Source organism: Pectinophora gossypiella, chromosome 8 (genome assembly GCF_024362695.1).
Source record: "Pectinophora gossypiella chromosome 8, ilPecGoss1.1, whole genome shotgun sequence".
Lineage (NCBI taxonomy): Eukaryota > Metazoa > Arthropoda > Insecta > Lepidoptera > Gelechiidae > Pectinophora > Pectinophora gossypiella.
Window position 1 is genome coordinate 334,595 of NC_065411.1, and position 72,089 is coordinate 406,683.

General features: G+C 39.2%; 4 protein-coding genes across 5 annotated transcripts; all 4 read left to right on the top strand.

Moving 5' to 3' along the window:
• Positions 1-24,313: 24,313 nt before the first annotated feature.
• Positions 24,314-30,494, top strand: LOC126368613 (uncharacterized). Of its 2 annotated transcripts, XM_050012672.1 has the most exons (7): positions 24,314-24,644; positions 24,776-24,944; positions 25,389-25,490; positions 26,295-27,038; positions 27,308-27,554; positions 28,086-28,274; positions 28,628-30,494. In XM_050012672.1, exons 1-7 carry the CDS (start codon positions 24,535-24,537, stop codon positions 29,680-29,682), a joined length of 2,616 nt encoding a protein of 871 aa, XP_049868629.1. In that variant the 5' UTR covers positions 24,314-24,534; the 3' UTR covers positions 29,683-30,494. The 2 variants fall into 2 exon arrangements, with proteins under 2 accessions (XP_049868629.1, XP_049868630.1); XM_050012673.1 differs by lacking the exon at positions 25,389-25,490.
• A 282-nt stretch (positions 30,495-30,776) lies between these two features.
• On the top strand, positions 30,777-33,044 carry LOC126368644 (uncharacterized). Its single transcript, XM_050012717.1, has 2 exons — positions 30,777-31,151; positions 31,806-33,044. The coding sequence occupies exons 1-2, from the start codon at positions 30,777-30,779 to the stop codon at positions 32,202-32,204; spliced, it is 774 nt and encodes a 257-aa protein (XP_049868674.1). The 3' UTR covers positions 32,205-33,044.
• Positions 33,045-33,640: 596 nt separating this feature from the next.
• Positions 33,641-36,296, top strand: LOC126368637 (uncharacterized). Its single transcript, XM_050012711.1, has 2 exons — positions 33,641-34,081; positions 35,790-36,296. Exons 1-2 carry the CDS (start codon positions 33,674-33,676, stop codon positions 36,186-36,188), a joined length of 807 nt encoding a protein of 268 aa, XP_049868668.1. The 5' UTR covers positions 33,641-33,673; the 3' UTR covers positions 36,189-36,296.
• A 439-nt stretch (positions 36,297-36,735) lies between these two features.
• On the top strand, positions 36,736-39,707 carry LOC126368638 (uncharacterized). Its single transcript, XM_050012712.1, has 2 exons — positions 36,736-37,135; positions 38,630-39,707. Exons 1-2 carry the CDS (start codon positions 36,764-36,766, stop codon positions 39,005-39,007), a joined length of 750 nt encoding a protein of 249 aa, XP_049868669.1. The 5' UTR covers positions 36,736-36,763; the 3' UTR covers positions 39,008-39,707.
• Positions 39,708-72,089: the final 32,382 nt, after the last annotated feature.

Here is a 72,089-nt window from a genome sequence, read left to right on the forward strand (position 1 = left end):
ATTAGGTGATCAGCCTGTAATGTCCTAACCAAACTAGGGATCACAAAGTGATTATTGTGGTATGTCCCCACCGGGATTCGAACCCAGGACCTCCGGATCGTGAGCTCAACGCTCAACCACTGCACCACGGAGGCCGTTACTTGAGTTGCTGAGGGACTAACTGGTTAATGAGAGACTTTTCAGGCTACGTTCACCAAAAATAAAACATAAGTATATGACGTTGTAGTATAAGTATATGAGTTTCTCCTTTTATATAAATCATCATCATCATCAGCCCATTAACGTCCCCACTGCTGGGGCACGGGCCTTCCCTATGGATGGATAGGGATATAAATATTCAGATTCAATCCCCCTTCCCAATTTTGAAGTCGGTTAAAAATATAACAACTCGTTACACATTAAACCTTAACCTTTGCCCACAAATGAGATTTTAAATGATACAGACATCCGACCTATGTAAATTTTAATTACTCGTACCACGGAGCTTTGAAGAACGTAAGGGGTAATGTTACGCTCCTTTAATTTGATACTAAGCAGGCAAAGCGGAATAAAGCGGTTAAGCTGATTACCATACGACGTGCTTCATAAGGAAATGTTAGCAAAAACGTTATAAAAATAAGCGGCTCGGTGGCGCAGCGGTAAACGCGCTCGGTCTGCGATTGTTGAAGTTAAGCAACTTTCGCAAAGGCCGGTCAAAGGATGGGTGACCACAAAAAAAAGTTTTCATCTCGAGCTCCTCCGTGCTTCGAAAGGCACGTTAAGCCGTTGGTCCCGGCTGCATTAGTAGTCGTTAATAACCATCAATCCGCACTTGGCTCGCGTGATGGTTTAAGGCCCGATCTCCCTATCCATAGGGAAGGCCCGTGCCCCAGCAGTGGGGATGTTAATGGGCTGATGATGATGATGGTGACAAATTGAATCCTCTGTTACAAATGGTAACTTGCGACCTCACAGTGAGTCAAGCGTACCAACGCTTGAATAAACCTTTAAAATACCAAAGCAAAATTATTTTTGTCATTTCACTGAACCAATTTAGGGATTTGTTCAATTCAATAGATTTGTTTAGGGAAAAGATAAAATCGTGTTGTTATTTTAACATCCTCCGTGATTTTATCAAATCCCTTAGGGAATTGATCAAATACCCGTTTTTATCATATCCCTGCGACATATATATTGAAATACTTGTAATTACTAATTATACTAAATTGGACGTTCTGTTTTACACTACCTACCTAATACCAAATTATTATTCATATTAAAAGCCAATAAACGATGGATACTAAAAGAGGGCGAGCTAACTTATTATGGTAATCGAATCTTTAAGTCGAAGTACTTTGGAAGGCGCCTACTTTGATCTCCTAATACATTCCTTCAAATTTGATTAGAGTGGACTCCACTAGTGATGTGCTGATGTTGAGTAGGTATCATAAGAAACGCGAATGAGGGATTTTCCAATCGACGTTCCCCAAACATACGATAGTTGGATGTTCACTTTTAACGTGATAATTACCTATTTTACCATTGCTGGGGTACATAATTATTCAAAAATGTAATGTAATGGCAGAAGCATATGTAAAACTAATTGTTGCTTGATATTTGGATCACATTATGTATAGAATGATGTTGCTACTTATATTGCTTCTTTTTATTTTTATCAGAATAATAATAGGTGGAGTTGTAATTGTACCTTGGTGTAATAAAAAGGGTCATCATACCCATTTACAAAGATAAAAGATGCATAATTATGTCTGTTATCCATAAAATTAGAAGTTTAAACGAAGAATAAACCTAACAACGCCATCTATCGTGTGTTTGCGGAACGCCGATTGGAAAGTCCCCATTGCGAAGTTAAACATAACCATACAATAAGGAACAATACTACGTAAAAGGCGACTCTCCACTTCCCACCAGCGGCTGAGCTAGGTTTATCTCTGCAGCCTCGGTCTTACCTTCAAGAATGGTACAACTCATCGTGGGTTGTGGGACACCTTCGGGGCAGTGTCCCCTTGGTGTGGGTGCTTCGCCGCCCGCGAATACGGGCGGGGCACGGGGGTGGGCTACGGCGGGAGAAACTCGCCCCTCCGTGAGCCCGGTCGAGTGGGTCCACCAGGTGGGTCCAACTCGTGCGGCTCACCGTCTTATAAGGGCTGTCCCCACTACCGTACCTCGCACGTGTGTAGTAAACAAGTGCAGGTGTTATTTGTTTGCTGGCCGCTCCTGACCTAGGTCTGCCAACCATTGCCAAATGGCTCAAATTAGCTTCAAAACGTTTTTTCGTTCCGCATCACCCAAATCCCCTGGTAGTTGCGGCTTTCGAATACATCCTGCTTAGGGACGGTACTGAAAAGTATCGGCGTCCGAAGGACATAATAGGGTTATACGATCCCGATGACCCGATTACTCCAGCCATAAAGGCAGGCAATCAGCTCGCGACACCAAACACTCCAGGACCCCGATACAGACCCCGCCGGCGTAGTCGACGATTTCCCACAATCAGCGCTTATCGCTATCGACCCACTAGAATCGATTAATTCTTTCAAATATTTTTCCTCTCAGATGACGCCCTTAGCCGAGGTTCGCGCCCGACTGGGCACCCTCAGGCCTGTTGTCTTAAACGTTGTACCGGGTGAGAGCCTTCAGCGCTCCCCATTTGTCCGGCCAAGTAGTTAATGCCATCTGCAGCAAATCTACAATAAGTCACGTCAAAACAAAGCAAGCCGCACATGTTATTTACAGCTAATGTGAAATTAGATTTTCAATATTTCGCTGTCGCCCTATCTATAATTGTCTTGATGTTACTAGTTTAATAATTAGTCAGTAAGCGAATGCTGTTCTCTTGAATAAAAAGTTGAAGTAACAAACATGCGAATGCGAATATGGTCCCAACACTAGCCGTAAATCACGATAGTCGGGATCGGCTCTTCATTTCGTTTTATTTCGTGGCTTCAGCGGCTTCTTGCGGCTTAAGACCAAATTAAAGAGCACCCTGATACAAATTTTATGGATCTCTTCACTGGAAGTGAGAATATTCTACTTTCAATTTCCTTTGAGACACTTTTAAAGATTCAGTTTTTGTTACTTTTTGAATTGAAAAGAAAATTTATAAACGGTGGTTGAGCCTTGTGCTCACGATCCGGAGGTACCGGGTTAGGACATTGTTATTGATATTATGTGGACCCTGTGAAATCAATTTCTTCTTCTTCGACTATCGACTTTATGAGTTTGAAGTCATGTTTGGATTATAGATAATTGATGTCACGTGACAATTACTGAGATACTGAGAATTATTGAGGACAGAAGAGGCAAGATGATTGGACACCTAATAAGACACGACGAATTCATTAAAAACATCATAGAAGGAAAGCTAGAAGGAAAGAGAGGAAGGGGAAGACCAAGAAGAGCTTACATGGAACAGATTAAGGAAAAGGTTAACGTCGTGTCTTATAGGGAGGTCAAGGAATTGGCCTTTGATAGACTGGAATGGAAAATGCTACACCGACAAGAGCGTGGCTCTTAAATTGATGATGATGATGATGTCACGTGACATCAAATATCTATGATTTTCCGGGATTTGTACCCGGCATTATGCCAATACCACGGTCAGATAACGGACTACCTTCAACTCGCCTGAGGAGCATCAGGCGCTGTTTTTAATTTTGTATCGGGTAAGCGCCCTTCATCGCTTCTCAATATTGATTGATTGATCCATTCGATATAAATAACTGTTCTAAAAACGCCATTTCGAAGCCAAAATCCAATTTGATTATTACTCCAATTTCAGCCAAACTCCAATTTCAGCCAATTTTCTTCTATCGTGTGGGTTGTGAGGTAGATTACCAACCTCATCAACCCTGGTGATAGGGTTATTATTGAGCTGCCAAAGGCCCCTGACATGACTCATGTGACGATACTAGTGAGTAGTAACCGGGACCAACGGCTTAACGTGCCCTCCGAAGCACGGATCATCTTACTTTTCGACAATTAGAAGATCAGTTTGTAATGTCGTAATCAAACTAGGGATCACAAAGTGATTTTTGCGATTTGTCTCTACTGGGATTCGAACCCGGGGCGTCCGAATCGTGAGCACAACGATCAACCACTGGACTACGGAGGCCGATACTCGAGCAATACCGAGCTACATTGCAAATTCCGGCATATTTCCACATAATCAATCCGTCAGCGTATTCAAACAAACAAAGCCGTAAATAAAATTCTAAAACCAAACGAACAAACAGACAATATTGGTTTTATTCTGTTGAAATGTGTAGGTTGGAAGGATTGGAATGTTCGAAAAACAAGATATTGCCTAGTATTCGTTAAATACTAGTTTCTTTTTTGACATGACTTAATTAAGGTCAACCCGCAGTGGAGCAGCGTGGTGGAGTATGCTCCCGCTCCCGTTGTTTAAGGGGAGGCTTGTGCCCATCAGTGGGACGTATATAGGCTGTTTATGTACGTTTATGGAGGTAGATTTGACACCACTTCGCCAGACAAATGGGGAGTGCTGAGGGATCTCACCCGGTGCAAAATTTAGGACCGGGTGCCCAGTTGGGCGCGAACTTCAGCACAAAGCGTCATCTAAGAGGACTTTATATTTGAAAAAAAATATCGACTAATATGCCGGTAGCAACAAGAGATGAATGAGGGAAATCGTCGACCACGCTGGCGGGTTCGGTATCGAGGTCCTGAACTGTTTGTTGTCGCGACCAAGTAATCAATACGAAAATACTCTATCGTTCCCTCAGATTAGTACAATATATAAATCCTTCTACTAACCAAAAGAGAAAACATACAAAGAAACCTACAAAGATCTTTATATTAATAAGAAGTCCCGAGGCAATCTCAAGTCTCGAGGAAAGACAAAACCATTTTATTCCTCAGTAGTCATAATCCTTGGAAGCTTTAGATAATTCTCTTTGACATATACAGGGTGTTAATGACATCGTAACAAAAACTTTGAGGGGTGATTTGGACCATGATTCTGAGTTGATATCAAGTGGAATTTTTCGCACTGAAAATAAAATAAAAAAACCCTAAAAATTTCATGAATTTTCCGACAGGAAATTCCACTTGATATGTAGATTTGCCGTCGTGGAGATCCTTGGGGGAGGCATATGCCCAGCAGTGGGCGTCGTACGGCTGATGATGATGATGTAGATTTGCCGAAAATGGCTTGGCTTGGCCGGAAAAATGAGCAGCGCTAAGGGTAACCCGGTAAGTTTCGGCAGCGCATATGTTTTTCGGGATAATATTTTCTCACGATGTTTTCCTTCACCATACTAGTGTTAACTTATTTTTTTAATGTGTATTTCGAGTAGTTTGTTCTTCATAATAGTGGAATATTTGGCTTGTTTGCGCAAGACAGAGGTCAAGTCACGTGTAGTCTTACTTAACAGTACCTATAGCCGAGAGCGATTTGCCTCAAAAGACCTGTCCGTTTTGTCCTCTTCAAAGTTCAAAAGGACATTAAGTACATACCTTTGTAACAGATTGTTAACTGCGTACAAAAACATCGTAGTAGATAGCCACTGTGGTCTTGTGGCTTATCGGCTTACTTAAACAGGAACGCCGGTTAAAAACCCGGTACCTGACCTGCACCAATGAGTTATTAACTTATCTTCAGTGCAGTTTTCACTAACACAGTTGGTTCGATCATTATAGACGGCGATATGGCTCACCTATCATCACCAGCCCATTAACGTCCCCACTGCTGGGGCACGGGCCTTCCCTATGGATGGATAGGGAGATCGGGCCTTAAACCATCACGCGGGCCCAGTACGGATTGATGGTTATTAACGACTGCTAATGCAGCCGGGACCAACGACTTAACGTGCCTTCCAAAGCACGGAGGAGCTCGAGATGAAAACTTTTTTTTTGTGGTCACCCATCCTATGACTGGCCTTTGCGAAAGTTGCTTAACTTCAAAAATCGCAGACCGAGCGCGTGAGGAGTGAGGTGTGGGTGCTTACTGGTTAGTTTATAGGTACCTTTGACTACCTTAATCAGGATATAGTAGTCAGCGCTGCAGTGGCTCCAGCTTGGGTTTATTGTATTGTTTTGCTCGTTGATGGGATAACGTTAATAAAAGCTTCGTTTATTGACTTGTATTGTTTTCTTCTATCGTATAGATTGTGAGGTGAATTACAAACCCTATCAACCCTGGTGTCAAGGTTATTATATATTGAGCCGCCAAAGGCCCCTGACAAAAAGATGATCCGTACTTCGGAAGGCACGTGAGCCGTTGGTACCGGTAACTACTTACTAGTCGTAGTAGTTACATGAGTCATGTCAGGGTTCTATGGCAGCTCAATAATAACCCACACGATAGAAGAAGAACAATCACCTTTCTGCAGCAGTCTGTATACGTGTCACTGCTGGGCACATGCGTCCTCCCAATCATCCGGAGGAAGTATGGAGCATACTCCACCACACTGCTCCACTGGATTGATAGAGTTGGTTCTTTCCCTAACGTGCCGTTCGAAACACGAAATCATCGTACTTTTACTAACAGGAAAATCAAGCCAGCAATGTCTTTACAAAAACTCACAAAGTGATTTTCTCCGGGAATCAAACCAAGACCTTCAGATTTTGAACTCTACCCTATAACAACTAGACTACTGAGGCTGTCAATTCCATTCGGTCACGAGCACTAATATGTATAAACTTTGGTGCCATGTCACATTATTTTTTTTGACAAATTGAACTGTAAGTCTCACTAAATGTCAAATATTATGTTAGTGCGACAGAATCCTAAAGTGGGTACATTATATTGCTCATGACTGTACAAACGTTGCAAAAGGAATGTTCACGTCAAACACATTTACTACTCACAAAATGTTTCGACGAGTCCTCAATTTAAAGAATTGAGGACCGATCAGTCAACCGTCAAATGGATTCCCATTTGCGAAATGCTTTAGATTCGGTTCTATCGCGGTATAACGCGTTTTTTGGTATTTTTATTTCGAAATAAATGAGGTTACCAATCCGTTTTTCATTTGGATTTACTGCGGAAAGTAACGGAAGTAGAAATGGGTGATTTTTTGAGTGAAGACAGATATTTACGTTTTCTTCTTCATATCGTGTCGGTGGCAAACTAAATTTACGTATTAAGCATGGAATTAGGCACAATACTATATGTAGAACGGCAACTCTCCGCTCCCCACCAGCTGCTGAGCAGCTACTGAGCAGCTGGTAAACGTGTGATGCTCCCTGGCCGGACCATTAGTTAGTACGCAATTACAAATGAACTCAATACGCGCTACATAATGTCTACTTTCATCTGCATACCAAAAAAAAAAGAGTGAGGCAAAGAGTTAAAAGAAAAATGATATTTACTCGGCACCTCGGATACAGGTCTCCAGGTATAAGCCATCGACAATCATATGACGCTCGCTTAACCTATTTTAAGATGAAGAGACTGAGTGATAGACGGAAAACTTTAGATCTGACTTTCCTTCATAATCTTATGAATGGTAAGGCTATCAGCGAGGATATAATGTCACTGGTTGGTCTCTCGGTGCCTCGTCGCGCTGGTGGTCGTCGGGAGCATACGGACACATTCAGGGTGCCGTGGTGTAGGACTAATCTTGCCAGTAAACATTTTCTCCCAAGACTGCTCAGAACGTATAACCAATGTTGGAAGGAGTATGATCTTGACATATTTCATAACAGTTTGCCTAAATTCAAGAAACTTATTGTGCAATCATCTAGTCATGACCGTTAGTTTAACAGTTATTTTTTTTCTTGTACCTATTCTTCTTTTTTTTTTTGTTGTTGTAGTGTTGCCTGGCTGTAACTATTCATACCTTTTGTTATTCCGTTAATTTTTTATTATTATTTTTTTTAAACAAATTCTACATAAGTATATGTTAATTACATAAGTTGTGCACGTCTGTAATTGGTGCAAACACTAGTACTAGCCTTAAGAAAGTTTTATTAATTGTTGTGTGTTTGTACTGTTGATGTGCCTAATAAATAAATAAATAAATAAATAAATTATTTGTGGTGCGGCCAGAGAGCAATGCTCCCCAGCCGGACCACTGTGAATCTCAGAAATTACGTTATGTAGTCAAGCAAGTAGACAATGAAAGTAGACATTATGTAGCGCGTATTGAGTTCATTCGTAATTGCGTACTAAATAGTGGTCCGGCCAGGGTGCATCACACGTGGTAAACCAGTTTCCAACTAGTCAAATCAGTTACTTTTTACTAAACGTCAAAACGCGAAATTTGTACGAAAAAATAACCTGTGACGTCATAGAAAAACGTGACAAAACGTCGCACTTGTTATTACATTTTTCTTATTTAAAATTCATAAATAAGTTGAATAGAAATAAGGAAACTATTTTGTCACCCTTAGATGTGTCTTTATTTAGTAAGTAATCGGATTTTAATAATTTGTTTTAAAATTCATCATCATTGGCCTTATACGTCTGTTTCAGACGATTTATGACGTCATTGCCTCGAAGAAATGCACTGTTTTAAGTTTACGCGGTTATTATCATAATTAAAACACATACCTAATAGCGGGTTCTTACCGCGTTTAAATCAGGGAAATATGAGACTCAGTCATCCCGTGATCATGGCACTTGCAACAGTGTCGAAATATCGGGAGTCTCATATTTCCCTGATTTAAACGCGGTAAGAACCGTGTTATTATTTGTTTTAATTATTTAATAATTTATCTTTGACCTAGGAAACTACCCAATTGTCAGACGACACAAAGACAGACACAAAGCGTGTACGATAACGTCAATGTGTAGTGTCTGTGTAAAACGTATTTAAACATATAGTGTCCGAGTTGTGGTACAAGTAGTCATCTACATTTCATGTTATATTTTACACCAATCTGTAAGCACCATCAGATTCCCAGAGAGGAAGAAAATGTTTAACTCACATTTTTTTTTATCTTTACAAGCATTTGCTAAAGCCAAAATTTATAACAGCGTTAATTAAATCTTTTCTTCTTTCTTTTTCATATTTTTCTTTCTTTTAATTTTTTTGACCCTATGAAAACGGGATGATGCTAATTAAATCTTTTGTACTTGTCTAGAGCTACGCTAACAAGATGACGAGCATTTTCTTTGAATAAAAACTGAAGCTGCTGAACTAAATAGTAATGTCAAAAGAAAAAGCCGATTCAGTTCGAGTCGGCCTCGCAGATAATATTCATCTCTAAAGAAAGCTTTGTGCTCTTGAAAAACTATTGTCTCCAAGCATGTGACCAGAGCGAGATCGTTCCCGACAGTAAAAAAGCACAAAACTTATTTAAATAGGGCAATATTACCTAATATTTAGGTAATTGAGACCATATTACAAGAAAACTTTTTGAAAAAGAAGAACAGCCAGTGTCCTTTCTATCAAAAAGTTTTTACAACGAGAACATTCCTGGAAACGGCATGTGACATAGGTGGCAATAACTTAACTGCAAATAGAGATGGACCTCCTTCTTGCGAATAATTTCATGATTCTAGTTTTAATTTCTTTGCCAAATGTTACAAGTTAAGATTCAAATGACCGTATCTATAGATCGCTTTGTTTTAGAAGTTTTTTTTTACAGCTTGAATGGACCCCAGGCATAAGTATTACTTAGGTCCGAACGGCCTCCGTGGTCCAGTGGTTAAGCATTGGGTTCACGATCCGGAGGTCCTGTCTTCAAATCCCGGTGGGGACATATATCACAAAAATCACTTTGTGATCCCTAGTTTGGTTAGGACATTACTACATTCGTATGGGTTGTGAGGTGGATTACCAACCTCAGCAATCCTGGTGTCAGGGTTATTATTGAGCCGCCAAAGGCACTTACATTAGTAAGTAGTATCTGGGACCAACGGCTTAACGTGCCTTCCGAAGCACGGATCATCTTATTTTCGGACAATCAGGTGATCAACCTAACCAAACTAGGGATCACAAAGAGATTTTTGTTATATGTCCCCACCGGGATTCCGGGACTTCTGGATCGTGAGCCCAACGCTCAACCACTGGACCATTATGCATGAAAATTAAGTTGAATAATTGATTCTGATTTCTTGTAACATCAATGCAAGCAAATGCTCGTGTAATGTTATGCTTGAAATCCACTCTGTAATCTTCCACTACAGGCGAATGCTCGCTGGCGAAGAAGCACCTTAATATTTCCTTTATATCCTTGACCATAACATGGACCGTATCCTTCAAAGCCTTCCAAGCAAGATTGCAAGGCTAATAGACATAAAAATATAAAAAAGAAAAACAATATATCACACAACCCCGACCCTCTATTATAAATAAGATAGCCATGGTGTTCCCAGCGATCTTTGGGTTGCCAGTATGAAAAATTCCTGCAATTCCTTTTGTCCTACCAATGGTTATCTAAAATGTATAATATTTCAGGCTAACCCCGCAAACGGCGGCGGTAATGACGAGGTGACGGAATAAATGGATAATTCTCATAGCTGCTTACGCAGACTTCAGGAGAAAAACATAATTATGTTTTTCTAATAAAATTTTGTTAATATAATAATAATATTTCACTGGCCTTTCTCTCTCAACTCGACCATTTACGGGTGCATCATAAATATTTTATTTTGTATTTTAAGTAAGTATAGGTACTTAAATGTTTTTCTTTTATTGTTGTTGTAACATTTTGAAGCAAACCCTGTACCTAAATTTATGCACAATAAAAATCTTTATCTTTAACAAAACAGTTATGCGAATCAGCCTTAAGGGATATTGTGAAGCCGTCAAACCAAGCAGGCAGCTCTGCCGATCGTTTGTTTTGCTCCTCGGAAGTGTAACAAACACGCTTAGATTTCTATTAAAAAAAAGAAAGGAAAACATGAAACAGTAGGACTAGGGCCCTGTGCTGGGAGTTTTTCTGGCCACGTCTTTCCCTCAGCGTTACAGATTCCGATGTGGTAGTAGTTTTACAGCTAGTTACATAATTATGTAATTTAATTTTCAATCGTTCAAAAAGCGCTAACTTTGTAAGCCAATTTTGAAAAATAAATATTTTTGAATTTGAATTCAATTTTTTTTTTAAATTCTAACACCCCATCAACCTGTAAAAAAATCTACGTTTACATTTTTACCGTCTTCTATCGTGTGGGTCAAATTCAAATTCAAAAATATCTTTATCCAATAGGTAACATAGTTACACTTTAAGTCCTAAATTTTTACATAACGAACGTCTCATCCGCCTAAAACTACTGCAGCGTCTCACAACCTGTATAGCCGGGGAAAAGAAGCTGCAAGAAAAACCTCGTCACAGGGCACTAGATGTTCTTTTAAAAAAAATGTTATGAGCTGGACCTCATCAACCCTTGTCTCAGGGTTACTATTGCTGTCAAAGGCCCCTGACATGACTCATCTAACGACTACTACTAGTACTACTATTTAATTTTAATCGTGATAGCCCTGTTCGGAAAACGCCGGACTTACATTTTAGAGTTACGGATTCGATTCCCGACTCGGGCTCTTAATCACTGAATTCAACTTTGTAAATTTGAATTCATGTCTGAATCAGAATCATTTATTCAACGTAATTATCATGGATGAACTTGTTGAAGGTAACATTAACAATAAGTCATGTCAAAAAAAAAACGGCCAGTGTTTAAAAAAAAAACATTTTTGAATTTACGTAATTTCGCAAGGTGTTATGGCTGAGGAGAAGAAATGACAAGAAACTGCAACAGCAACACATCTTTAAAATCAATGAGAGTACATTACAAGTTATTTAATAACTAGAGGAACACATTCAATACCAGACATTTTTATCATTTAGGTAGTCATCTTTTGCATAAAGTAAGCTTCACATGAGCTTTAAATTTATTTACAAATCAAAAATCAAATCAAAAATCATTTATCATTTATTTACGCACAAATTTAAAATATTATGTGGTATTTTATTGGCTATAGGATCGCCCCTTTTTACATGGGAATTAAAGTATAGCTGGCGAGGAGTGAGTGGGTGAACTGTACACCTCTGCCTATTTATTACCTGCATATTAGTCGACATCTTTGCGACAGCGATCACAATTTTCTATGATCTGTGCTACTGAGAATTTGACAAATATGATCGGTTAATTTTATTCTAAAAACGAGTGACCTAATGTGCGCTTATGCTAATTAATATCATTTCGCCATCCATCAGTGTCGAGCTTATATTATTATGCGGCGATTAACTAATTACAAAGTGCTGTTGTTAACTGGTTGTGTATACGGGCGGGCGTGTCAGAGCGGTTAAAAAACCGCGGTAAGAAAATAACGTAGCAATTTTAAAGAGACAAAACATACAACGAAACATACATTCATAAACTCACACCTATTTTCCAACGGGGCAAAAGCAAATGGAATACCCGATACTATTTGCTCTTGCTTCCCCCACATTCATCAATCAGAGTAGATCGTACTAAACCTTTTCTAAAGACATCTGCAATTTGGTCAATGGACGTCCTTCTAGGTGTTCCTCTGCCAGCCCTACCATAAACCTTCGCTTTATATACCGCTTTCGTAATCCTATTATACAACGAAACTGAGCTCGATTTCTATGATATCCATGATAGTTAGAGAGTTAAAAACACTGGCCGTTTTTTTTTTGACGTGACTTATTGTAAATTTGCCGCAGATTGGAATTAACTACTTGGCTGGACAAATGGGGAGGGCTCAAGGCTCTCACCCGGTACAACGTTTAAGACAACAGGCCTGAGGGTGCCCAGTTGGGCGCGAACCTCGGCTCAGGGTGTCGTCTAAAAGGAAAAATATTGGAAATAATTAATCGACCCTAGTGGGTTAATAGCGATAAGCGCTGAATGAGGGAAATCGTCGACCATGCCGGCGGGGTCGATATCGGGGTCCTGGAGTGTATTGTATCGCGAGCTGATTGGTTGCCTCTATGGCTAGAGACACTGGCCGTAATTCGCTATTGGAGTGGGCAGAACACAAGTCACCAGTGTCTTCAACATACACCTCACCAAGCTTATTGTTACACCAACGTGATCGCCGTATATAATGAGCCAACTGTGTTAGTAAAAACTGCACTTCAAATAAAACTCGGAATCCGAATGCCTCCCGCCTGGAAGCAATCTAAGCGACAAGAAAGTCATTAACACTTTCAAGGACAGAACGTCTACGGACTTTCCGAATCCGAGGTGTCATCATACTACCTATTATGAACCATCAATGACCCATGGTCTCTGTCCGTGAAAGGATTAAATAGGCTCCGGACACAGGTTGGCCGCTGCAAGGATAATCTCTGCAGGTGGGGATACCTGGTTGATGGTAGCGATGAGTGCGAGTGTGGAGTATCACCACAAACTGTGGTTCACCTTTTATGCTGTCCTAAATGCCCTAACACCTGCACTATTAAAGACCTTCCCGAAGCCACTGACAATGCCGTAAGCGTGGCCAATTACTGGTCAGCAAAAATTTAATATCGATCGCCATCGACTCGCAAAGAAGAAGATAAAACCACCGCGTTTAAAAACCGCTCGTCTACAATTCCTACACCAGCGTGGCTTCGAGTTTCTTCATAATTTCTTGCCAATTAGGCGTAATTCCCTTGGAAGGGACCGAATCCTGATAAGGTTTTGGACTTCACCATAATTACATATCGCTGATTGTGACTAGTAAAATATACGACACCAAATAAGGGCAATCAGAAAGGCTATTTATGGTTAATAGGGTTACCACGAAATGCTAAGGCCAGGAACGCGTTTTGGAAAAGGCACATAACGACAGGCGATTTTGGTGGCTTCTTGGGGGTCAAAGCAATTCATTTAATAAGCAATATTGTTTTTTGTGTTGTGTTTGAGATTCCAGAATATTTATTGGTTTGTTTTAGCTTAGAATTCTTAATATTGTTAACTAATTATTGGAGGATTGGAGGATTGGAGGGATTGTGTCCTCTAACATGATGGACTAATGTTATGGGCGATAGGCTGATCCCTTATCACCATAAGGTTCATCATATCCATCTTTGGACTTCGTATCAACAGTGGCTGCAAGTTGTCTTTGATTACTTGTGGCTCTGCCCACCCCATTAGGGATTACGGGCGTGAGTTTATGTATGTATGTATGTTAACTAATTATTATTTCTGAAAATATAGAGTATGCATACATACTCTATACACTACTTATGGTACTACTACTACTACTTATAGTACTTATAGTAGTAGTAGTACTTTTACTACTTACATACTCGGAACATCTGGATAGGCTAGTTTTCAACTAGTTAAATCAGTTACGTTTTACTAAACGTCAAATTACGAAATTACTATGGAATTTGTATGAAAAAGCCTCAGTGTGCTTTTTCGTCATTGAAAAACGTGATAAAATGTCGGACTTATTATTACGTTTTCCATGATAAAAATTGATAAATAAGTTAAATAGAAAATAGACAATGTTTTTCGTTAGTTTTAGATCTGTCTTTATTTAGTAATCACAATTTTATAATTTATCTTGAACCTGTACACGGCCCTACAGAAGACGCTGCAAACTTTCTTGCCTGACATGTTGTGTACCCTATTACCAAAACCCTTCGAAAACATTTCGATCCTCTTCGAACTTCTCTAACCTGAAACAACAAACATCCTAATTGTGTTTACTGTATCCGGACGCATGACATTTTCCTGGAAAATTAACTTAAACTAAACTTGTATAAGTATTATCACGTACCAAACAATGTCAAACATACACATCCCTTTAAAACACATAATAACGGGTTCTTACCGCGTTTTATCAGGGATATAAGACTCCCGATATTGGTGATTGGGACTGATGATATTGGAGTGGAATAGGTAGATCCATAATTTTCTACGGACAGACATATCTGTCTACCCTCTTTCTTTGCCACTTCTTTATCTATTTGATATCGGAATGTTCGCAACCATTTGAACTCGCACCAAACTCACTACAACAAACCGTACTCACTGTGTCCTCACGTTTTGTCACACATTAGGCCGTTTTAAGCTTTTTACAACACCTACTTCTGGATTCCACATGCTCGATATTTAGAACCCGTCTTCCCTTCCCTATTGAAATTGTTGTGTTTTCTGATTTCAATAGCCTCTTTTACGAGTCTGGGATGTAATGACGTTCTGTCGATAATATTTGTGGATTATTAAACTCGATCCAGTGGTTAGGGCGCAACTCCAGTACATGCTTAGCACGTCGTTTTTCTTCATGGCACTAATATGTTCTTCAATACGGCAAGAAATAAACCGTTTTGTTTGTCCGATGTACGAACTACCACAACTACAGTCTATTTTGTATACGCCGGGGCGCTCAAACGAAAAAAATATGATAATAACCGCGTAAACTTAATAACCCTGGTGTCAGGGTTATTATTGAGCTGCCAATGGCCCCTAATGTGGCTCATGTAACAACTAACCGGGACCAACGGCTTAACGTGCCTTCCGAAGCACGGATCATCTTACTTGTTGGACAATCAGGTGATCAGGCTGTAATGTCCTAACCAAACTAGGGATCATAAAGTGATTTTTGTAATATGTCCCCACCGGAATTCGAATCCGCGACCTCCGGATGGCGAGCCCAACGTTCAACCACTGGACCACGGAGGCCGTTAAGACAACGATCTCTAGGGAGCGACGGAAAATTCCACTTGATATTAACTCAGAATCATGTTGTGAACTGTTCCCCTCAGTATTCGTTACGATGTCACTCACCCTGAATGATCGATCGACAAAGGTCCAAACTCTAAAATGTAGTAGTGTGTACGGTCAACACTTTGGTAACATGTCACATTAACTTTTTTGACAAATTGAACTGTAAGTCTCACTAAATGTCAAATATGTTAGTGCGACAGAGTCCTAAAGTGGGTACATTATATTGCTCATGACTGTACAGGCTCTAACGTCCCTTGAGCACCTCTCTATTCTACACGTTCAACACAAGTATCATATAACCCAGCTATCAATTTAAGTGCAACAGTGGGATTTCCCAACAGAATATCATGTTGCAGAAGTTTCCCTTGGGATGAGAAAGTGTATTGGGGCAGCTATAAGTACTGAAACGGTTGTGTTGAAATGAAGGTGAACAATCACAAACAAACATAACATGAGCTCACGAATATATTCCCAATCGGGGTAGTCAGAGGTACATCTATCGCAAGATGTTTTTAGTTTACGCGGTTATTATCATAATTAAAGCACATAGTAACGGGTTCTTACCGCGTTTAAATGGAGATATGAGACTCCGGATATTTCGACACTGTTGCAAGTGCCATGATCACGGGATGACTGATGAGATTGGAGTGGAGTAGGTAGATCTATAATTTTCTACGGGCAGACATATCTGTCTACTCTCTTTCTTTGCCGCTTGTTTATGTTTTTGATATCGGAATGTTTGGGACCATCTGAACAGTCATCCCGTGATCATGGCACTTGCAACAGTGTCGAAATATCGGGAGTCTCATATCTCCATTTAAACGCGGTAAGAACCCGTTACTATGTGCTTTAATTATCGCAAGATGAACTGAGTATCGACACTTCACCGAGCTTTCTGTTAGACCGTGATAGGTGGTGAGCCGTATCGCCGTCTATAATGGTCGAGCCAACTCAACAACATCTTCATAATTTTATCAAGGAAATGTATGAGCATGGAACGAACAGGAACGGATAGCTCACGCTGTGAGAAATGAGTTGGCACGACCATTAGGCCTCAAACTGGATGACAGCGGCAGCGGCGCGGCGGCGGCGGCGGTGCGGGGAGCGGCGCGTTCAAATGCTGAGATTTATATTGAAGTGTTCTCGATGGCAGCGGCGCGGGGAGCGGGGTACGAGCGGTGCGCTCTAGTCGAGCGGTGTCTCTACGTTTGAAACTCGCCTTTTTGTTTCCTTTGTTCATTATAGGGATTCAGATCTTCTTTTGCCCATAATAAATCGTACGAAACAAAAAAACTACAATCGAAAATGCGTTGTCGCCGTTTCGACATCGCGTTCATTTGAGACACAACTCTATACCGCCGCAACACCGCGCGATTTAGCCGCTGGCATCCAGTTTGAGCCCTTATAGACGGCGATACGGCTCGCCACCTATTTCCAACGTTCATACCACGTTGAACACACCGGTTCTCGTCCGACTTGATAAAATTACGAAAGAAAGCTTTTAAAAAAAAACTTTCAAGTACCTATTATTAAGTCCACCACAGATACAATAATTACGTATATGACATCACAAAGCAAATAGCATACTTGTACAAAATAAATCCAAAACTATATCAGTAAGTAGTAACCGTGACCAACTGCTTACCGTGCAATCAGGTATCCAGCCTGTAATGTCCTGAACAAACTAGGGATCACAGAGTGACTTTTGTGATATTGTAATGTATATAAAATTTAAGGAAGAAGTGATGAAGAATGGATATATGAAATAAAATGTATGCAATGGGTTTACTCGAATTTATTAATCACTAAGAAAACCAAAGTTACACAAAAATATAAATAGGTATTTGGAACTTTTAAATCCTAAGGGTACATTCCAGGTATTCAAGGCCACTGGTCATTCGTTAAGCTTTAAAAAATAATAAGAAAAGTGTTATAAAAACCTCTTTAGCTAGTTCGATAACGACGGCAGAAAGGAAGCTGAGCCGACCAGGAGCAGCTACCAATAAGCTGTACACAACAGCTTAATGGTAGCTGCTCCTGTACAGCTTATTGGTAGCTAATATGACCCCACCGGGATTCAAACCCGGATCGTGAGCTCAACGCTCAACCACAGCCGACAGAGGCCGTTAAAAACAGAAAATTTAGTGACGTGTCGGTACTTAGCTCATCTTGCGATGGATGTACCTCTGCCTATCCCAATTAGGATATAGCCGTGAGCTTGTGTTATGCTATTCGTAGACTTCAATCGTGTCGCGGACCATGTTTTTAACGTCGTAAAATGATCCTGAAAAGCAAAAACAGCATGTTCAGTCGTACTCAGTTCAGTCGCATGTTCAGTAGGACTCTGTCGCACTAACATATTTGACATTTAGTGAGACTTACAGTTCAATTTATCAAAAAAGTTAGTGTGACATGGTACCAAAGTGTATACATATTAATGCTCGTGACCGTACATTCAGTTTAAGCTTGTATTAAAATCCACAGGGACCCTTAATATGAAACATGATGTGCGTTCTATATTTTTGCGAACGTTTTTAACACTATCAAGTTTGCACGTGGTACCGAATACAGAATACAGAATACAGAACTTTATTAATAACATGTCGTTACAAGTCAATTAAAAAAGATAAACATTGTCAATAGGCAAAAACACCGATATACCAAGGGTAATATTATTACATATTACTCCTTAACCCATCAATGATTACACATTATTATAATATTTATTATCGATAACAATTATGATTAATAATTACATTACTTTTTTGTCAATTACGACTTGTTTCGTCATAAGCTCCTTTATGTCATAAAATTGTTGTTCTAGTAGCCAAGACTTCAGTCTAGTTTTGAAGGTTGCAGGAGACGGCGCAAGTCGCACTTTTTCTGGTAAACGGTTATAGAGAAATGGTCCACGAATAAAGACTGACCTATCCGACTTGTCCAGTCTGTGAGTAACCGATCTGAGCGCACCGTCATATCTAAGATTCTGCATACGGCCCTCACCACGTTTAGTAAACAGTGACATATTATTACGGACATACCAAGTCACTTGATATATGTAGAGGCAAGGTAATGGTAGTATTTGATACCTGATAAAGAAGTCTTTAGCGGATGTATCGTCGGGTACTCGAGCCATTGCCCGGATAGCACGCTTTTGCATCACGAAGACTCTTTTGAAATCGGCTGCTGTCCCCCATAACTCGATGCCGTATGTGATAAGTGAATGCACGGTCGCGTAATAGCATGCTTTACCTATTATATTATTCATTGAATTGAATTCCAACGAATTGGGTTTATGTCTTCAATATTTTAAAACACTATTTTATTGATATCTGTTCGGTTCATGCAATAAATGGAACGGAACACATATACGGGATAAGTACATCGTAAAGAAAGACTATATTCACACCCGCATTCTCTATCGGAGTGGACAGAATCACCTCGCGACAACAAATACCTACTTCAGGACCCCGATATCGACCCCAACGGCGCGCGGCGTGGGCGTCGATTTCTCTCATTCAGCGCTAATCGCTACAGACCGGGTGAGAGCCTTCAGCGCTCCCCATTTGTCCGGCCAAGTAGTTAATGCTATCTGCGGCAAATCTACAATAAGTCACGTCAAAAAATAAGCTACACACCCACTAGAGACGATTACTTCGTTCTTCGTTCCATGGTATAAGAAAACCAGTGTTGGCAACACCAACACAATTTAAAAATAAAAAATATAGTTTGTTAGTCTGACGTCACTTCCTGTTACATTTCGTCCATCATCGTTGTAAGCTCCATTGTTGCTCGCATAATTTACGCGAAATAAAAGTGTTTATTCAAGTCTCCGAGTGTTTTAATTAGTGCAGTGAAAGCAGCTCAACCTCACCATCTACACATACAGTCCACTAGCCCCAGCTGACAACCAGGTACTTATGCTCAAAAGTAACAACTAATATCTTTTTTTTTTTTTGGTAACGAAGGGGAAATCCTCATGGATACCTCGCCACCCGGGGGAGCGACGAGGTTATGTCGGACTCCTACCGACTAAAACCCCTCCGATGGCCCTCTGCGGTGCATTTCGGGGAGCTCCGTGATCTCTGTCGAACGCACCGGTGCTCCCCTCGCACTTGCTTTCACTAAAGCGCGTCCCAGGGTAGATCCCCACCCCTACGCCATCCCAGTTTTACGGCGATGCGAGGCCATATCGCATTGCCGTCCATCCCGGAGATCGTGTGTTGAGTGGTTCGGACCCCCGCCCTTATCACTCACGATCCCCAGTGTCCCCTTTCAGTCGCCTCTTACGACAGGCAGGGGGTACCGTAGCCCTATTCTTGCGCCCGGAACTACAGGGCGGAACAACTAATATCTAGGTTAACCCAGCTGACGCCATCCCACCCTGCCTTGCCATTTCGTAAAAAATAAATTACCCACGACCAATGTGTTTACTTTGCAATGCAATTTTGATCTTTTAGTAAAAGATTTACTTACAGTTTTAATGTTTTTTTTTTTTTATATTTGTGACAAGTAATAGTAATTAAATACATTAGTCAGTAATTCACTTAATTTTCAATAATAAACTTTATGTCCTTGGAATGTTGGAGATACCAATTTAATGGTAACACTTACGTCATCAAACGGCTAGCAATGGCGGCTTTTCATGGATTAAGCATGCGGTTTTGTTATATTTAGGTACTATGTTCCGTTCTACTTTTTTTGTGTTCGTTCCTTGTCTTACTTGCAAACAAACACCAGCTAACGAAGTAAAATGACAGAAATAATTACGCTAAACTGAAACGACTTCCGTTTTTACACGAATTAATATACTAATTGTGAGATCGCATTTCGAAAATGCTTTTTCAGTTCACTCTACGCGAGAGAGATACATTTGCATGAAGTTTGCATTGCTAAGGAATCTCATTTGCATAGCGAAATAAAAGAAAAGTAAGGGCGCCTGCATATTAGCTGCAGTAAATTGCGCGTTTTTAATTAACAAGAATTAATATAGTAGCAAAGCAACGGGCAATTTTTGTTGACTAAACATAATAGAAATTGTTTATTATAAAAGCACGCCAGACACAATAACAAGACAATAACGTGATATAAAATAACAAACTTAATATAAAACTAAACTGCGGCAAGCATGTCAAAACAGCCATTATAGCATAGAGCAACAGAGGAGTTGTTTGCACAGTTTTGCCACCAAAAAATATCACCGCTGTGTCTATTATTTTATACTTAGTATTTAAATTTACAAAAGCAACAATGTTTGAATAGATAGATACATGTCTTAAATGGTGTCATCCTCATTACGTTCTCGATCCCATTCTTCTATCGTGTGGGTTGTGATGTGGATTACCAACCCCATCAACCCTGATGTCAGGGTCACTATTGAGCCGCCAAAGGCCCCTGACATGGCTCATATTGTAACGACTACTTACTTACATCAGTAAGTAGTAACCGGGACCAACGGCTTAACCTTCCGAAGCACGGATCATCTTACTTTTGGACAATCTGGTGATCCCAATTAAACCGCGCGATATCATCGCGGCAGACGCTAGCGTATTGTAAAAGTACCCTTAGAAGCTGGGCTTCAGTTAATCCAAATAAAGTGTGTATAGAATTGTATCGGAATGTAGAAGTAGAAACAAAAGGGAGCGAAACATTCTACACAGGATTTAGTTTCATCCGATACTGACACTGCAGCGGGGTCGACGTTTCCTCTTTTTTTTTTGTTTGGATATCACGTACAGTCAGAAGCAAATAGTGACAGTCAAGGTATACATAATAGTTAGCAACATCCAGAATGTCCAATAATTAGGGACGTTCAAGGTACCCGTATAGATAGTAACATTCTATGTGACCAAAAACATCGCCACAGCTTACGTGTTCAAAAAGGTAAAAAATCAATAAATCTTATATCTTTGTTTTTGGGTTGATACCCAATTGTTGATACAATGACCCTTGTTATTACACCCAGGCACACTACTTCCACCGATTATTATTCGCAACATAATTCTAAACGTATCTGATCCAAATAATCAAGCTGCTTACAATTATTTGTATACAGGGTGTTAGTGACATCGTAACGAACATTTGAGGCATGATTCTGAGTTAATATCAAGTGGAATTTACGATCGCAAAAGTATAGAAATGATTTGAAAAAAACTAAAAATTAATCATGAATTTTCCGACGGAAAATTCCACTTGATATTAACTTAGAATCATGGTCTGAATCAACCCCCTTAGTATTCGTTACGATGTCACTTACACCCTGTATATGCCTATGCTAGATTATATTTTTGAATAATTACCCATGTACCCCGACCAATGAGAAAATAGGTCAATGACGTTAAATCTGAACAGCGCCATCTACTTTTTTAAAAAAAAAACGTAGTCTTGAATGTCCCTTATTAAGTAGGAAATAAATAAATAAAAATGTGGGTGCCTATTTTTCAGACTTAAGTAGGTATTCTAATCTAACATATTAAAAAAACTGTTCTATTTAAGTAGATAGATGCAAAACTAATTACATTTAGTAAAAGTTCAATAGCTTTATCATGTTCACCTTTTATTCGCAGGCGATCCTACATTCAGTTATTTTTTCCTCAATTACGCACACCTGGCTAAGTAACACAGAAAATACAAATAAGAACGACGCAGGTGTTGCCAACTTAGCACATTAACGAGCCTGAGTTGCTATATGAGAAAATATAACCAGCTAAGTATGTGCTTTGTACGTGAATATTTTTTATTAATATGTTAAGTAAAACTTTTTTCCTTCAGTTTTCGTTTTTATTTTTGGATTAGGTAATTTTATGCGCGTGATTGTGGTTTTTTGACGGTCAACCCGTCCACGATTGAATTAATGTTGCACTGGCTTGTTATGTTCCTGAAAAACAATAAAAAAAATAATTTGATGACATATGCATCTTTTGTCACTGTTTTTGGGATAAATGATGACCCTTTTTATTACACCCCGGCACAATTTATTACCTATTATTCTGATTAAAATGAAGAGAAGGAATATATAGGTACCTATCAACATAATTGTACACAAAACGTGATCCAAATATCAAGCAACAATGATTTTTATATAATGCTTCTGCCATTACAGTGTATAGTGTGTACAGTGTGCAGTGTATTGAATAAATATGTACCCGAGTTATAAGAAAATAGGTAATTTAATTATCACAAAGAAAAATAAATTGAGTGTGGTGAAGTGGAGGATGTGGATCACATCTTCCGGAATTGTCCTAAATATGATAATGCTCAACTTTTTCAGGGACTTACACATTTACACATTCCTTTTCCTACTTCTATCCAGATCCTTTTATCTTCAAATAATCCTTCAGTCTATCGTTTATTAAGTAAGTATGTTTATTAATACTAATGATATTAAAATTTAACTTCCTCTTTTTATTATTATTCCTCTCCTGATCCTCACCTTTTCCAAATTCCGTTCCTATCCGGTATATTTTATTATTGAAAAGTTTCCTCGTTTTAACGACTGCACAGTAACAATATGAAATGCCATAATGATACCACGATAATTATTATTGAAGACTAAGATCACTCAAGATTTGTCATTGGCACATCGCTAGCCGCGGAAGCCAGAAGAAAAAAAAAGAAAAATAAATAGAAAACTTTATGCATTTTACGAATTTTTTACTAAATTATTTGAAGAACATAGTACAGTACGGTCACGAGCATTAATATGTAACACGTTGGTACCATGTCACATTAACTTTTTTGAAAAGTCAAGTAAGTCTCACTAAATGTCAAATAATATAATGTTAGTGCGACAGAGTTCTAAAGTGGGTACATTATATTGCTCATGACATGACTGTACATAGTACTTTTAGACATTGTCAAAACTATTCGAAATTCAAACTATTCAAAACACGCGCGTGTCGGAAGCAGCCCGCGCGGGTAGCGGGAGGGGGAACCGCGCGCTTTGACCGAGCAAGAATGATTCGTATTAATTCGGCTCCAATCGGCTTCAGTCGGTCGCCCGCCGCCATGGCCAGCGGGTGTCAACAATGTATGGGGGGAGCTCGATACCTACGGGGGCCAAAACAAATGTGGCCATGTATAATCTGAAAGACTTTTAGTAAGAGTAGTAGAATTCAGGGCGCATATACCGAAAATTATTGCTGAGTTTTTTACTAATATAAAAAATAAAACAAAGTCTTTGTTAGATCAATTAAATATTTATATAATTACCATTTTTTTTTGGTAAGCCAATTATTTAAAAAATACATAAACTTAATTTTTGGAAATAAATATATATTAATATACTGGCAACCCTATCCCTTGATGTCTGTCACTGTGTTTTTTCGGCGGGAAACGGGAACGGGACAGTTGCTTTCTTCATTGAGTAATCTAAATAATTAATACGAAGTGGTGTTTTGTGGTTAATAATCGCATTAAGTTAGTCGGAAGACATTCGCGAGTGTTATTATATAGGAGTATTCAATAAACAAAGTGTATCTGCCTATTTTCGCTTCGTGCCGGGAAGCCGCTCCATAACTCAAAAGTTTATGCGGACTTTTGAGTTAATTCGTTTGGGGTTCGGAGTAGGAGTCTACTCCGAGGGTGGGGGCTTAGGTTTCATCATCATCACCGTTCATCATTTCATTAATCATCAAGAAAAAAAATACGTAAGAAATGGCTGTATGGGCATAGTTCCCTTTGCCTTACCCTTCGGGGAAAACCAAAACAAAAAAAAATGTCTGTCACTGTCATTTCAAAATGGCGGCGCCTACGCAATTACGCATCGGTGTTGATTTTGTTCTGTAATATTTCGTGAATATTCCTTACCGTATCGTCGAGTTGAGCTACTGTTCCTCCGATAACGTGCAGAATATCATCATTTTTTAGTGATTTTCGAGACAGCGACTCTTTTTCGTGGTGTTTTGTGAGACAGTGACTCTTTATGTGCTACGATGTCGGATAAGGAGAACAAACGGAAATGTTTTAAATGCGGCTCTTCACCCGCTGAAGACGGCATTAAATTGTTCCGAGCTCTTAAGCCTGGCACCAATAACCTAGTTCGGTAAGTAAACATGTGCTAACACCAATTGATTTCCTTGTTATTTCAATTGTCAGTTATCTAACCTAGTTATTTGTCTGTTGATAACATAATAACACAATGAAATAATGTTATATTTTAATTTATTATTTCAGTTGTGAGCAATGGGCACAGTACATGTACCCTGGAAGAAATGTTAGCTCTGTAGAATTTCTGAAAAAGATCTACAATGAGCACAGGATGCTTTGTTCAAAACATTTCCAAGAAGAGGATTTTACGGATCTGACTCGAAAATATTTATTAAGGACTGCAGTCCCCAGAGACGTAAGTTATTGTTATTTTATTTTGTATTTTGACATTTTGTAGAACTGCTACTGAAAGGCAGAGGCTATAATATGAAAGTGCTACCTAAGTGTAAAAATGTCAGCTGTGAGAAAATATATGGATTAAACTCTGATATAAAAATGTATTAGAAATGTAGACAGACCCGGCCTGTACATGTTTGTGTACTTTCTAAGACTATGAAGAAATCATACTTGTTCTTTTCAACTTGCCTGCTAAATGTATGACATATGGCAACCCCTTTACAAAGAAGAGGCCTTCAATGATAAACTGAATTTTTCTATGCCGATTTGGTTCAGTAGATTTTACCCGGTTAAATAGTAAAATAAATAAATAGAATGCTAAAGAAGATAATTATGGTTAAAGTTATAAGGATCTCACTGGTTTTAAGTTGAAATCATAATTAAAAATAAAAAAAAATTTCAGATTGAGCAACATGTGCCTATCTTCGTGGCAAGTCAGCCAGGTACTTCCGGAGTACATAGCCAGGTACTAACAAACATCACAAATCAGCCTGCTCATGGAACAGTAAGTAGTTCACAATGTAATCCCTTATTATTAAATCCAAATGGGTGTACTAATTTTAATTAGATTTGACACAGAGATTCTTTGACATCCAAGAATGGACTGGACATATTTTTACCATCATCTCCCAAGCCTTTTTCCCATATCTCACTGGGTCGGCTACCTTATCTAGGGGATTTGACGAGGGTACTGGCTTTTACACCAACCCGCAGTGGAGCAGCGTGGTGGAGTATGCTCCATACCCCCTCCGGTTGATTGAGGGGAGGCCTGTGCCCAGCAGTGGGACGTATATAGGCAGTTTATGTACTGGCTTTTACACAGAACGACTGCCATCTGAGATCTACCTCCGTGTCCCAGAAGGGAAACCAGACCCAATCCTAGATTAGGTTCCTAGAATAGGCAAACTGGACATATTTTTCGCTTAAGAAAATATTGAAATTACATACGTAATGGAATTTTCATTACCGGGTTCTTAGTACTTTATTTGTCAGCTCATGTTATTTATTATTTATTTATTAAAAATAAGTACAGTACTTAATACATTCGTTTACAATTACATACATTATTACATACATTACATACATTATTTTTATTTATACATTTGTTTGTTGCTAGTAGGTATTATTTATTTATTGTATAACTTATCCAGTGCTATGAGTTTGGTGTATCATCCAGTTGTATTGTGCCCAATAACTCCACCCAGGGCTCGTCTTGAGTACTCGGGGAAGCCTGCCGGAAAGAAGTGGCTCTATGTGAGTTTTGTCTCCCATTTCATCCAATATTAACTTTAAATTTGTTTCTTTGCAGATTGAGCAACAGGAGCTGGGTCAACCGGGACCATCAAGAAGCACAAATGAGGCTTGCATTGAAGCAGGGTCCAGAAAACCTAAGACCAAAAAAGAGCAGATCTTGCAGTCCAAATGCATGAAATATCTGCAAAAAATTTGTGTGTTACAAAAACGCGTACAAGCACTATCAGCTCAAACAATGCTCAATGCCATAGCTGATGACAATAATGTTAAAAAATTATCAGCAAAAGTAACTCCTGCTTTTGCACTTTTTTTGCAAGGGCAGATAAGAAACTGTAACCGTAAATTGAGAGGAAGAAGATGGTCGAGAGAGGAGAAAATTACAGCTCTCAGAATTTTTAAAAGATCACCAACCTGTTACCGATTGTTACGCAGGCTTTTCACATTGCCTTCACCTGGTACCTTGAAAAACCTCTTAAGTAAAATACCTTTTACAGTAGGATGTAACGAAGCAGTTTTTAAAATCATGCAAAAATTTGTGAAAAGCCAAAAAACGACAGACAATGAATATATTTTGATGTTTGATGAGATGTCGCTAAAGAAACATCTCAATTATGATTGTAAAAGTGACCTAATTGAAGGTTTTCAAGACCACGGAAATCAAGGCCGATCAGAAAATATTGCAGGATATGCCTTAGTATTCATGGTTGGTGGTATCAGAAAACGTGTGAAGCAGCCAATAGCACACTATTTTTCAAGCAGTTTTGTTACAGCGGACAGACTTGCTATACTCATTAAAGAGGTAATGAATATTTTTATATTATAGCTAGCTGTTTACCGCGTCGTTACCCACGTGATTCCCGTTTTCCCATTCCCGTAGAAATATCGCACGCAAAATCCTTTCTTAGTGCTCCCCTACACCTCAAAAGGAACCTATGTGTAAAATTTGGAGTCTCTAGGCCTAGCGGTTTTAGCTGTGCGCTGATATTTCAGTTGATTAGTTTCTTTTATATATTTAGATATTAAATTTCATATTGTAAGTATGTTTTTTCAACTTCTAACGTATTTCAGGTCTTAAAGCGATGCTTCGAAGCTGGAGTAAATATATCTGCTACAGTGTGCGATATGGATGGAGTTAATAGGAGGGCTCTATCCAACCTGGGCGCAACACCAGAAAATCCATCCATAAAAATAGGAGATAAAGAAATTGTAACATTATATGACACGCCACATCTCCTGAAATGTTTCAGAAATTTGTTTATCAAATATGACATTGAGTATTCTTCGAATATACATTCAACAGGAAAAACAGGAAGAGGTAATTTTGTTTTTATTTACATCAAAACACCTATGAACTGAACTGCAAGGCCAATCAACCCAGCAAATCCACGTGCTAGAGTTTCTATACCTTACAGAAGTAGGCAATTAAAAGAAGGTAAACAAACTTGAGCTGTGCGACCAATTTTAACAATTGGTAATTTATCATTTTGCTGGGCTATAACAGCTGTCAGATTTTGTATGAAATGTTTGTTTTCATTCTTTTAACTACCTACTTACAGAAGTATACTTGACAGTATACTAGACCACCTTACCCATAAGATGACGCCTGACTGATGGGCCTGACGCTTTTTTGTTCTCTAGTTAGTGGTCCTAACCAAACTGAGAAAGCACTCACAGTGATCAGCAAATGTAAACCTAGCAAAAGCTCAGACCAAAGAATGCCAACGACGGACGCAGTTTATCCTGAATGTAAAACTGCTCAAAATAAATTTAACAAACCGTGCACACTTATTATTTTTATGTTTTTCAAATGGCACTAAGAAATATTAAACTTAAAATTTACTTACAGGTGTTGCAAAGTGGAGCCATATAAGTCAATTTTTTCAAATTGACAATACTAACCCGAACTTTGTATTTGCACCATGCTTAAAAAAAGACCATTTAAACCCTAATAACAAGCAAAAAATGAAAGTAAACCTAGCAGCACAAGTTTTGAGCCACTCTGTTGCTGCAGGAATGTTTGCAAGAATATCCACCGGTAAGAAAAACCTCAACTTTTTATGAATATAAAAGGAAAAACATATTTTTGATCATGCTATTATTTAAGATCTAAATTTTAGTTGTAATCGTTGGTGGTGGTGGAAGCGATCGTTTGCCAACAACCTGGCGAAAGCGGATGTCTTATTCCCGCAGCAAAGCCCCTGAAACTATATTATTATAATATTAAAAAGATAATTGTCTTTAATTAATGATGTATAACTCCTAACTAGACTAAAAAAACTAGCAATCTAAAGGACCGCTTAAAAATAAACACTAAAAGAATGATTCTTTCCTTGAAGACTCAATAGCTATGTCTTATCATTATCATACACCTACCTACTTATTTTTCAGGAGAACTTCCTGCTGAGGCAGCATTAACGGCGGATTTAGTCAGCAATATGGACAAATTGTTCGACAGTTTGAATAGCGAGCAAGCTGATTTAAGAAGGGGAAAGCCTCACGCAACCAATTTATCACAAACAAGTCCTCATATTGAACATTTTAAAAAAATGAAAGTTTTATTTTCTGATTTGACTTTTGTTGGCTGCTCTCGAAAGCCACCCTCTCAAGAAGGATGGATATGGACAATAAATGGTGTCGAGATATTGTGGCAAAAATTGTCCAACAATAAAAAAAAATTGAGCTTGGCAACAAGGAGGTTGCAGCAGGACCCACTTGAAAATTTATTTGGTTGCATCCGAGGATATTGTGGGTCTAACACAAACCCTACCACTGGGCAGTTTGTGGCTGGGCTTAAGACAGCTATATTAAATAATTTGTCGCGTGTTGGCACCACAGGGAACTGTGAAACTGACAACAATGTTGTAATTAATAATTTTGAAACAATGTTGTCAGTTTCGAAACCCACACAAGTAAGCACACCGAATGAATTTAATTATATTGAATTGCCACCCATGGAGGATGCTTTAAACGAAGAAAGTGGTGAAATTAAAGCGTGTGCTTACGTGTGTGGGTTTTTAATTAAACAATTTCCTGTGACGAGCTGCAGCCTCTGCGAAAGAATATTTTTAACAAAAGATATTGAAAATCATCACTCTTTTGTTGAGTGGCGAGAGTACAGCGAAAAAAATCGAAATCTTAAATATGTTACAAAAAATCTTGTTAATTGTGTGGAGTGCAGTGCTACACTAATTAATATTTTTTTAAACGAAAAGGCTCACATAAATGAGATTAAAAAGAACATTTATACAAATGTGAAAATGTCAATTAATTTTGATTTTTTGAATGCCTGCACTTCTCACAAAGAGACAAATATTGATAGTATAATAAATAGCGTTTTCTTTATTTGTATGAAAAGATTCTGTACTCTTAAAAATAGAGAATTTTCAGAACAAGCATCTGCGACAGCTTTACAAAGAAAAATGAATATAATATTGCATAAGTAATGCCTAATTTACACCGGAGCAACAACGTGCGACATTGCCACATGCCACATCGTCGGTGCGCCTACAAAAATGAGTATGTGTACGAACGACGAAAATTGAAATCGAGTTTTATGTGTAAACATTAAAGACGTGGCATGCGGTAATATCGCACGTTGTTGCTCCGGTGTAAATGAAGCATAATGCTGCTTGTTCTGGAATGATTTGATTAAGGAGGCTTTTTCTTTGTGTTGGTCGTAGTGGTCCTAACAGCCAGTACGACCTGGGGCTTATTTCTCGAAACTTACAAGTCACAAGTTACAAATGTGTAACCATACTAACCCTTAAATTTCACAATTACCATGCGTGACCATGGTTACACACCTATAATTACAAGACTTGGAGGTTTCGTGAAACAAACCACTGGATTTATTATCTATCTTGACATTTAGTTAGCAATCTTCTGTCCACTACGAACCATATTGTATAGAATAAAATAAGGAAGTAAATCTAAAGGATTGGGACTGCCGCAACTTTTGCGTAGGAACTATTTGGTATTAATAAAAACTATATAAAAATAAATGTTTGGCCCATGTTTCGTGAGAAAAGTTGTTCAGTTTCATGAATGAAATCCAATCCTTCAGTGTAGGTTCTACACCGCATTTCTGTTAATTCATGCAACAGAATCTTTTCATAAGAAGAAAAATGTGATATTTGCACCATTGCTCCTAATTTACGAAAATTCTATTGTTACAAAATATATAGTTTTCATTTAATTCATTATCATCGACACTAAAGAAGAAGAATAAATACATACATTTATACTTTTCTCAGTACTTGTTGTTTTTATTTATTATCTTGTAAGGAAACTTAATGTACGTTCTTGGATTTTTTTTAAACTCTTGTTTTTTTTTTCAAATTTCCAAGAACATACATCGAGTTTTCTTACAAGTGAGAAAAACCTAAATTTTTTAATTAAGGATCAACGTCGAGGCCACGATTCGTAATTCCCGCGCTATTCTGTGTTAGCGTGGGCCAAAACTAGATGGCTCTCGTATCGAACCGCTTTATATGGAGTTGTCATTCTTCTCCGCTAGGAGTAATAGTGTTCTGTGGCCATGGCAGACGTTGTGACTGATGACAAATACGAGCGTGACTTCACATCTACACTTATAGAATTATACAGAAAACATCCAGTACTATGGAAGGTCAATCACCCTCTTTATTCTAGCAGGTATCAAAGATCCCGCGCGTTCAAAAAAATCGCGACAGCGCTTCGACCATACAAACCTAAAATTACCGAAGATTATCTAAAAAAGAAGATTAACGTATTGAGGAGTAACTATAACAACGTGAGACGCAAAATAGTGATAGCGGAACGTCAAGGAACCAATAAATGTATTAAACGAGCACCCTGGTATTACAACGAACTATTATTCCTTGCTGAGCGAGGGAAAAAACAAAGAAGTTCCAGAAAACGACGAATAATTTTCGTAAGTTGGTCTCCTTTATACATTATATTTATACATAACATAACCATTACTACAAATTGACAAAATGAACATAAACTCTCAAAAAAACACTGTGGTTCAAAACTGACTACAGGACAGATGTTGCTTTCGCATTGTATGTATTGTTGTCTCGCTCTTACATATGGAATTTTGTTACGACTCTCTCATTTCGGCAGCGGTTCGATTACATTGCTTGTTGTATATTGAACATTTTGTAACAGTATAATATGAAACTATCAATGTATTAAGAACGAAATGTTTATGTTAGTTGAGATATTTTTTTTCAAATCGAACACGATAGAAGCCCTGCGGCCGCGGCCGCGGAGCTAGTGTCGTTGCAATATTTATTATCTGCATAGAATTATTATAAATTGTACATATTTTTATCAATGAGGGGCTTTCCAGCTTACGTCACCTATTTAAAAATCAAAGGCCTGTGCTGGATTCGAACCTGCGATCTCTATCTGAGAGGCGTTCTAACAACTGAGCTACCACAGCTCTGCATCTCTATTGGTTGACGACAACAATAATTACCTATAAGCGGCATGATTCTATTTATCATCACTGTGTAGTTAAATGTTGTGATTGGAATTATGTGTTTATAATTTGTAACATACAATTTTATTTTTTGTCTAGGCTGTTGAAGATGATGGCAGCCAAGAAGTAGAATATTATCCAGACCAACCAGAAAATGATATTTTACCTGATACTGCACCTGAAGAATCATTTGAACCTACGCCAGCTTCGCCTCACAAACTCGACGACCAAAAAACTATAACAGTAGAAAGAGAAACAATTGAAATTCCTGAAAAAGAAGTAGATTCAGAACCAGAAAAATACATGACTATTACAACTACGTATTATAGAAAACCAAAATCTAAAGAAGATTATATGACAAAAGCATGGGCGATGAAATTAAATAAATTGCCAGCATTACAAAGGCTGCACGCAGAAAGGATTATAAACGAGGTGTTTTATGAAGCAGAGATGGGAAACTTATCCAAAGACACCCAAATTGGTGTCGTGTTGCCATAGTATTTGCCAGAAAGAGGAAATACTACATAGCGTAGCAATATTTACTATTTTATACTTTTTTGTACCTACCAGGGTTAAAATAAAGTCCGTGCCACAAAAGATATTCCGCGGCCGCTGAGATGGTGTCGCATAGTATTATTATGACTTGTCAATGAGAGACTTTCGAGGTTACGTTACCCAAAAAATTTAATGATTTTATTTGGTTCTCCAACAATGAGTACAATAAACATTATAAAAAGAATATACAAAATATATGCTTAAATACAATTGCCTCATTACTTAGAGGAGAACACTGCATGCACATAATGTAACATTTCATATATAATTATAATTACTTTTAACAATTGAGTATATGACCGGGTCTGAGATAAATTAAATTTAATACTAAACTTGAAAAAGGAGCCATTCTAAGATGATTTGTATAAACAATTGTTTTTATATTTCCAATAATTTTCTGTGTAATATAAAATAGATGGCGCTGTGCAGAATAGCCTTCGTTTAACCTTCTAATTTCATGGATAACAGCCATGAGCATCTTATATCTTTGTTTTTTTGGTATAAATGATGACGCATGTTCTACAGGTACAGCACATCTTCCACCCATTATTTTTCTGATCAAAATAAAGAGAAGCAATATAGGTAGGTAGCAACATAGGTAATTCAATACATAGATATCTGATCCAAATATCAAGAATGTATTTATTGTACACAGATAACACAGAAACAATATGACAACATGAGGAGAGACAAAAGGCACAACTTATTTCTAACAGAAATTATTATTATTAATTATATTTTTTTATCAAAAATAAATAATATAATAATAATATCAAGCAATAATTATTTTTATTATGCCTCTGCCATCACAATTATGTTTTTGAATAAATACCTAGTATGTAGCAATGAGAATACAGGTAGCTAATTAATTATCACCTTAATTTTAACAGCACCAGAGATGGTGCTGTTCTATTATTTTTTTTGGGCCTTTAACCTGGAATGTCCGTCATTAGTACCTACCTAGTTCCATTAAAATTTAAAATCAATAACAGCATTAACTTACTGAAGTACAGCTAGTACTTGTTTTTTTATTGCAGAATAAGAATAAAATAAAATTACCAGTTACTTAGTGGCTTATATTTCTCTTTAAGAAAATGGTTCAGCCATTTGTGATAGAACCATGCTACGGCACCAACCAGCGCTTATTGTTTGGGAAAAAAAAAATAGTAGGTACAGACAATGGCAACGGTAAACCGCAAAGATTTGTCTATTTACCTGGTAAATACCTATCTCGATATTGAAGCCATTGATGTATAGTATGTTTGAAGCAAACGAATGGCGTATATTTTATCGTTTGCCGCCAAAATAAACGCGCGACGCGAGGGCCTGCGCGGGTAGCGGGAGAGGGAACCGAACGCATTGCCGAGACTGATCAGTCGTGTTCATTCGGCTTCAGTCGTTCGCTCGCCGCCATGGCAGACGTTGTGACTGACGAAAAACCCGCTTACTTTATATCCGAACGCGACTTCATATCTTTACTCATAGAATTATACAAAAATCATCCAGAATTATGGAAGCACAGTCACCCTCATTACACTGACAGGCATAAACGGTCCTGTGCACTCCAAGAAATCACGACAGCGCTGCGACCGTACAAACCCGAGATTGACGAAGATTATCTGAAGAGGAAGATAAACATATTCAGAAGCAACTATCGTAGAGCGAGACACAAAGTCGCGTTAGCGCGACGTCAAGGAATCAAAGACGTTCAATTAACACCCTGGTATTACAACGAACTATTATTTCTTAGTGAACAAGGTGAACAAAAGCGGACAAATGTACTGAAACAACGAACAAATATTGGAACTCGTAAAAGCACCGTGAGTATCCTTTATACATGTAATTTTCACTTTAACGTTAGCTTTTTCTATAAAAATTAAATCATAAACATAACCAAAATACAAATTGACAAAATGGGCATTTTTTTTTAAATTTTTTGGCGTGGTTACAAAGACCTTTATGCCAACAAAATGGACATAATACTTGCCACAGATTACTCAAACTGTCAGACAATAACAGGGCGCTGTTGATTTCGCATTGTATATATTGTTGTCTCGCTCTAACATACGAAGTTTTGTTATAGTTGTCTCATTGCGGCACCGGTACGAAATACTTGCAATTTACATTTCATTGCTTGTTTTATATTGAACCTTTTGAAACATTACCATAGCGACGTATTTAAAACTAAATATTGTTTGGGATAGCTGAACCACTAAATTATTATTTTATATTGAATTTTACGTAGAGTAGGTATGCGCCTCGAAAGAAGCTCGCCGATTTTAATGGAAATTGACATGTCTCAATAATTGGGTCGTACTAGGTTCAAAATAAATTATGAATTTCTGATTACTAAATAAAGACAGATCTAACCAAAAATATTTTCTTTTTTCTATTTAACTTATTTAAATACATTTTAATCAATAAAGGTACCTAATAAAAATTCCGACATTTTATCACGTTTTTTTTTAATTAAACTTGAAACGTGAACCTCAAATTCCTGTAAGTTTTGTTTTGAGGTGGATTACCAACCTCATTAACCCGGGTGTCAGGGTTATTATTGAGCCGCCAAAGGCCCCTGACATGACTCATGTAACGACTACTTACTTACCACCACCAACGGGTTAACGTGCCTTCCGAAGCACGGATCATCTTACTTTTTGGACAATCAGGTGATCACGCTGTAATGTCCTAACCAAACTAGGGATCACAAAGTGATTTTTGTGATAGGTCCCCATCGAGATTCGAACCCGAGACCTCCGGATCGTGAGCCCCACTTTTAACCACTGGACCACGAAGACCGTTATATATTGTATTAAAAAAATAATAAATTGTATTAAAAAGGACGTGATGTCCACTTCTACGAAGGTACTAATAGTATAAGTAAGACGATCCGTGCTTCGGAAGGCATGTTAACCCGTTGGTCCCAGTTACTATTTACTTGAGCAATCGTTACATGAGCCATGTCAGGGGCCTTTGGCGGCTCAATAATAACCCTGACACCAGGGTTGATCAGGTTGGTATTCCACCTCACAACCCACACGATAAGCGTACTCTAAGCTTACTCGATTATTATAAGCACCATCAATTATTTAATCATTCCTGATGTATTAAGTATTGTGATTAGAAATTATGTGATTATATACATAACATAAACAGTCAATGAACCGGAGGGGCATGGAGCATACCGCGCTGCTTCACTACTATTTGGTGGAGGTGTTATTACGCCTAATAACCGGGAACAACGGCTTAACGTGCCCACCGAAGCACGCAATCATCTTAATTTTGCAGACAATCAAGTGATTCAAGTCTGTAATGTCCTTATCAAACAAAAAACAGTCTCACAAAGTGATTTCGACAATGTCCCCACCGGGAATCGTACCCGGACCTCCGGATTATGATCCCAGTGCTCTAACCACTAGACGACAGAGGCTGTTAGGCTGTGTGTGAAATAGAAATACTCTTTATAATGAAACTTTTTTTTCTTTAAACTGTTTTTTTGTGATTAATATAATTTTATTTATTTTTTAGGATGTAGAATACGACGAAAATGAAGATGTAGAATGTTATGCAGAGCAAACAGAAAATGATACTATACCCGAAGAATCTTTCGACCCACTTGAACCTACATCATCTACGCCTCCTAAATCCAACAACCAAACAAAAGTAACTGTAGAAAAAAGAAAAATTGAAATTCCTGAAGAAGAAGAAGATTCGGAACCAGAAAAATACATGACTATTACAACTACGTATTATAAAAAACCAAAACCTAAAGAAGATCTTATAGCAAAACCATGGGCGATAAAATTGAATAAATTGCCAGCATTACAAAGGCTGCACGCAGAAAGGCTTATAAACGAGGTGTTTTATGAAGCAGAGATGGGAAACTTATCCAAAGACACCCAAATTGGTGTCGTGTTGCCACAGTAAAGTCAGCAAATGGAAATGCCTACTACATAAGTAGCTTAGCAATATTTTTTCATAAAAACTTATTGTAATGTAATGTTTGAAAAATAAAAACTAAATTACATAGGTACAGTTACTTGCTTTTATTCAACTCTTCATACCTATTTAAAGTATATTATTATAAAATAGATTCAATGTAGGTATTTCCTGATAAGAAACAAATAGCAATGTCGTTCGTAATAATTTTGTCTCTGTAGTGATTAAAAGTATTTAATAAGTATCTGACTATGGATGGGCAATCTACCCGACATTTAGGTATTTTCCCAAAACAGAACTCATAATATTAGCAAACCTCTTATCTAAGTGTAACTATCTAAATATTGACGAATAAAGTTGCAAACGGCGCGCGTCATTCTCGATATTGAAGCAATCTCGAAGCGAACGGATATATCGTTTGCCGCCAAAACAAACGTAATAATAATATGGCTCGGAGACCCGCGCGGGGAGCGAGCGGGGGCACCCGAGCGTATTGACCGACATTGTCAATCGTGTTCATTCGGCTCAAGCCCGCTTCAGTCGCTCGCTCGCCACCCGCCACCATGGGGGACGTGTTAGAAAACGAAGAATATTCCTACATAGTCACTGAACGTGATTTCGTTTCCATACTCATTGATTTATACAGAAATCGCCCGGAATTATGGAAGGTAAAACATATCGGTTACCTCGACAAACAGCAGAAAGCTCGCGCGCTAGACGAGATGGTTAAAGAGCTTCAATCGTACAGGCCCGACTTCAATAAGGAGCAAGTGAGAAAGAAGATAAACATATTGAGAACTAACTTTAACAAAGAGAGACGCAAGGTGGCTGCGGCGCGGCGGAGAGGAGACGACGAATACAAGCCGCATCTTTGGTATTATAACGAGTTGTTATTTCTTTCTGATGAAGCGCAAGGCGGGAATTTTAAAAGCTCTGTAAGTACCTTTATATTTTTCAACATTTTACAGTATACATTCTTCAAAATGTAAATGTAAACAATGTAAAATGAATAACAAACTTCACACGTCAACCAACGTCAATGTTGATTTGACAGGAGCCGTATTTTTGAATCGTTCGATTTCGATTCGCATGTCAAAGCATATATCCGTTTCACGTAGCACCTTAGATCTTGTCATTTGCAAGGTGAGACAGATACACATTTTCGCACGCGAGTTGAAGGCGAACGATTCAAAAATAAGGCCACCAGATTGCATTGCGTCATCCACGCGCGCGTGGTTCGTATCGGAACGCCAGAGACCACGTGCTTTAGTTTTTGTCTTGCTCTAACGTTACGCATTCAATAGGTTTGTCTCACTCTGTTCCAGGCAAGAAATATTTTCACTTTGTTTTACATTGCTGGTTTACGTTGATTGTTTTATAATGGTGACTGAGTAAATTTTATGTCAAAATAATCTAAATAGAGTTGGTGTTGTACATTTTTTTTGATATTCGTCCATGATATGGAACAGGCTAAGATCATCAGAGCATACTGCCTAGTCATAAGATTGTTATGTACATTGAAGTACCTAGGTATCGTCGTGTAAACAACGTTACCGTAAGTAGGTATATTTTTAGAAATCCTCTGGGGATATTATATTATTCTAGACTTTTGAATATATTTATACACAACGATAATAAAATATAGTACTGGTTATCAATGTTATATTGCAAACAGTTTATCATACCTACCTAATATTTTTTTTCCATTTGAGTCACATCACCAGCCCATTCACGTCCCCACTACTGGGGCACGGGCCTTCCCTATCTTCTTCGTCGTTCCCTCACTGCTGAGGATCGCGACCACAGGATGGATATTGGATAGGGAGATCGGGCCTTAAACCACCACGCGGGCCCAGTGCGGATTGGTGATTATTAGCGACTACTAATGCAGCCGGGACCAACGGCTTAACGTGCCTTCCGAAGCACGGAGGAGCTCGAGATGAAAACTTTTTTTTTATATAAAAATATGATAGTTTGTTATTTAAAAAAATGATTTACTTATTTAGACGGTTCAGTCCTAATTATTAATAATTTATACCAAAACTTTTCAACAGTTTTAACATTCGGGTGTGTTTTAGGGACTGCAATACCGATTTTAGCGGGCCCATTCGAGATTGACGGGATTGGGCGAGTCTCCTTGAGTTATACTTTTTGTTTTGATTATGCTGATTTCCAAAGAAAACTTAATTATTTAGTTAGGTAGTAATATTAAAGAATGCAGGCATTTGTTTTCTTTTAAAAAAATATTTTGTTTAAAAAACTTCACTGTCACAAATGAGCATATTTCATCGTTTTCTACATTTTTACATTCTAACTTTACATTTTTATGAACTAGACGAGATCCCGAAAATTGTATGCTCCCAACCAGCAGATAAGTACTTAGATATTATGATAATGTATGGTATTAAAACTAATCTATTTTTTACCAGGATACAGAAGACACATTGGTAGAACAGAAGTACCTTCCAGACAGCGATTTCCAGGACACGACAGTTCAGTCCCCATCTACCACACGACAGCACACCAACGTACTCAAAACTATCACAGTAAAAAGAAGAAAAATTAACCTTGAAGAAGAAGAAGAAGGAGTTGAAGGACATGAAAAACCCGAACCAGAACAATACATGACCGTTACAACGACTTACTATAAAAAACCTAAAACAAAAGAAGATATTCTAGCGAAACACTGGGCGATGAAATTGAAGAAACTTAGCGGCGAACAAAAGTTGTTTGCGGAGAAGATCATAAATGATGTGCTGTTTGAAGGGGAGTTAGGGAATTTGACCAAGAATGGTGTGTCGTTCTGAAAGACTTGTATTACTATACCTCTAAATGTTCTATTTTGTATACCTTTTGCATGATACAATGTCGACTTATAGGGAAGACCACATAAGCGCCTTTTTTTAGATTTTTTGACGTGACTTACTGCACTATTTGGGCCAGAGCGTCCTCTGAGGGGATTATATTTGAAAAAATTAATCGACCCTAATGGGCCGATAGCGATAGGCGCTGAACGAGAGAAATCCTCGACCACGCCGGCGAAGTCGGTATCGGGGTTCTGAAGTGATTGTTATCTATATGTTTATACTGTGAACCTTCATTTTTTTAAATGTTTTGTTTATGATTTGTGAGGTAAATAAATATTAAATGATGTTTACAAAAGCTTCTTTCGTAAGTAGCACATACTACCTACCTAAGTGAGTAATGACGGTTAAATCTTCTAACGTGTGGGTTGTGAGGTGAAATCTCATCAACCTCGGTGTCAGGGTTATTATTGAGCCGCCAAAAGCCCCTGAAATGACTCATGTAACGACTACTTACTTACATCAGTAAGTAGTAACCGGGACCAACAGCTTACTTCCGAAGCAACGTCCTACCTTACCTGAGATTTGGAGATAAAAATTACAAGCTGTTTTCAACGAATTTAGGTTTCTCTCTTTATTTAAGAGCTGCGCTCTTACGTGACGTGTAGAACGGTGGTTGCCCCAATCGCCTTCCGTTCCGCAGTATTATTTTCTCAATCAGTGATATTCTAGCTAGAGCCCTACCAGAATCCATTTCCTCGGCCTTCAACCAGTACTGCTACCCCTGCTGCCCGGCATCAGGGGTGCGCTTTTGAAGTAGCGGCGCCTACTCGCTACGACACGAGATCGTCATAGAACCTAAGTAGCATTTTATAGGCTAGCCCGTCCCAGTGAGCTACCCACTACGTTCTGCTAATCCTGTCGCTGTTTGGTCGGGGACTGCTTATTTTTATATTCGCAGCTAACCGTCATATCTGATGGCCGTTCCACTATTTGCCACCTGTGGACCCGTAGATGGTCTACAGCTCAGCCTACTACTCTAAAAAACCTAATTTACTTTGTTCACTTAAAATGACTCTTCCTTCCGAGAAAACGGTACTTAATAGTTAATAGATATAGATGGACCACTATATTGAGGTCACTGCCTGTTTAGGGTGGGCAGGGGAGCCAATATATTCATACCTGTCTCCTTTCCATCGTACATCAAGTACGTACCTTTCACTGGTCACGTGTGACACACGGGGACTTATTGTGATTAAAAACGCCCCTTAAAAGTTGTCATTAGTAAGTAGTGTTCAGTGAAGTATATCGTGTGCGCCTAAACTCCTGTAGTAGGATATTTTTGTCGATTTGCTGGATTTAAGATGAATGAAATGCAGCGGGTCTTCAATAAATTTATATACATACTTTGTTATCTATTTTATTATTTAGAATAAGCATAATACACTTCGTAACAGCCTCTGTGGTTCAGTGGTTGAGCGCTGGGCACTCGGAGACATAACAAAAATCACTTTGTAATTCTTAGAGTATTTAGGACACGCAGACTGATCACCCCATCACCTAAAAGACAGGATGATCCGTGCTTCGGAGAGCTACTAAGTATATTGTTTATAAGTAAGTATGTAGTCGTTCCATGAGCCATGTCAGAGTCCTTTTAGGGCTCAAGTTGGCTGACACCAGGGTCCATGTGGTCGGTCTTGGATCTCACAATCCACACGAAAGAAGAAATAATAATAATTACACAGAACAAATAGTAAGCGTGTACTAATTTAATCCACATCTTCACTTATCATCAGGTGAGATTGTGGTCAAACGGAAACCTAGCCTATTTCCCATTAGGGTAGGCAGAGACTACTGGTTTCCACTTACTACGACCCTGACACACCTTACCAACGTCGCTTCCTCCACTCTCATCAAAGATTTCAGGAATGTACGTCGGATTAGAGTAGATTACTCTCGACCAGGGGGGTTAAAATGGCCACATCGAAGCAATTCATCTAAGAAAGCAATATTGCTATCTGACATTTGTTTGCATTGCGCACTTACTTTTATATGCGCAAATGTCAAATTGCAATATTACTTTAGATGTGGCCATTTTAAACCCCCTGGCCTTTCTTTAAAACGTCTAAGATGTGATCGCGGTATGCCTAGGCCTTCCTCTTCCAACTCTACCACATACACCCGCATTATAAACCTATTTACAATTAAAAAAAAAAACATAAAATTGTATATTCGCGGCCGCGCTCCGAATTCCCTAACGTATACTCCCGTCACCCAGCCATCTGGTAAATTGGCACTCGATGCATCGTCACCGTGAAATATAGCGCCGTGCATCACCAGCCCGTGTCGGTGTAAACCCCAGCGGATATTTATGATTGCGAGAATGGATATCGATGTGAATTATGCGGGCAACGAGGAGCGTGTACGCGCGTGATATTAAAACTTGTGTTTATAGGGATGGAGAGTTTCCTAAAATGGGGGGTGGAAGTTTGTATGAAGCATACCGCAATTTTCAAGGTAGAAGGCTAAAAATTGGTATGCGGAATATTTGTAACAAAAAAAATGCGTCTTTTGTTTTAGAATTTTGCCCGCAACCCCTTCAAAGGGAGGGTGAAATTTTATGGGTCTGTAACTTTAGTTCGAATTTTAGTAGTTCGATGAATGCTTATTCGACTGAAATATTTTTCGAATTATATTTAACGGTTAACCGAAGCATTCATCGAACAACTCACATTTCAAATTTCCAGTTGTTCGATGAATGCTTCGGTCAACCGTTCGTCGGTAAATGGGGGGTTCGATACAAAGTTGACTCGCAAGAATGATCGTTCGGTAAAAAGGGTTTCGAAAAATATTTCAGTCGAATAAGCATTCATCGAACTACTGACATTCGAACTAAAGTTACAGACCCAAAATTTTATATGGGACTTTTAGCAATTTTCAAGGTAGGAAACTAAAAATTGGTACATTAGGAAAGGGGAACCGTGTTACCCCGAATATAACGCGAGCGAAGCCGCGGGCGCAGTGTTATAAATGAGTTATGATCTTCATTACAAACGTTATTAACTCTGGTGTGATTACGTGTCTTTAAAATTAGGTACAGTCAGAAGCAAAGAGTTAGTGACAGTTGTTTTTTTTTTTTTTTTTGACGTGACTTATTGTAGATTTGCCGCAGATGGCATTAACTACTTGGCCGGACAAATGGGGAGCGCTGAAGGCTCTCACCCGGTACAACGTTTAAGACAACAGGCCTGAGGGTGCCCAGTTGGGCGCGAACCTCGGCTCAGGGCGTCGTCTGAGAGGAAAAATATTTGAAAGAATTAATCGACCCTAGTGGGTCGATAGCGATAAGCGCTGAATGAGGGAAATCGTCGACCACGCCGGCGGGGTCGGTATCATTAGTGACAGTCAAGGTATACATATAGTTAGCAACATCCAGAATGTCCAATAATTAGGGACGTTCAAGGTGGCCGTAAGTGACGAAAAACATCGTCACAACCTGCTTGTTCAAAAAGTTGGTAACAAGCTAATCGTCCCCATATTTTTAAACTGACTTGACTGCTTGGATACCATTGGCGCAGTGAGTGTTGTCATATTTACGACGACATAATTGAGCCGAACTATTTGACATTGGAAGCGTCTCGCGAATCTGGATTAGCTTGTCAACTTTTTGAACACGCCTGTTGTGCCGATCTTTTTGGTCACTTAGAGTGTTACTCTCTATACGGCCACTTTGAACGTCCCTAATTATTGGACATTGTGGATGTTGCTAACTATATGTATACCTTGACTGTCACTACCTATTTGCTACTGACTGTACATAAAACCGTAAATGGGAGAAATGAGAACTTTAAAGCTGGCAAGGGTCTTTTTTAATTTAAACGCCCCAGAGCATTATCCCACTTTATCCGTGGACGAGTTATTCGTCAACTCGTCCCATATGCCTACGGCCCATTTGGGACGAGTTGCAGAAAATCAAAATAAACAAAAATTTCATTCTGCAACTCGGCCCACGTTAGTATCGACATGATAAAATGTACAATCAGAAGCAAAAGTGTAAGGATAGAAATAATAAACAACTATGTGTTTGTTACAAATTATTTAATGATACCGATTTGTCACTGAATGAACATAATAATAAAAAATTACAAAAGTAATAATTATAAAGCAATAAACAGTTAAAAAAGATTTTCATCACAGACTTTACACCATTTAAACACACAGTAATCAAATTCAAATCAAAGTCCAAAATTCGAAGCCAGAGTCACAGATTTCACAAAGGGATCGGAGTCCAAATTCAAAGCAACGGTAATATTTTTGAAGATGTTCCACAGGCACTGAATAACGTAGCACTTCACTTTTCCTGTCGGGAAGTAGAAAGCATACTAACCCTGTTTTTAAATCAATCATATCTATGTAATATTCCCTCTCCAAGAGCGGCACGTGCAAAGATAAGAGAAGGATCAACAAAGTAATTTTATTACTTTATTGTCTATAAAACATCACTGGACAACAAAAAAACAAAAAGATATTTTGCGGTCTCATTTTTCTATTCATAGGCCACCTGCATCATTTACTTCAAAAGCAAGCGCCACAACCATTGTTTGTTTTCGGCAAGTAACCAAAAGCCATAAATATCTATTGTATTCACTTGTACCTTTGATAAAATTTGTCCATACGTCGGTAAAATGAAACAATGAACTATTTTCGCAGAAAATCTTTAAATCTTAAAATTTTATAATATTAATATAATCAAAACAATGTTGATAAAAAAATCTTAAGAAGACAACAGTTTAAAGGAATACATTTTATATTAACACTTGTCTTGCTGACAGTACTCAACGTTGATAAGGTTTAAAGTTCCACACAGAAAATAAATGGGACGAGTTGCACAATAAAAATGACATTTTTTTCTGTTTTCTTCAACTCGTCCCAAATGGGCCGTAGGCATATGGGACGAGTTGACGAATAACTCCCGTGGACAGATGTGCCACAAGGCAAAATAAGGGGTATTTGTAAAAGGAAGTTACAAGGATAATGTAACTAAATACCTAGAAATAAAGTAGGTACTTATCGGTGCTTATTCAAGGACACACCATCTAATTTTACTTAAAGTTAAAGGTACCTCATTTTCTTATCCGCAGAGAAGGAAAGGGGGAGGTGATCGACATGTGCAAAATTTATGATACACACGTCAATTTTATGCTGAAGAAACAACCTTGTCAAAATGTTTACATTGGCTAATAACCCGACCGAATTAAGTTGAAAGCACAGGTCAAACGGGATACATACTTCGAGATGCCTATTTGATTCGCCCGGGTTATTCATTCATTTTAAAATTAACAACTGTCAATCATCCGTCCCTTTTGTTTACAGTGGATAAGAAAATGTTATTGTGAAATTCAAGAGAGTCATCATCGGAACGGAGAATACCAGCCCAATACAGCGGGCTTAGTTAGCACCGTAAGCGCGCGACTCTTTCTCGCCTCGCCTCTTCGTCACCCGTCACTCTCTCACAGTACTGCACAGAAAGAGACAGATGTTCTCAGTCACGGCGAGAAAGAGTCGCGTGCTTACGGTGCTAAACCCGCAATTCACATACTGTAGCGAGTAAAATAAACGCGCCACCTATTGGTGCTAATCGCGCGCCAAATAAGCACACTGCCCGCCCGCCCGCTCGCTACCGCTCCCCTTAGGCGCCCCATACACCTACAATAATATTGTACAATCCTCTAATTGTGCAATAATGTTGAATAACCCCTTTGATTCCAAAAGTTCAATAAATTCTCTCAATAAAATTGACAAACCAGTCTGAACAATATTTTCGTGCGAGCAACATGTCTGACGACGAAGTTTTGGCGGCAGCCGCGCTGGTAATTAATTTTGTTGAATAGAAAAAAAAAACGTAAGTATATGGGTTAAAGAATGGTTGAAAAGAAGGCCAGTTTACACTCATGAAAGGCTTTTAAACGACTTAGCCTTAAATGAGAAGAAGAGAAATATAAAAAAATAATACCGTGACTGACCGATCGCGATCGCTCCGAAAACTAAAGTGAAAAATATTGCGCAATGTTAAGCCTACACAGTGCAAGAAAAAAAAATATTGCTTAAGCTCGTTCAATCTTTTGTTCAATCATTGTGCAATGTTTCAATACTATCCTTACACGTTCAATAATATTGTGCATGCAGATATATTGTGCAATATTATTATTGTAGGTGTATGGGGGCCTTAGTTTTCCTTAGTTTTGTTGTTTACTGATATACCTACTTACTTTACAATATCCTTTACTTTATAGTTTAAACCTTCTTTAGTAGAATAATCAAATAACTAAACAGTACAAAGTGTTTTTATTTGAAGGACGGCTATAATACCTTCATCATCATCATCACCAGCCCATTAACGTCCCCACTGCTGGGGCACGGGCCGTCCCGGGCCTTAAACCATCACGCGGGCCCAGTGCGGATTGATGGTTATTAACGACTGCTAATGCAGCCGGGACCAACGGCTTAACGCGCCTTCCGAAGCACGGAGGAGTTCGAGGTGAAAACTTTTTTTTTGTGGTCACCCATCCTATGACCGGCCTTTGTGAAAGTTGCTTAACTTCAACAATCGCAGACCGAGCGCGCTGACCGCTGCCCCACCGAGCTCCTCGATACCTACAATAAAAACCTTATATACCTACAATAAAAACCTGGTCCTCATGCAAAAACAATATATTTGAGAAGCCAAAAGACAAAGTAATATTATATCAAAATACAAGGACAATGAAAGAATAAAAAACGGTTTCAAAGAGGTAAATTTATGAAAAGGTTATGCTATCTTGCATACCTCCGAAACGCGTTTCTCCGGAATGTGGTTTTCCTGGCGATGTTTTCCTTCACCGCTGAGCACGTGATATACATTTAAGATCTAAACATGAATTCGAATATTTACTTTATTTTTTTATAATTAGACACATCATCAGTAAGTACAAACTTACACTTCTTCTGGTGTCAAGGTTACTACCTATTGAGCCGCCAAAGGCCCCTGACATGACTCATGTAACGACTAAAAGGACATATAATTATGTCACGGCTTGTATCATGATCTTAGGGGTTAAAATGGCAACATCGAAGCAATTCATCTGAGAAAGCAATATTGCTATTTGACATTTGTTTGCATTGCGCACTTACTTTTAGAATATACAATAAACAAAGTGTACCTAGGTGTCTATTTTCGTTTCGTGCCAACAAGCCTTTAATTCGTTTGAGGTTCGGAGTAGGAGTCTGCTCCAAGGGTGGGGGCTTAGGTTTTATTATTCATCGACATCACCTTTCATCATTTCATTAATTATCTAGAAAAATAATACATAATACATGGCTGCATGGGTATAGTTCCCTTTGACCTGCCCTTCGGGGAAAACCAAAACATAAAGAAAATGTCTATGGGAGTAGCTAGAAAAAGGCTATTCCTACGGAATTCTCCTGTCTTCTCGTCTCTTTTTCTTAACCGTTTCTTTTATTAGTTACTTGAAGACTGAACAGTATTAATTTCTTTGCCGTTTCAGATGCGGAAGTTTGTAATAAAGAACAGTGGAATATTTTATTTGTGTACACCATTTTGTTTTTCCTTTTTCTAAAAGGGGAATTTTTGATTAAAACCGTCGGCGGCTGTCTCTTGGAGATCTTCTGAAAGATTCGAGGTTATAAATGTAATTTTTGTTTTTTATTATGAATTTTGCTTCAGGCATGACTGGAGTAGGGTATGTTATAAGTATATGAGAGTCCTCGAGATTTACTCAATTTAGATATCAAGGACTCTCGCTCGAGTGAACCTTTGTTTATTTGCAAAACTCAGTCATTCTGTAGGTATAGGCAACATAAGCTGTAACCTTGGGAGCCCGCAGCGCAAATGGCACAAAAAAAGACCTGGTTGATGGTGGTGATGATTGCGAGTGTGGAATATCACAACAAACTATGGCTCACCTTTTGTGCTGTCCTAAATGCCCTAACTCCTGCACTATTAAAGACCTTCACGAAGCCACTGACAATGCCGTAAGCGTGGCCAATTATTAGTCAGCAAAAATTAAGGGTGGTATTAATAAACTAATCTCAGCTTCGAAACCGCCCTCAAGATCATGTCAATGTGACAGTTCTTATATAAAAACAGGGACTTGAGCAGATCTTAAGGACAGTCTCAGCTGAGATTAGTTTATTAATACCACCCTTAGTATCGATCGCCATCGACTAGCAAAGAAGAAGACCAATGTATGCTGATAGGTACCTATTACATTACTAGCAGCACTGTCGCCATGGCTGAAAAATAAATAAAAAAGAAAGGTGCTACCCCATATTCAAAGAAATTGTACTAATTACATGACTTAAACTCACGACGCCACTATATCCCAATTGGGTACTTTCCTAGGTCAAAAATAAATTATGAAATACTCATATTTTATACATAATGACATATCTAAAGGCGACAAAAAACGTTTTCTGATGTCTATTTAACTTATTTGTGAATTTTAATCAAGAAAAACGTAATAATGAGTCCGACATTTTGTCACGTTTTTCTATGACGTCCCAGGTTGCTTTTTCATACAAACTCCATAGTAATTTCGTGTTTTATTTCACGTTTAGTAAAAAGTAACTGATTTGACTAGTTGGAAACTAATCTATTGAGACAGCGGTGCGTCGAAACTACAGTGCCTTCTTAAATATAAAGAAAAATATTACAATCACCACAAAAAAAATAATCAAAAGTACTTATTTTTCAAAATTGGCTTACAAAGTTAGCGCTTTTTGAACGTCAAAAACTAAATTACATATTATATAACTAGCTGTAAAACTACTACCACATCGGAATCTGTAACGCTGAGGGAAAGACGTGGCCAGAAAACCTCCTCCACTACTTTTAAACCGGGTGGAAATTAAAAGCATTCGTCACGTTACGAAGCAGATAGCGGACTCTCATTTTCAAAGTGTATACAAACCATCCCTTTATGAATTCACCCTTAGCCTTTCACCCTTGGCTTTTCACCCTTTCACCCTTCAAATGATCCTCAGTTTAACTATAAATCATGATCGGTGATGGGCCGTCCCCGGGAATGCTCCCACTTCGGTAATATTCCCGGCAGTAAAAAGGCGCAAATCTAAATATATAAAAGGAGAAACTAGTGTTGGGTTCTTACCCGGAAAATTCCCGCGTTTTGGGAATTTTCCCAATTCTGAGGGAAAAAACCCGAAAAATTCCCATTTCAAGGGAAAATATTTTTTATCGCATATATTTGTATTAAAAGTAAGGATTTCCAACAAAGATCATTTAAATATAATGTATGCCTACTTATGCCCAATTTATTTTCTGTCGTAGTGTCGTATGAACTCTTAAAACTTAAATCTTCTAAATATATACAGGATGTTAGTGACATCGTAACGAAAACTTTGAGGGATGATTCAGGCCATAATTCTGAGTTGATTTCAAGTGGAATTTTCCGTCGCAAAAGTATGGAACGGAAAATAATTTAAATAAGCTCTAAAATTTTCATGACTTAGTCTTCTCCGACAGGAAATTCCACTTGATATCAACTCAGAATCATGGTCTGAATCATCCCCTTCAGTATTCGTTACAGTGTCACTAACACCCATACCTACTTGTATGGCTACTGGAGGTACTTGTATGGGGTGTAAATGACATCGTATCGAATACTGAGAGGGATGATTCAGCTGATTATTCTGAGTTAATATCAAGTGGAATTTTCCATTGCAAAAGTATAGAATTGAAAATAATTTAAAAAAACTAAAAAAATAACATGAATTTTGCGACGGAAAATTCCACTTGATATTAACTCAGAATCATGGTCTGAATCATCCCTCTGAGTATTCGTTACGATGTCACTAACACCCTGTATAAAAGGAGAAACTGACTGACTGACATATCAACGCACAGCCTAAACGGCTAAACGTAGGCACTTGAAATTTGGAAGGAACGTAGCATAGGTACCGTAGAGGTGCACTAAGAAAGGAATTCCCGAAATTGCCACGGGAACGGGAATTAGCGAGAAAATCCTTTTGTATGAAAAATCTAAACCACTCCAGTTAGACGTTTGAAATTTGGCATGCACTCCCACACAAAGCTAGTGTTATATAAAAAGAGTTTTATTACCTAACCTCAGCGCCGTCTTAAACTAGGCTGGGGCCCTTGGGCACACAAGAATTTGGGGCCCTTTTTTAAAGTAAAAAAAGCGAATTGGAAAGTAAAAAAAAGAAAAACACTTACATTTTTTACTCAGTACCTATGAACCCATTTATCAAATACTAAATACTTAAGTACAATATATGGATTAATTTCCGAAATAAAGATATTTTTTTTTTTTTTTTTTTAGGTTAATCAAATAAAGCATAGATTTTTTGGTTTTTGGAAAATTTGCAGTCATCGATAATATAATGGTGTAGTATATGATATGCCTTGTAAATCTAACCTTCTGATAAGATTCCTGATTTGTGAAAAAGTGTAATGTGCCCGACAAAAATGTTTTGAGAATAAAATGTGTGAGATCTTTCGGGGCCCCCGAGAATGGGGGCCCTGGGCACGGGCCCCGTGTGCCCTTATGGTGAAGACGGTATTGCCTAACCTTTAGGCAGATAAAACTAGAGTTGAAGAAAGAACAATTTGAAAAAGAAAAGCAGCCAGTGTCCTTAATATTAAAGAGACGTTACAAAAGGAACACTCCCACATTGGAAACATTCCCTACCTCATTCAGCGCTTATCGCTATCGACCCACTAGGGTCGATTAATTCTTTCAAATATTTTTCCTCTCAGACGACGCCCTGAGCCGAGGTTCGCGCCCAACTGGGCACCCTCAGGCCTGTTGTCTTAAACGTTGTACCGGGTGAGAGTCTTCAGCGCTCCCCATTTGTCCGGCCAAGTAGTTAATGCCATCTGCGGCAAATCTACAATAAGTCACGTCAAAAAAAAAAAAGGAAACATTCCCGAGAACGGCCCGTCGCTGTTCCTGATGAGCTATCATATTGCGGATTAAATTAAGGTAAATCGTTTAAATTTGGGACGCTGAGTTGTAATAGTCTGGTTAGCTGATTTTATACCTAAGGCACGTTAAGCCATTGGTCCCGGTTACTACTTACTGATGTAAGTATGTATTCGTTACATGAGCCATGTCAGGGGCCTTTGGCGGCTCAATCATAACCCTGACACCAGAGGTGATGAGGTTGGTATACCACCTCACAACCCACGCGATAAGAAGAAGATAGTTTGATAACATTTTTGATCTTTTGGTCTGAATCATCTATTAAAGTTTTCGTTACGTTGTCTCTAACACCCAACTGCAGCAAGTGTACCTAAACAACAGAGCCTAAACCGACTAAACTCTAGCCTTTAAAACATACAGCTTTCATTGTTATCTTTTGAATAACATCCCTAATTTCAAAGACCTCTGGTTGTGGCAGCCCTGGACAATACCCGTAGATAGGATAGGAACCTTTCTCGCGGCGTGTACAGATATCGAATCCTGGATATGCGATTTTAGATTTAAATTGTAAATGGTTCTGTTTTTGTAATGAAGTGTGTTATAGTGTTATTCATATTCTGTGGCTCTTGAATTGCTTATTATTAGGTATTTTGTATGTACTATTTATACCTATAAGTAGGTATATAAATTAGGTATATATATTTGAATGTATGTTATATATTTAGTTGTCGGGAGCCGATTTGCAGCCTCTATGGCTTAAGTAATAGGTTAGAGTAATCGGGTTGTCGGTTTGAAAGTAACATAATCCGTTTATCGAAAAGCACGTTAAGTAGTTGGTGCCGGTTACTACATGAGCCACGGGTATTTGGCTGCTCAAGGGTTGATGAGTTTGGTTATTCACCTTACAAGGCACCCCATAAAAGAAGAGTTATGAAGTTTTTCGCGGGGCATCCGCGGCGCCCGCGCTTTATCGTAGAGTCAGTGTAATGTTTAGGTACTTTAGGTGATGGCAGGAACCATCCACCAGGTTCCCGTAGTGGAGCAGCACGGTGGAGTATGCTCCATACCCCCTCTGGTTGACCGAAGGGAGACCTGTGCCCAGCAGTGGGCACACATAAAGGCTGTTTATGTTATGTTATGTCTCTTATTTAGACTATTCGATCCTACTGCTGGGCAAAGGCCTCCCCTTGATTTTTCCACTGCTCTCGACTTTGCGCGATCTCCGGCCAATCCCCCCGATAAGCACTGACATGTGTATCCTGCCGATCCTAACCTACAGTACCCAAACACGGTCACTGACAACATCTCAAAACTACACTGCGCTCCAAAACAGATATCGCTGATGTAGGAAAAAAGTCACACGATGGGAACTAAAGTCACCGACATAGCTCGGAGAATTGCAAAGCTGAAGTGGCAGTGGGCAGGACACATAGCGAGGAGAACCGATGGCCGCTGGGGCGGAAAGGTTCTAGAATGGCGATCACGTGTCGGACGACGCTCAGTGGGTAGGCCCGCTACAAGGTAGACCGACGATCTGGTGAAGGTCGCGGGAAGCCGGTGGATGCGGGCAGCGCAGGACCGATCGTGTCGTGGAGATCCTTTGGGGAGGCCTATGCCCAGCAATGGGCGTGGTACGGCTGATGATGATGATGATGAGGGAAAAAGTCAGCCAAACTGAAGTGGAACTGGGCCGGACACGTTTGTCAGATGCATCCAGAGCGATGGGCACGGGTCGTTACTCACTGGATACCTCAAGGCGGGTATAGAAATCGTGGAAGACCACGTAAATGATGGTGTTATGTTTATGTAGATGAATATAATACATGGACTTTATTTATTATTGTCGTAGGGACTTTAAAATAAACAGTAGTTGGTCCGGTGTGCGTCATTAAGTAAATTAGGGTCGGTCTCGGTGGAAATGTATGTAATGAGGACCTATGAGGTCTCTCACAAAATACTCTTTTAAATTGATAGCATTATACATGCATACATAAACCCACACTGGTACAAGGGCTTAGGCAACATGCAAAAGATTATGACAATCGACAGAGACAGTAGGTAATAAAGAAAGAAGAAGATGAAAGATGTGTGGGATTGACATAAGGTGACATGTTACTCCCATAGGTATAAGTATTCTCATCTTTATCACAAAGGGGTGTGTACTGAATTTGAGTCTAATATGTTTTATAAATAACATGTAAGATATTGTGGCGACCCAACTAGTTGACCAGCTGGTTCCGCCCACAAGCAACAGATGGCGCCACATTCGACAATGCAGTCGTGAAACGCGCTATCGAAGTTTTCACAGCGAGACGCATATATACAAATTCCAACATGATACTGTTGGATCGTCGATCCAACGTGTTTTCTAACATTTGGTTGTTTTAATGAAGGGTGATAATTCAATTCAGTATAATAATTTATTTATTTATTTATAATTAATAATCGTACTAACTCTCTAACGATATTCTCGGTATTAGAATATTCCTGGTAAGTTATGAAAGACCTTGTAAAAACATTGAAATCAAAATTAACTAGAATGTGGTTGATTCCAGAAGATATCTCCTAATTTTATTTTACGTTTGACGACCTTTGTGGTCCAGTGGTTGAGCGTTGGGCTCACGATCCGGAGGTCCCGGGTTCGATTCCCGGTTGGGACATATCACAAAAATTACTTTGTGGTACCCTAGTTTGGTTAGGACATTACTGGCTGTTCACCAGATTGTCCGAAAGTAAGATGATCCGCGCTTCGGAACGTTAAGCCGTTGGTCCCGGTTACTACTTATTGATGTAAGTAAGTAGTCGTTACATGGGTCATGTCACGGGCCTTTGGCGGGTCAATAGTAACCCTGACACCAGGATTGATGAGGTTGGTACTCCACCTCACAACCCAGACGATAGAAGGGAAAGATTTTACGTTACACCTGTCATTTTCTTTGCCGCTAAGAAAAAGGATTTATGTATCACGCGTCAATTTTAGGTAGAAACCTTAAGTAACACTTTCAAAAACCCTTGTAATACCCCTATCATGAGCCTATTGTCTATTCTCCCCCCAAAAAAAACTATAGAACTAGGTCATATAAAAAAGTTTAGGCACATATTGTAGCTATTTCTCTATTCATAATGCTATACATCACAACTCTAGTCAGTTAATAATTCACACTGCGGTTATACTGAATAAACCACTAGAGTTGAGCATGGTAACAGGTATCAATAATAGGCATAATACCTAATTGATACATGTAAAAGCCTCTGTGGTCTAGTGGTTAGAGCGTTACGCTCACGTTCTGGAGGTACGGGTTCGATTCCCGATGGCGACATTGTCGAAATCACTTTGTGAGATTGTCCTTTGTTTGGTAAGGACTTTTCAGACTTGAATCACCTGATTGTCCGAAAAAGTAACATGATTCCGTGCTTCGGAGGGCACGTTGAGCCGTTGGTCCCGGCTATTAGCCGTAAAAATACCTCACCAACCCGCAGTGGAGCAGTGTGGTGGAGTATGCTCCATACCCTCTCCGGTTGATTGAGGGGAGGCCTGTTACGCCGTTGGTCCGGACTACTTATTGATGTAAATAAGTCGTCGTTACATGAGTCATGTCAGGGGCCTTTGGCGGCTCAATAGTAACCCTAACACCAGGGTTGATGAGGTTAGTAATCCACCTCTCCACCCATACGAGAGAAGAATACTCAGCCTGTATTCATCCACTGCTGGGTATGCCTCCTCTCTTTCACGCCATCCTTTCCGGTCCTGTGCAAGTCTCATCCATTGCTTTCCGGCGTACCTCACAATGTCATCCGACCACCGGGCTTGACGTATTAGATAATATAAATTTAACAACTAGTATTTAAACTTATCTCAACCCTAGCATAGAATTTACAGCCACAGCATGTCATATTTCACTGGAGGGTCGGATTTACAACATTCAGATTTTGACTACGTTTTATATCGGTGTCCATGCTCCAACGGACAATTTATATCAAAAATTGAACAAAATATGTCCCTAAAAACCATAGAGCCATGGTAGCCCAGTTGGTAGAACGCTTCTCACTCACTTTGAGGTCGCAGGTCCAGCACAGGCCTAAACCTATGATTGTCGAATTTGCAGTAGTTTTAAGCGGATGAAACGTTCGTTATTTAAAAATTGACGATTTAATGTGTAAATTAAAATTTTGTTGTATTTTCATATTGATCTCAATATCTTTTAAGATTGTTCTAAATGTTTTAGATTCTAAGATTTGTTATGTCATATTATATTATTTTTAACTGTATTATTCTACTAGTAAGTTAAGTTTCCACCGGACTTGATGTATAATTTTATTAATATTAAGCGAAAATTGTATCTCACTGAGCCACTGCGATACAGGCTGGTCCCTAGTGCAGGGCTCGCTGTTAACTGTTTAAATTGTACCTTGTTTGAGTAATAAATAACTTTATGATTATTATTATTTTATTATTAACTATGTATGTAGTGGGTTAATAACGCCTATCTCTGCCAGCCGAATTCTATGGAAGTGACAGAGATGTGTTAATTCCGTTGTTAGTCCACAAACTCTCTCCACTGGCTCCAAGTAGCTGTGATGAGTGCAGCGTCATTCATTTTAAAATTACCTTTCGGCGGATAAGAAAATGATGGATATATCTTATAATAAAATTAGGAGGTGACTGCAGGAATCACAGCCATTATTTTAAAATCGCGACTTATCTTTTGAAGACAAATGCGATGGATTCCGTTCCAAACGGTACGGAATACATTATTACCCCAAAATGGGAAAAAATGGGGTAAATCTACATCCTGCGTGTTTGGCATACCTTAAGGGCAGAGACAGATAACCTTACCTATATGTCCTGGTTACCTTAACCCCAAATTGAAAGAATTTCGGGTAAGCCATTTATTACCTTTCCCTTTTTTGTACTTGCGAACTTTCATCTCATTACTCTCATCGACTTTCAGTATAGATACATATACATAACGACCTCCGTGGTCCAGTGGTTGAGCGTTGGGCTCAAGAGGTCCTGGGTTCGATTCCCTGTGGAAACATATCACAAAAATTACTCGGTGGTCCCTAGTTTGGTTAGGACATTACAGACTGATACCGTGTGGGTTGTGAGGTGGATTACCAACCCCATCAACCCTGGTGTCATGATTACTATTGAGCCGCCAAAGGCCCCTGACATGGCTCATGTAACGACTACTAACTTACATCATTAAGTAGTAACCGGGACCAACGGCTTAACGTGCCTTCCGAAGCACGGATCATCTATCTTTCGGACAATCAGGCGATCAGCCTGTAATGTCCTGTAACCAAACTAGGGATCACAAAGTGATTTTCGAACCCGGGGCCTCAGGATTGTGACCCCAACGCTCAACCAGTGTACCACGGAGGCTGTTAAAAGCATTAAAAAAAGAAACAAAAAAAACCCGTCGTCGCGTGAGTCTTATCTTACACCGACAAAAGCGTGGCTCTTTAATCAATAATGATAACACCTTTCTTGAATATTAAAGTCTTCCGTAAGAAGCTATCATCGCGTCGTATTTATTATACCCTGGTTAGAACTATAATTACACAACAGCCTCCGTAGTCTAGTGGTTAGAGCGTTAGTCTCACGATCTGGAGGTCCGGGTTCGATTACCGATGGGAACATTGTCGAAATCACTTTGTGAGACAGTCCTTTGTTTGGTAAGGACTTTACAGGCTTGAATCACCTGATTGTCTGAAAAAATAAGTTGATTCCGTGCTTCGGAGGGCACGTTGAGCCGTTGGTCCCCACCAACCCGCAGTGGAGCAGTGTGGTGGAGTATGCTCCATACCCTCTCCGGTTGATTGAGGGGAGGCCTGTGCCTGGGACGTATATAGGCTATTTATGTTATGTATGAATGTAGAACTATAATTAAATCCATGATATATTACAATCTGCCTCCTACCTACCCCTCTAGGGTGACATAACGAAGATGTATCTGTGTTCAGCATAAAATCTGTGCAATATCACTACGGAGTCTTCACTAATGAACCCCTGTTACACTATGATTGATTACAATTAATTACCAACCAACCCATTTATATTCCTTGCAAAACTTTATCTCTTGTACATACGTACATAGCCGTGGCGGCATGGTAGCCCAGTTGGTAGAACGCTTGCCTCTCACTTTGAGGTCGCAGGTTCGAATCCAGCACAGGCCGAAACCGACGATTGTCGAATTTGTTTTCGAATTCATATTTAGATCATAAATTATTATCACGTGCTCAGCGGTGAAGGAAAACATCGTGAGGAAACACACATTTCCGAGAAATGCATTTTCGTAATTGTGACATTACCTGTATTGAGCTGGTTTTCCCTTCGCGGGTTGGAAGGTCAGATAGGCAGTCACGATGTTTTCCTTCAGCGCTGAGTACGTGATAATCATTTATGAACATGAATTCGGAAACAAATTCGACAATCATCAGTTTAGACCTGTGTTCGATTCGAACCTGCTACCAACTGGGCTACTCAGAAGAATCATATGGATCCGGAATAAAAATAAACTTGCTTTACAAGTCAGTCGATTACATAAGATTACTGAATCTTTTAAGGGGCAATGTATACGTTTTTACAATAAGTACTTAATTGAATTTGCCCTTCAACTGTTTTAAGACAGTAGTTAAACAAAAACTTTGCAAAAAAGGTTATTTATTATAAGGTTAGTGATTATTTAGAAGATATGAATGCTTGGGATTAACTGTCTGAGAACTGATATGAATGAATGAATGAATAAGAATTTATTTCGGATTTGAAATCCATAGATGTTAGTAAGTACAAAGTAACTTAAACCTAATGTTAGTAAGATATTAGGCAGCTAAATTACTCAATTGTATATTTTATGTTTTATTCAAAAAAAGAACGTCTAGGGCCCTGTGCCGAGGTTTTTCTTGCAGCTTCTTTTCCCCGGCTATACAGGTTGTGAGAAGCTGCAGTAGTTTTAGGCGGATAAAATTTGACGATTCAAAGTGTAACTATGTTACCTACTGAATAAAGATATTTTTGAATTTGATCAAAAATAAAAGTAACTTCAGAACAATAACCTATCTTAAACAATAAACCAAGAAGCATAGCATGGGATCATAAAACAATCCATCCAATCCAATTCCTTCTGTTCTGACCGTCATATCACTTTACGAGAGCACTGGAAACAATAATAAAGTCAATAGGAATCCAATCGTGCAGAGATATCCGTCCATACAAGTGCGTCTGTCTGTCTGTTATTACGGCTATACAGCTAGCAGCATTGGCATTGCCGTCTATGGTGGTCAGGTCACCTATGTTAGTGAAAACTGCACTTAATTTTTTTTATTAAAAATTTAAAAACCGAAAAAATACCCCAGCAATGGGAAAATCTATCGTGTGTGTGTTGTGTTTGGAGAACGTCGATTGGAGAGACCATCATTAACAGCCGCTGGCGTCTTTATTTTGATTAGAATAATAATGGATGGAAGTTGTAATTGTACCTTGGTGTAATAAAATTGGTCAATTGCAACCAAAAACAAAGATAAAAGATACATATATCTGTTATCCATGAAATTAGAAGTTTGAAGCAGCAATGGGAAAATCTATCGTGTGTTTGGAGAACGTCGATTGGAGAGACCTTAATTAACAGCCGCTGGCGTTAAAAAATTAAATGTATAGACAACGTCACGGGCTACTTGTAGACAACTAGAATATACTTAGATTCAAGACGCGGACAGATGGTAGTCTTATGTTCCACCTGACTTGAATACCAAACAGGCACCCGACGATTGATCCGAATTTATATCGCCTCAGATATGAAGATAAAAGATAGATAAACCCTTTATTGTGTTCGTAGAACATAGGTATCGCAGTAAAAGATGATATAAATGAGATTTGAGTGTCGGGCCAGTCTTCTATTGTGTGGATTGTTAGGTAGATTACCAACCCCATCAACTCTGGTCAGGGTTACTATTGAGCCGCCAAAGGCCCCTGACATGACTCATGTAACGACTACTTACTTACATCAGTAATTTACATGCTGCAGCACGGGTTATCTTTCTTTCAGACAATCAGGCTGATTCTGTAATGTCCTAACCAAACTAGGGATCAGAAAGTGATTTTCGTGATGTGTCCCCACCGGGATTTGAACCCGGGACCTCCGGATCGTGAGTCCAACGCTCAAACCACTGGACCACAGAGGCTGTTATGCACGAAGTAAAAGAGCTATTGATAGAGTGCACGATATTAACTACGAATTAAGTCTCACTATTGCCTGGACACTTCGTACAAAAACTTCCCTACTGTGGCGGACCCAACTAGTTAGCTAGCTAGTTCCGCCCACACGCAACAGATGGCGCCACATTCAATAATGCTGTCTTCAAGTAGTCGTGAAACGCGATATCGAAGTTTACACAGCAAGACGCATATATACAACTTCCAACATAACACCGTTGGATCGTCGATCCCTAGTGACACTACCAACTTGTGGCTAGTGGGGTACTATGCTCTGTTCGGTACCCCGAAAACATCCTTCAGCGGTAGCACATCCTTGCCGCTAAACCTATCTTGTGTCGTCTTACTCCGTACCATAGAATAAAGAATAAAACGTGCAGTAACACTCCGCCCCGCACCAATTTGTACCGAGTGCCGACCTCACCCCCTTTGGGTCAGAGGGTAAGAGGGAGAGCGCGCGCGCTTTGTCTCGCTCGCACTTACGCGTCACACGGTAAACGTGTTTTTTTCTGTGAGCGCGCTCAGCGCTCCCCATTAGTCCGGCGACGTAGTCAATGCAATTTGTAGTAAATCTACAAAAAGTCACGTAAAAAATCTCTACGCGTGTTTCTTTCAAACACAATCTTGAGAAGACTGTCATAACTTGTACGAGCTCTCGGCGCTCCCCATTGGTCCGGCCAAGCGGTTAATGCCATGGTAAACCTACAATAAGTCACGTAAAAGAAAAATAAGTATTCATAAAGGGTAACCACATAAGTTTTTATAATTCACTCCGTCCATGCAAACATACATAACTTATTCATCAACCTATTCCCTTATTGTTTACAAAGCAAATAAACCATTAGCAACTCTATTAATACCGAGTATTTTATTATTTTCATTTTAACAACTTTACTTACCCGAGTTTTTCAGACGCTACCATGACTTTTCATGGCTTTTTTTTTGACGTGACTTATTGTAGATTTGCCGCAGATGGTATTAACTACTTGGCCGAACAAGTGGGGAGCGCTGAAGGTTCTCACCCGGTACGACTTTTAAGACAACAGGCCTGAAGGTACCCAGTTGGGCGCGAACCTCGGCTCAGGGCGTCGTCTAAGAGGAAAAATATTGGAAGGAATTAATCGACCCTAGTGGGTCGATAGCGATAAGCGCTGATTGAGGGAAGTCGTCGACCACACTGGCGGGGTCGGTATCGGGGTCCTGAAGTATTTGGTGTCGCGAGCTGATCGGCTGCCGATGCTGATGCTGATGCTGCTGATGGCTAGAGTAATCGGATCGTCGGGATCGTATATTACGTCCTTCGGACGCCGATAATTTTCAGAAGCCGCAACTACCAGGAGTCCGCCTGCTCGTGGGAAACCAGTTACCGTGACACTGGTAAATTTAAGTTGACGGCAGGGCCAGCAGAATACCAGCGTCGTGGCTCACGCCGCGACTTATGCTGAGCTAGGTCCTTTTATTCCGGCCGCCACCGCAGATAATTGACAACTTACTATTATTTTTTTATGATTTTGGTTTGTTTTCCTGTTTTTGTTATTGATTTCCGTGTGGTTTCTGCCCTGTGTTGATTGTAATGTACCTGTCTGTCTGTGTCTGTAGTGTCCGGGAGTAATAAAGGTTTCTTTCATTCTTTCTTTCAATCAGTCATTCTGATTCGTCCAGGGGCTTGTCGGATATAGTTCGGTAACCCCCTTATCCTGTGGTAATGTGTGTTGTAACATGGTACTTATGTACTCAATGGCCGCGTTGTACCACGACTTTTCTCTTCATAAACCATAAATAAACCATAAAGCGGAAACTCATTGACATGTGCATATTGTCCATCCTCACCTATGGTGCGCAAACATGGTCCTTGACCAAACATCAAAAGTCCAGACTCAAGGTTTGCCAGCGAGCTATGGAGCGCAGTATGTTAGGTGTTAAACTGATCGATCGCGTTAGAAACACGACACTGCGCTTCAGAACTCAAATAGCAGATGTTTGAGAAAAATCTGCTAAACTGAAGTGGGAATGGGTGGGACATGTCTGCCGTATGCATCCGGAAAAGTGGGCCAAAATTACATCTGATTGGGCCCCACAGGGTCGTCGACGACGAGGCAGACCACGACGACGGTGGAGGGACGAGCTGGACGCCTTCCGGCACACTTAGCAGAGCGATGCCCAAGACGGGGAGGGTTGGAGAAAGAAGGGGGAGGCCTTTGTCCAGCAGTGGGACACTTACTAGGCTACAGAAAATAACCATAAATAAATAAATACATATTAAGTATAATGAGCCATGGGCTGGTCACATGCTGATCTTCCGATTACATGTGGCTCTGGGGGGTTAAAAAAGCCACATCGAAGCAATTCACCTAAAAAGCAATATTGCAATTTGACATTTGCACGTGTAAAAGTAAATGCGCAATGCAATCAAATGTCAAATAGCAATATTGCTTTTTTAGGTGAATTGCTTCGATGTGGCTTTTTAACCCCTCTGTTCACCCCATTAGGGAAAACGGGCGTGTGTTTATCTAAATATATAAAAGGAGGAACTGGACATATCAACGCACAACCTAAACGGCTAAACATAGGCACTTGAAATTTGGAAGGGACGTAGCTTAGGTACCGTAAAGGTGGACTAAGAAAGGAATTCCCGGAATTCCTACGGGAACGGGAATGAGCGGGAAAATCCTTTTGTATGAAAAATCTAAACCGCTTAAGTTAGACGCTTGAAATTTGGCATGCAGGTACCTTAGTTAACTTAAAGCTTAGTTGCAACAGGATATTGCAAAATTCCCACGGGAACGGGAGTTAGAGGGAAAAAAACATTTGTATGAAAAAATCGAAACCGCGTACGATAGATGTTTTCAATCTAGCATGCATGCATACCTTAGTAAATACGTATAAAGTTTAGTTATGGCTGTATTTTGAAAAATGGGAGTTAGCGGGAAAACAAAAATTGTATGAAAAACCTAAACTGCATATGATTGAAATTTGATATGCACACACAAAGATCTCTCTTTTATAACACGCCACGCGGACGAAGTCGCGGGCAAAAGCTAGTATAATATATGTAAAGTACAGATAAGAGTAAGAGTACAGTCAACTCATGGTAGTCCCACCAAACCCTTCCGCGCCTGGCAAACAATTTAGTTGTTGAACTCAATCCGTGCCCAAAAAGTTGTAAAACAAAAGTTATTGGGTTGATGAGTCCGTCTGATGTTTGAGGGGTAGTGATATTTGTCCCCTCGACCAATGATAATCCCTTGTTTATTAAAATTGGTCGAGCAGGCGCCATAGTCCCCCCATACCCCCAGTATTCCGGTCCACTAACCCCCAACCCCAATTCACCCTTGTATGCACTATGGGAGTGTACACGTTTTCCCATATAAGTACTTCATTTATTTATTTATTTAATTGGTTCTCCAACAAGTAGCTGAAGTACGGTAGTGAATGTTGGGTATGGCAGAAGAAGCATGAAAGCAGTTGAGTGATAGAATGAGAAACAGTGTGATAAGACAGAAATGTGGTGTAAAAGACGATATAGTGACTAGGATTGAGAAGGGAATGTTAGGTTGGTTTGGACACGTTGAGCGGATGAAGGATTAGAATTGCAAAAGCGGTATATAAAGCGAAAGTTGATGGTAGGGCTGGCAGAGGAAGACCGAGAAGGACTTACGATGATCAAATTGGAGATGTCCTTAGAAAAGGTACAATACGATCTACTCTTAACCCGGCGTGCGTGTATGAAGCGATTGATGAATGTGGAGGAAGCAAGAGAAGTGTGTCAGGATCGGAAGCAAATGGAATTCTATAGTCTCTGCTTACCCCGGTGGGAAATAGGCGTGAGTTTATGTATGTACGTCCAATAATGACTACTATAAACATTACTTAAAACACATAATAACGGGGTTTTACCGCGTTTAGACTCCCTCTGAGGGAGTCTCATATATTGGATTAAATTTTATCTTGTAACAAGGCTGTATGCAAATCTGCCTTTGCTTTCTTCATTAATATTGTATAGAAAGTATTAAAAAAAAGTAAGTTTCTCTCTTATGTCTCCCTATTTCAAACGCGGTAAGAACCCGTTATTATGTGTTTTATTATGATAATAACCGCGTAAACTTAATAACCGCGTAATTGTCATATATATTAGTCACAATACCGTAACCTTATAAATGTAAAATGTTTTAATATATGTGATGTGGTTGACTGGTTGTACTTTATAAATAAATAAATAAATAAACTTAAAACAATGTATAAACATTACTTACAAAAAATATATAAAATATATGCTTAAATACAATTGCCTCATTACTTAGAGGAGAATAATGCATGCACATAATGTAACATTTTATACACATAAATTTTAAATACTTTTAATAATTAAATACTTTAATAATTGAGTGGATGATCGGGTCAGAGATAAATCAAATTACTAAACTTGAAAAAGAAGCCAATCTAAGATGATTCATATAAGTAAATAATTCTTTTTATATTTCTCAAAGTCTGTCTGACTAGTCATCCAGCGATTTCTTTTTATTACTTAATAAAAAATCTTATAAAAGATCCTTACAGGTAATACAAATAAAGGATGTCTCTTCATGAAAATAGTCTTACTCTTTATTTACTCGTGAAGATGGGTGGTACTTAACCTCTCAAGTTATGTCGCAAGAACTAACTCGTGGCACCCTTAACTGAGTAGGTACTTTAGAAAATTTAATAAATTGCAGAGTCCTGCGATATGACGGCTGGACAGGGCCGGTTTTGGGAGAGTTTTATAACTAGAGATCGGATATTCCGGCGCTCGTTTACCACACTCGTGTCGACAACAAAAAGTATGCAGTCCTGAGATAGCGTCTGCATACATTTTTGTTAGTGATGCGACAGTGGTTCCGCCGCGATTATAGAATAAAGAAAAATCCAACTATTCGCACCAAGCGCTTCGCATCGTCCTTCCTTATGCGCCAGCGTTGCCAGATTTTTTTTTGCCAAGTCGGGACTTTTGAACTTTTTGAGTGAAAAAAGCGGGATTCTTTCGTCGAAAGCGGGACATAGTAAAAAAAACGTATATATTAAAAAGGTTTTGAATATTAATCTTTTAATTTGAGTTCACATTACGTTTACGTGACAATAGATAGCAAAAATATCCATAGGAAATTTATTTTAATAAAAATAATGATATTTTTAATCAGATTTACCCTATCGTTAAATAGTTGAGTCTTATTCGTCTTCTGAATAAAAAATAACGGATATCAAAATCAAAATTTCCAGTCCACACTTGTCTATGCCATCCGCCCGCGCTTTCTCAGTACGTTCCACGCACGGTCGAGTTATGCCGAAAAGCGGGACTGACCCTGACCCGTACGGGACATTAAATTTTGATTTACAAATCGGGACTTCCCGCCAAAATCGGGAGGTCTGGCAACGCTGTTATGCGCACTGCTAAGGAGTGGTATTATCAGCCGTCTTCTGTATTCCCGAATGCATATAACCCGGGTGCTTCAAGGCCAGAGTGAACAGGCACCTTCTGGGCGAGCTCGCTCCATCTTAGGCGTCGTCAATGCCTTCGGGCAAGTCTGGGGCTAACAGCAAACCCATCAAAGGTAAAAAAAAAACAATACTACGTATAGAACGGTAACTCTCCGCCCCGCCCTCGCCCGACGCTCTCACGCCCTCCTCACTTTAGTCTCGAATGAAGGAGTGAGGGGAAGAGCAGGCTGTCTCACTCACACAAGAATGAATCTTTTGCATGGAGTCTCCGGGATGTGGCCTGTAAGGTGTCCTTCAAACATATTAAGGTCACAGCAACGGCCTCCATGGTCCAGTGGTTGATCGATGGGCTCACGATCCGGAGGTCCCTGGTTCGAATCCCGATGGGGACATATCACAAAAATCTCTAGATCAATAGTTTGGTTAGGATTGCAGGCTGATCACCTGATTGTCCGAAAATAAGACGATCCGTGCTTCGGAAGGCACGTTAAGCCGTTTGTCCCGGTTACTACTCACTGATGTAAGTATGTAGTCGTTACATGAGCCATGTCTGGGGACTTTGGCGCCTCAGTAATAACCCTGACACCAGGGTTGAGGAGATTGGTATTTTACTTCACAACACACTCGATAAGAGGATGAAGGTCACAGCACACTGTTGCTGGTCCTGGAATTAAGTGCTGCGAAAATTTATTTTTTACAAGTTTGTTCTGAAAGCCTGCACCTGTTTTCATGGCACCCGCTCTTTATTATTAAAGAAGTTTTTTTTTGCACGCGTTGCCACTCTCGTTATGAATTACCATGCAATTTCGTATCATGCAAAATAAACACATACGTACATAAACTCTCGCCTATTTCCCACCGGGGGAAGCATTGACTATGGAGTTCCATTTGCTTCGATCCCGACATACTTCAAAAAAAAAATTCAAAATTTGCTCATAAAACATGGTACAACACCACACTTGCTTCCTCCACATTCATCAATTTAATACACGCACGCCAGTTCAGAGTAGATCGTACTGACTTTTCTAAGGACAAAAGAAAACAAAAAATGCAATACATAGATTAAAAATCTTTTAAAAGTTAATACTAAAAATTAATAAAAAAATACAAGACAAACGTCTAACGCCCTTAGGATTGAAGACTAAAGTAAGACCGAGGAGGGGTGAGGTAAACCTATCTCGCAAGCTGGTGGGGAGCGGAGAGTTGCCGGTCTATGCTCCTTATTCTGTGATCTCTCTGTTGGAGGTGGATTACCAACCTCATCAACCCTGGTGTCAGGGTTATTATTGACCCGCCAAACACCCCTGACATGGCTCATGTAACGACTACATACTTACACCAGTAAGTAGTAACCGGGACCAGCGGCTTAACGTGCCTTCCGAAGCACGAATTCTATAATAGAGTCCTGAGACTACAGATTTACAACATTTCGTTTAAATCTATTGCAATTCCCGGGAACAGGTAAAACCGTAAATTGAACCCGGAATTGACAATATATTTGATTATGTTCAGATTACTAAGGGAATGGGGCTATGGTTTAGGGTACCGTACGTAAAAGAGCTATTGATAAAGTTCATGATATTTAATAGGAATTACCTAATAATAATTAAAACACATAATAAGGGCTGACACTGGATGACAGCGGCGGCGGTGCGGCGGCTATAGCGGCGCGGGGAGCGGCGCGACGGCCGCTGTTCCGTTCTCGATGCCAACGGCTAAATCGCGCGGTGTTGCGGCGGTATAGAGTTGTGTCTCAAATGAACGCGATGTCGAAACAGCGACAACGCATTTTCGATTGTAGTTCTTTTGTTTCGTACGATTTATTATGGGCAAAAGAAGATCTGAATCCCTGAAAAAAAAAATGAAAAAATGCTTTATTTACCAAAATAATTAATACATAGCGGTTGAAGTCTCTTTTAAGTTATTAAAATACTTGTTGTAGAGACTTCGCCCCTCCACTGACAATGTTACATTGCTTTTGGTTATATAGCCATAAAAATTAGAAAGTTACAAAACTTGTTATACTTACAAAGAAAAGTAAAAACGAAAATTTAAAGTTTAAAGCAAGTACATACGTGTGTGTGTGTATGTGTGTGTGTATGCGTGTGTTTGTTTGTGTGTTAGCCCTACGACTATATATCCCTATAATGAACAAAGAAAACAAAAAGGCGAGTTTCAAACGCAGAGACACCGCTCGACTAGAGCGCACCGCTCGTACCCCGCTCGCCGCGCCGCTGCCATCAAAAACACTTCAATATAAATCTTAGCATTTGAACGCGCCGCTCCCCGCACTGCCGCCGCCGCCGCGCCGCTGCCGCTGTCATCCAGTTTGAGGCCTAACGAGTCTTACCGCGTTTAAATCAGGGAAATATGAGACTTCCGATATCTCGTAGCTACTTTACCGAGAATATATTTTATGTGATATGCTGCAATTGTATCTTTATTTTTCGTAAGATGCTGCATTCAAAAGCATTTCTTGATAAGTAGTCGAACTTGCTAACGTTTTTAGCTTTCTTTATAAAGAGGAACCTCCTTGCATGATAGACACTTCCTCTGAGCACCCTCAGGCTTGTTGTCTTAAATTTTGTACCGAATGAGAGCTATCAGCGCTTTCCATTTGTCCGGCCCAGTAGTTAATGCCATCTGCGAAAATTCTACAAGAAGTCACGTCAAAAAAAAGCACGTTAGACGATATTAGACTTATTGCCTTGCAGGTTATAATACACAAGACGACCTTTTAATATATTATCGTGGAGCTCCGTGCGTCGTAAAGTTTGCGAAAGAGTGGAGTTCAAAGTTGAAGTATGAACTACTTGCTTGTAAGGCGCGTGTTTTGCGCTCACTTTGCCCTTCCAACCTTTTTCTTCTATTCCGTAACTCTTACCATAAAATTATCTATCAAAATTAAAACACATAATAACGGGTTCATACCGCGTTTAAATGGGGATATGAGACTCCCGATATTTCGACACTGTTGCAAGTGCCATGATCATGGGATGACTGATGAGATTGGAGTGGAGTAGGTAGATCCATAATTTTCTAACCTCTTTCTTTGCCGCTTGTTTATGTTTTTGATATCGGACAATGTATCTATCAAAAGACTAATCTTAGCTGCAAATTGTTATCTGCTGTCTTGTACTTACTCATACATACCCACGTGGACGTGAGTTCAGCATGTTTTAATTTTCTAGTGTACGGAACCGCACTGACCATTTTATTTTATTCCATGAGATTTATAGACGCTGTGTTTTGTAAATAAATTAGGCAGACAGTGTCCTTTTACGAAGAATTGAGTCGGAATATTTATGACCACCAGCATCCAGATAAGCGAGAATTGGAATATATTCTCTTTTTATTCAGTTAGATTGGGAGGTTCAGAGACTGAGGCTGATCTTCGTATGATAATAAAATTTAACTGACTTAGAATTCACTTCTTCTGTCGTATGGCTTGTGAGATGGATTACCAACCTCATCAACCCAGGTGTCAGGGTTATTATTGAGCCACCAAGAGCTCCTGACGTGGCTCATGTAACGACTTACATAACCAGGACCACCGTCTTAACGTGCCTTCCGAAGCATGGATCATCTTACCTTCGGGCAATCAGGTGATCAGCCTGTAATGTCCTAATCAAACTAGGGATCACGAAGTAATTTTTGTGATATTTTCGCACAGGGATTCGAACCAGGGACTTCCGGATCGTGAGCCTAACGCTCAACTACTGAACCACGGAGGCCGTTAGAATCTTAGAATTGACTTATAAAATAACCGGTTACAACTTGGCATTGACTTCTGGATGCTAGAGTTCAAGGGGGTAATTTATAATAATGGAGAATCGTTAGAAAAATTATAACAATCGATTTATTTGAATTATTCCGTATTCTTCTTGCTGTTCATAAAAATGCTTCTATGCTGTTCTGGGAGCAAATAAAAAACATAGAACACGTTCAGCTGCTTGTCTTCCCGGGCATGTCGTAAAAACCGACAGAGGGATTGCGTCCTCTAACATGATGGACTAATGTTATGGGCGATAGGCTGATCCCTTATCACCATAAGGTTCATCATATCCATCTTAGGACTTCGTATCAACAGTGGCTGCAAGTTGTCTTTGATTACTTGTGGCTCTGCCCACCCCATTTGGGATTACGGGCGTGAGTTTATGTATGTATGTATTCCGTATTCGAAAGATCATTCGTTAGTCAAATGATGGTTCCATATTCGAATGATTTTTGATGAAATCATATATTCTGATTTATTGTTTACTTACCTACCGTGTTCAACATAAATTTAAATCATTCGTTCTTATTTAATTCAAATAATACAGGTAGGTATATTTTTATTCGCGTTTTTGGTTATAAAATTGTTGCTAATTCCTGTAGACACCATCTATAAACTGTCAAGGAACTGATATTTGGCAGCCAATTCACTAAATGTATATGTTTTTTTTTTTTTTTAAAGAACGCCTACGGCCCTGTGCCGTGGTTTTTCTTGCAGCTTCTTTTCCCCGGCTATACAGGTGGTGAGTAGCTGCAGTAGTTTTAGGCGAATGAGACGTTCGTTATGTAAAAAATTACGATTCAAAGTTTAACTATTTTACGTACTTACTTAATGAATAAAGATATGTTTGAATATAAATTTGAATAGATAGGCTATTTATCTTAAAACGATCTCCTCTGAACCGGCGTCCGCTGTACGCTGCACGCTGAACCGGCGTGTGTGTATGAAGCGATTGATGAATGTGGAGGAAGCAAGAGAAGTGTGTCAGGATCGAAGCAAATGGAATTCTACAGTCTCTGCTTACCCGGTGGGAAATAGGCGTGAGTTTATGTTATCTTTATCTTATCAGGCAGTCGCAACAACGTATAGAACCCGCATAAGCCGATGACGTATAAGATATATTTCGTATTGGCTGGATCACGATACATTCATGTTAACTCGATCCTTCCGCCCCGTGGAGCTACTGTGAACATGACTAGTGATGTGACGTCACTTTAATAAGTTACGTTCCAGATATTCTGAATTGAGTCGGATAACTTATGATCACATAATAAGCAACAATAGGGTACTTTCCAACTAGTCCAATCAGTTACTTTTTACTAAACGTCAAAGCTGTGGAATTTGTAAAAAGCAACCTGTGACGTCATAGAAAAACGTGTCCAAATGTCGCACTTATTATTACTTTATTCTGTACTAAAATTCATAAATAGGTTAAATAGAAAAAAGAAAACGTTTTTTTGATCTTTAGATCTGTGTTTATTTAGATCAGAATTTCGTAATTTATCTTGACCTAGGAAATTACCCAATTGGAATATATCCTTATATTATTCAGTTAGGTACCTTGATTGGTAGATTTAGAGTTACGCTGTTCTTCGTATGATAAGGAAATGTACCTAACTGACTTAGAATTACTTCCTCATTATTCCTTATTTACTTCTTCTTCTTCTATCGTATAGGTTGGTGGCAGGATTATTATTGAGCCGCCAAAGGCCCCTGATATGACTTATTTAACGACTACTTACATCAGTAAGTAGTAACCGAGACTGTAATGTCCTAACCAAACTAGGGACCACAAAGTGAGTTTAGTGATTTGTCGCCACCGGGATTCGAACCCGGGACCTCCGGATCGTGAGTACATCGCTCAACCACTGGACCACAGAGGTCATCGAGTACGCTAGTAGTAATCCAATTATGGTGTCAATTTTATACCCTGAATGAAATTAAATGAAATTCAACGTGATTTTGTTGAAAAAAAGTTTGTTGAAAGCAATTGATAATCATTTGATCCAAATAATAATTCGAAAATAGTAGTAGTAGTATTAGTTTAGGTCCTATTGAACTTGTGACCAAATTGTGAGAGTCGAGCGTTCGTCCAACTGGGCTACCGAAGCTTACAAACAAGAATCAAAAGTACAACAACAAGCACAAAAACTTAACACAAACAAACAAAATAAAACACGCTCAATAATTTTGTGTTATACTTTCGGACAACCCCAGTCCATCACTAAGCCTCCACTAGACATCGACAAGAAATAGTGTAGATACACTAAGGAAGGCACCAATCAAAGAAATGGGGTTCGCAACGAAAGCCATTTTATGTATCAACAAAGAAAAATGAGCCTCAAAGATGAATGATGGGCAAATTGGACCGTTTGACAGATGTCAGCGAATGGACACAGGCTGACAGAGGCTTCAGTAACTAGAATAGCCTAGTTTACAACTAGTCAAATCAGTTACTTTTTACTAAACGTCAAAGCAGTAAATTACTATGGAATTTGTTAGAAGACAGCCTCCGTGGTCTAGTGGTTAGAGCGTTAGGCTCACGATCTGGAGGTCCGGGTTCGATTCCCGATGGGGACATTGTCGAAATCACTTTGTGAGACTGTCCTTTGTTTGGTAAGGACTTTTCAGGCTTGAATCGCCTGATTGTCCGAAAAAGTAAGATGATTCCGTGCTTCGGAGGGCACGTTAAGCCGTTGGCCCGGCTATTAGCCGTAAAAATACCTCCACCAACCCGCAGTGGAGCAGCGTGGTGGAGTATGCTCCATACCCCCTCCGGTTGATTGAGGGGAGGCCTGTGCCCAGCAGTGGGTCGTATATAGGCAGGTTATGTTATGTTATTCTTAGAGACAAAAAAAAAAAGAAAAAGCACACTGTGACATCATAGAACAACATAATAAAATGTATAACTTATTATTACGTTTTTCTTGTCTAAAATACATAAATAAGTTAAATCGACAAAAGAAAACGTTCTTCGTTAGTTTTAGATGAGTCTTTAATTAGTAATTAGAATTTCATAATTTATCTTGAATCTAGTACACAACCCAATTGGTAAGTTTTCTAGGTCAAAGACAAATTATAAAGTTTTAATATGAATTTTAATAAAGAAAATTTTGATAATAATTGAACATTTTATCACGCTTTTCAATGACGTCAGAGGTTGCTTTTTCATACAAATTTGTTTTGACGTTTAATAAAAGTAACTGATTTGACTAATTGGAATTTACCCTATTATATACTCTTTGGTAACTAGTTTTCAATGCTCCAAATAGAGCAACACGGGTCTCCTTTGATAGAAGATATTTTTCACTCTACTCGTTATCCTGAGAACTCAAACTCAAATATATTCTTATTCATACATAAACTAGTTACACTTTGAATCTTCAATTTATACTTAATATTTTTTTGTCGAACCTCTCATCCACTTAAAACTACTGTAGATTCTCACAAATAAACAAATTTATTTGCAGGCTTGCAGGCAGTTTTCACGGAATCTGCTAACCCAACCCACATCATAATATTAACGTTTAACTTGAAGATTGCTTACAGAACCGCCTAATACTCTGATAATCTGACCTTCCAACCCGAAGGGACATCCCAATACAGGTTAAGTCACATATACGTACCCTCAGAGATAGTACTCTGGATATCATCATCAGCCCATTAATGTCCTCACTGCTGGGGCACGGGCCTTCCCTATGGATGGATAGGGAGATCGGTCTTTAAACCATCACGCGAGCCCAGTGCGGATTGATGGTTATTAACGACTGCTAGCTAATGCAGCCGGGACCAACGGCTTAACATGCCTTCCGAGGCACGGAGGAGCACGAGATGAAAACTTTTGTTTTGGTCACCCATCCTATGACCGGCCTTTGCGAAAGTTGCTTAACTTCAACAATCGCAGACCGAGCGTGTTTACCGCTGCGCCACCGAGCTCCTCGATATATTATACTCTGGATATATTACATGTATCATCATCAGCAGTAGGACGCCCACTGCTGGGCATAGGCCTCCCCAAGGATCTCCACGACGATCGGTCCTGCGCTGCTCGCATCCAGCGGCTTCCTGATACTGATTTACATGTAAACTTTATAAATTTAAAAATGACATGTTTTCGCTTCGAAATAAAATCGTCATTATTAGTTTTAGTTTTGAGCTTCTTTTTGATATGTTTACTGCAACCTACCCCTATGTTTATCATAATTATAACATAAGTGGCTGAATGTGCATGCATGTTTTAATGTTATAGTCTAGTTTTATGTTACACTTACTTATCTAATTTCACGACTGTAACTAGTCACGTATGACATAAATAAACAAATACATACATCACAGATTGCTAAGGAGTGGAATTCTCTCTTCTCTTCTGTATTTCCGAATGCATATAACCCGGGTGCTTCAAGGCCAGAGTGAACAGGCATCTTCTGGGCGAGCTCGCTCCATCTTAGGCCTCGTAAATGCCTTCGGACAAGTCTGGGGCCTTTTTTTACGTGACTTATTGTAAAGTCTGGGGCCAAGAGCAAACCCATCAAAGGTAAAAAACGCATTTCTCGGGAATGTGGGTTTTCTCACAATGTTTGTTATGTTGTTGTTTTTAATAAGCTGTTGGATATCTTCAATAAATAAATAAATAAATAAATAAATGTTTTTCATCACCGCTGT

Coding starts and splice junctions, on each gene's coding strand:
- LOC126368613 (XM_050012672.1), top strand. CDS start 24,535: ATGTCGGATAAGGAGAACAAACGGAAATGTTTTAAATGCGGCTCTTCA. Junction 24,645..24,775: donor GGCACCAATAACCTAGTTCG/GTAAGTAAACAT, acceptor TTATTATTTCAG/TTGTGAGCAATGGGCACAGT. Junction 24,945..25,388: donor GGACTGCAGTCCCCAGAGAC/GTAAGTTATTGT, acceptor AAAAAATTTCAG/ATTGAGCAACATGTGCCTAT.
- LOC126368644 (XM_050012717.1), top strand. CDS start 30,777: ATGGCAGACGTTGTGACTGATGACAAATACGAGCGTGACTTCACATCT. Junction 31,152..31,805: donor GAAAACGACGAATAATTTTC/GTAAGTTGGTCT, acceptor TTTTTTGTCTAG/GCTGTTGAAGATGATGGCAG.
- LOC126368637 (XM_050012711.1), top strand. CDS start 33,674: ATGGCAGACGTTGTGACTGACGAAAAACCCGCTTACTTTATATCCGAA. Junction 34,082..35,789: donor TTGGAACTCGTAAAAGCACC/GTGAGTATCCTT, acceptor TTTATTTTTTAG/GATGTAGAATACGACGAAAA.
- LOC126368638 (XM_050012712.1), top strand. CDS start 36,764: ATGGGGGACGTGTTAGAAAACGAAGAATATTCCTACATAGTCACTGAA. Junction 37,136..38,629: donor GCGGGAATTTTAAAAGCTCT/GTAAGTACCTTT, acceptor ATTTTTTACCAG/GATACAGAAGACACATTGGT.